This window comes from Lissotriton helveticus, chromosome 8, assembly GCF_964261635.1.
Source record: "Lissotriton helveticus chromosome 8, aLisHel1.1, whole genome shotgun sequence".
NCBI classification, from domain to species: domain Eukaryota; kingdom Metazoa; phylum Chordata; class Amphibia; order Caudata; family Salamandridae; genus Lissotriton; species Lissotriton helveticus.
This window is the reverse complement of record NC_136069.1, coordinates 1,087,005,883-1,087,077,971: the sequence shown is the minus strand read 5'-3', so window position 1 is coordinate 1,087,077,971 and position 72,089 is coordinate 1,087,005,883. Positions and strand designations below refer to the sequence as shown.

Here is a 72,089-nt window from a genome sequence, read left to right as displayed (position 1 = left end):
GTCACTATGCTCACAATGATAAGTAAAGGGGAGTGACCATAATTCATGTTTGTAACTGCTACCTAGAGGTTCATCTCTGCCTACAAGAAAATATTTGATGCAAGCTGTGAATTGAAATGTCGAAATAGGCAGTGAAATGACTCAATGTATTAACCACACAGCTGAAAGCGTTTCAGCTATAGTTAATGGTAGTTGTTGTAATTTTTCTAAATGCAGCATTGAATAGGTTGTGTCTTTCACGGGCATCAACTGTTAAATTAAAAGGCAGAATCAAATCATTGCAATTCAAATGATGCCATGGAGTGCACCGATTTCTGAGTGTTTGAAGTGTCCAGCTAAACTGCATCATAGGTTTGAGTGACTTTGCCCATGATACATCTTTGACATGTCACTTTGCACAATATCAATAACAGACGACACAATATTGTTCAAGCTGTAAATATTAGATGACAACATATTAATACTATTATAAACAATGGCAAGCACTTTGTCCAAATTATCTTGGTCACTTTGTCCTAAACGTGCATCAGCTTCTATCTGGGATAATTTCCAAATTTCATTATAGGTAGCTACATAAATCTTTTAGAACAGGCATATTTGGGACACAAAAGAAAATCTGACAAATTTATGTCCTCAGACAAAATAGAAAGAGGTTGTTTTACTGCAGACAGTGTGGAATGTTCTAACCATTTTTGATATAACTTTCCTACCGAATAGGTGGTAATATTGCCAGAATGTCTTGACTGTGAGTATCGGGGATCAGGTCTTCTTGATTAAAACCCAGATGGTGAATTGAGTTAACAAGCATGACAACCATTTAAGTCCACTGACCACAATATCCACCCACAAGGACTCAAAATACGAATAATTAAATGTACCATTCTTCTCCTTGCTATTTCAGTGCTCTTCTGTGTAATTTGTCAAACTCTGCCAATTATCAAAGCGGGCAACAGAGGGAAATTGTTGGGTCATTTATTTCTTAAATTTAAGCGTATCCCAGACAAGTAGTCTGCTGGATTGTTTAATTCAGAAAAATAATTTGTGGGGGAATAAGACATGCTCAAAACAAGGTTTCTGTGCCCTGAAACTGTCAGGACTTTGTACCCTAAATCGATTTCAAATCAATAGTGTCATTCCAATAATTATAACCTTTAAGGGCCAACTGATTGACAAATGTAGCCATATATATAAGCTTAGTTTAAGAAAGCATATATTTATTTGGTGGTTTTGGAGTTAATTTCAAATATTATGGCATGGGGTCATAGCACCCGTGAAATAATTATATTGATTTTTTTGCTTTTGGAACTCTTGGCGGGGGGGTTGGACAATGTTGCCACTATGTATAATTACAATGGGGATGCTGTCTACCTGTTCTATGTAGAACATTGTGTCCATAATGATGGTAACAGAACATATCAGCACAGCTAGCAGAATTAATATATAGATCCTCTGTTTCCCAAAATAGAGGATAATACTCTAATTCAGAAAGCATAAACTTTACAGTGTCAAAATCCCAATCATCGGACTGTAACCCAGGTACTATCACATCACACATAGAAACGTTGAACACATATGGTATCTGCAAGATTTCGTCCGACCAAATATGTCAAAAGAAACTTTATCCCAAACAATTTCATCAGTCACTGGAAAGGCTGACATGTTAATGAGGGACAAGTCTCTTTTCATGTTATGCAAAGAAGAATGGGGGCCTACTACCGCATTGACCAGTTCTGTAGTAGAACGTTACAGGAGGTAATGTCCGTTGATTAGTAGGAAAAAACGGTCACAAATCCAATCTACATGAGCAAGAAAAGTAATGAAAGTATGATCCAGACATATTTCCAAGGAGGGACCAGATAAGTGTGTTTTAACCATGAAATAAAAACATAAATCTGTGCTGGAGCCGGATGCAAAACATAAGACTGTCAGAAGATAATCATCTTAATCCAGATCGTATCGGGGGTGCTCAACTGGAAAACAGGAGGTTGAGACTCAGCAGTAGGACTTGAAAAGGCCAACTTAGATGTGTCAGGAAATTTGTCAGCAGAGAACTCAGTCTCCCCATCCCGCAGCCAAGGAGTATCAGCATCAGTGGTGCTCACAGGCTGTTATTGTTCTGTCTTGTTGTCTGTGGGTCACAGGCTGTGCCCTCTGGACATCACATTTCAATTCCATGTTATTTTCTATAATTGACGAAATAAATCTCTGTCCGGCTGGACAAAGAACCATATTGGCTATCTAGCGTATGTTGATTCAAGCTCTCAATTTTCATGTTCTAGGGACACCTGTCTTTAGTAACAACCAATGGGTGGCTTCATTCCTAAGCAAAAGATCCTTTCAATGCATGGAAGCAGGTATCCTGTCGAATACCTTCATGGCACCGTGCGGAGTATCTGAGGGATCGTCTTTGAGTCTGACTCTTTTTAACATTTACTTGAGCCCATTAGCACACATAGTGCAGGAATTTGGATTGTCCATTGTATCATACGAGGATGATATCCAACTGGTGGTCTTGGTGGCAGAAACCCCCAACTCCAACCACCGGCAACTAGTTCCCTGCCTGGAAAAAATAGGAGCTTGGATGGCCAACTGTAGCCTCAAACTTAATGGGGACAAAATAGAGCTCATGCTTCAAGGCAATGGTCCAGGCCCACACCCTGATATTAACTGGCCAGGAAACTGGGAACCTCCACCCATTCCTAAAACCTCCATAAAGAACCTGGGGATGTGGTTAGACCAAAACCTAACCATGGAAACGCATGCCAAAAAACTAGCGGGGACCTACTTTGGCATCCTTTAGATGATCCAAAAAATCTAGAGCTTAATCCCAGAAAAATCGAGAAGTACGGTGCTACAGACCTTGGTAGTCTTGCAATTTGACAATGGCAATTCTTTGTACCTCTGCTCCCCCAAATATGTTACAGACACATTGCAGGAGGTGCAGAATGCAGCAGCCAGATGCTTCTCAAGATCCCCAGACATCAGTCAGTCAGATCATCTCTGAGGAAGCACTACTGGTTGCCAATTCGGGCATGGGTTAAATACAAGGCCCTCTGCCTAGCCCACAATGCCATGCACAAGAGAGGCCCTACTATGCTACGATTCTTGGTCTCCAAGTACTCCCCCCCAGAGATAACTTAGGTCAGGAGCTAGCTTCCTGACAAATACATTGAAAGTCAAGAGAGCAAGATGGGGGGAAGATCCTTTTCATACCTAGTCCCTAAACTCTGGAATAGCTGGACCTAGAACTAAGGCTAACCAAGAATAAACAGTGCTTCAGGAAAAAACTCAAAATGTGGCTGTTCCCTTAAATATCTCACCTGCTGTTTGCTCCTATCAGTAGCGCTGGGGTAGCCAAGCGCTTTATAAATCCCTTAAACCTAAACTTAAACTTAGCTGTTAAGGACTGCTTCAAGTCATGGTTCATTCTCTCCACAACAGAATTACCCTTCAGGATATATGGAGCAAAAAATGCACTTGCACACCCATGAACTTCACCGAATCACAGTACGCTTTAGAATCGAACGCCAAACTTTGGTCTGAGTGGATTGAGCGGCAGGCATAAGTCCTGATAAAGGCTTCCAAGTCTTAAATAACAGTTCGAGCAATACCCGAGCGTTGTGGCCAAACCCAGAGAAATCTTGAAAAAGAATCAAATGCAACCCAAATTAATTTGAGTGCAGTATCCAAACTCAGAAGACTGTTGATATCTAAATAAATGCAGCCAAATGGCTGGTTGGAAATAAACAGTTGTGTCTGCAGTGGATGGGAAACAGTAGAACTTTTGATCTGCCGAAATATGTCACAATGTAACACACATTTTCTGGTTTGTAGGTATAAACCATGCCACCAAATCTTTGTTGTAAGAGTGGAATGATGACAGCCACACCGGTATGCACAGCAGCTATACCTTCATGTGCGGCCACAATTAAATCATTTCTGCATTGGGAATCACACAATCACCAACACCAGGAATAGTTACAAAAGGAACATTCTGGTCATTTAAATGATATGGATATTTAGAAAAAAAGCCCTTCGGTAAAGGGGTGCTGTTCCTAAACAATGTATGAGGTTACAACGCATACTTTTACAACGCACACCTTTACAACGCATTTTTTACAACGCAACATCCATTACAACGCATTCCATTACAACGCATGCCATTACAACAAATTTTTTTAAACTACCTTTACAACGCATTCCATTACAACGCATAATACCTTTACAACGCATACCATTACAACGCATAACATTACATTGCATGTATGGTAAGTATTGGATAGTGTAGGGGTAAAAATTACTATTCTAACTCCAGGGGGTGCAACAGTAGGGTAAGTGTTGTATAGTGTAGGGGTAACATTTACTATTCTAACTCCTGGGGGGTGCAAGAGTAGGGTAAGTGTTGGATAGCTTAGGGGTAAAAATTACTATTCTAACTCCAGGGGGTGCAACAGTAGGGTAAGTGTTGGATGGTAATTGTATGCGTTGTAATGGTATGCGTTGTAATGACTGCGTTGTAATAACATGCGTTGTAATGGTATGCGTTGTAGTGTCATGCGTTGTAATGGTTGCGTTGTAATGACATGCTATGTAATGGATGTTGCGTTGTAAAAGTTTTGTTGTAATGGTAGTGCGTTGTAAAAGTTGCGTTGTAAAGGTTGTTTCCCGTTCCTAAAAGCACTCACACCAGCCAAAGTAATATTATCTATATGAGTCCTAGAGCTAGTTATGGCTGTGATTTTAGCTGCAGATACTGCAGATTTGGTTGCTTCATCAGACAGAGAATTCCCTATGGCATTGGTGATTCAATAGCAGGAGTGTGTCGCAACCTGTCCTCAAGATCTGCTATTTTAACCCACAGCAACATGTGCTTGATTGTGCTACCCTTGCAATCTCTGAAATATTTTTTGTTTCTAAAAATGGAAATTATCATTAAAAGATTGTACTCAATAATACGACTCACACACTACAAGTGTGGGGAACCTAGAATCCATATTTTCAAGTGAAGAAGTAAAGCCATCAGTTCAGCCAACTGCGCAGTGCAGTCTCCAAAAGACTGCGTGCAAGTAGTTTGAGGGTAAAAGACGCCATTGACATACCAAGAGTGATGGTGCATGCAGCAGAATATTGCTGCATAGAACCTAATACAGGTTGTACAGAACCATCGGTATATATGATGGGCTTATATTGGTCAAGAAGCAGAATAGAAAAAGGCAAAGGATAAGAATGTTCATATTGCAAATATTCCTGTTCTTGCAAAGAAGGGTCAAATATGAAGTGTACATTCACAGCTGTTAAGGACCAAGCCCACTGTATACAACGAGGGTGAGGGCTTTTGCATTAGGAACGCTGGCTTTTATGACAGCCTCCAGGGCAGCCACAGAAGAAAGGACAATAATGCATTAAAATTGAGCAAGCGGCCATTCCTTCAGGATGGCCATCTGTACAGCAGGTATACATAAGTCCAGTAGAAGCATAACACATTTCCGCAGGTAAATACAAATGCACTTCAAACGCTATTGGTACTGTTTCACCTTCATTGAAGGTGACTGTTAGAAATGTGGTTTCTGGTTGGCTAGGGTATGCACCTAAGCCAGGCAGAACCCACCACTCTAATCAAGGTAAGGGAGTTACACATCCAAGATAACCACCTGCTCACATCCTTGGTTACTTGTCAGAGCAGTCAGGCTTATCCCAGAGGCAATGTGCAAAGCGTTTGCGCAATACACACAAACATGCACCTGTGACACATTAGGCACACCACAAAAAGAGACACCACACAATGGTATATAAAAAAATCGCATATATTGTATATAAAAAACAAAAACCACATTCACATAAATCACTTTGCAGACTAGGCAATTGTCATAATGTCATAGGTAGTGCAATAAAGTAAATACTCATGTGTTGCACATGTCATAACCCACCATGACATCAGAATTTAAAACAAATGCAGTAATTATAGGCCTAACACATTAGCCCACAAGTTCGTTTTAATATAGGCAAATCTCTCCTAGCAACCCAACTAGGCAAGTGTTGTAAGTATAACAGTGATAACATGCATGAAATATAGTTTCAGAACACTCGTTTTCATAATAAAACATGTCCTTGAGCTGCCAACAATATCTCTTGTTATTCTGTTCTTAGAAAAAGGGGAGATAACATTGAGCCCCACCCTCGAGAAATGCGGACACTGAGAAAAAGAATCAGGATTAACATGCTCCCATCAGCCCCCCTGGTGCCGAATACCCACAAGCATACTGTTGTGGTGTAATTCTACACTGGCAAGTTATCAGTCTGCTTGCTCCTTGCACACGATTCAGAAAAGGGGGTGGTGATGAACAGAGTGTCTGAATTAAGCAGACCACTCTTACCCAGTCCAAAGATCAGGGCTTGATCCATCACCGTTATTTAGCTCACTGCCCCATCCCAGCTCAGAACCTGGCTATATGCAAATTAGTCTGTCCCTGGCCCAGTGCATCATGGGAACAGGGCAGACCAAACTACCAAGCCAATTCTTCACCAGAAAGGAGACAAGCTACCGGGGACCGGTTTTTGGCATTTCAGCCTCGTCGGCCCGGCTTGCTTGAATCCTGATGGAGCAGTGAGCAAGGGACTCATGTCTGAGTATACCCTGCCACACCTATAGTGGCCAAAAACGATTCAGAAAAGGGGGTGGTGATGAACAGAGTGTCTGAATTAAGCAGACCACTCTTACCCAGTCCAAAGATCAGGGCTTGATCCATCACCGTTATTTAGCTCACTGCCCCATCCCAGCTCAGAACCTGGCTATATGCAAATTAGTCTGGGGGGAACACCAAGAATCCTAACCAGTCCTACTGCCAGCGGGCAGTGCCGTGAGGGAAACGGCCGGAGTGTGACACGCCGGGAGGCTCAGGAGGAGGTCGCGAACAACGGACCACACTCCCCAGCAGCCTCTTGGGCGGCGGCGCGCCCGTGACGCGTGCGGAGCGCCCGGAGGCGCCAGTAAAAGCCTGACCCCCCGGGAGCCCAGAGGGGGAACACCAAGAATCCTAACCAGTCCTACTGCCAGCGGGCAGTGCCGTGAGGGAAACGGCCGGAGTGTGACACGCCGGGAGGCTCAGGAGGAGGTCGCGAACAACGGACCACACTCCCCAGCAGCCTCCTGGGCGGCGGCGCGCCCGTGACGCGTGCGAAGCGCCCGGAGGCGCCAGTAAAAGCCTGACACCCCCTCTCGCCACGCGAGTCGCGCGCGGGAGCGCCCGGGGCTAAGCCCGGGCAAAGGGCGGGCCCTCTGTGGTCCTCAGTGGTCAGTAGTGGTTGGTTGGCCTACTCCCCTTGTCCATGCTACACTTTATTTCGTGAGTACTATTTGAATTTAATCTGCTTTTAACTAATTTCTTGCTTATAACAACCTCTCTACCATTGGTATGCCACCAAAGGAAAGTAAAGGGAAGAGTGATACTGTTGCTTTTACGGGCGCTATGGACCAATTTATCAAAAGAATGAACTGTGTGGTGGATGAGAGTATAAATATCGTGGAAAGGAGGGTTTCGCAGGAATTGGATATGGCGAGAAGATCTTCTCTTGGGCCGTTGGCACAAGCTAAAACACCCATCGCTAGAGACAGACCTGAAAAAGCACGAAAGACTAATGGTCCTCAAAGTAATGGAACTGACGTGGATACAACTAGTAATAATGATATATTGAATGTTACAGAGAGTAGTACTCTAACTGTCCCGATTCTATTTTACAATCACCAAATAATTTGCCTAATGTTCGTGCTGCACCGGTACCCGTTGAGCAAGCCAAAGTATATAATACCAGGCAGCAGAAAGAGATGAACACAGGGGCTATTCAAAAGAATAAACAAGGGCCTGTAAACAATACCAGTGGTAAGAGGAAGAAGGGTCCTAAGCATCCTGTGTCTCCTAATACTAGCCTGGAAGGGGCTGCTGACACAAACAAGATTTTAACTGGGATTGGTGCAGAAGGGGGGGATTCTGCTTCGATAGCTATACTTGAAGCACTACGACACATGCTCCACCCATTAGAGGTGAGATTGAGTAAAATAGAGGTATCTTTAAAACGCATAGAGAGGGACATAAAGGAGAGAATAGATATCCAATTGAGTAAGTCCAGTATTAACTCGCAACCAACACTGATAGCAGCCATTCCTGCAAACACCCCAGATACTATACTTATGCAAAAGGAAAAAGTAGTACCCAACCCAAATGTGGGCGACCCTACGATAGCTTGTGATGTACCTAATAACCAACCGCAAAAGCAAAGTACACCGAACATTATAGGCAGTAAGGGGGTAGCAAATAGGCCTATTAAAGACCAGGTCAAGGATGTACTTGATCTTCCCCCGGAGGTTTGCCCATTTGTGGCTATCTTGACTGGAGTGCCTGAGCTAGGTGAGCAGGAGTTGGAAAGTACATCCTACCTCTGGAAAAGGGTGACACAATGGCTAAATACCAATAGGCCGTTGCCCCCTGGCTTGAGGGGTAATATATTGAGTATTAGGCGAGTATCATGGGTGGGCCACATGACGAAAGACATACAAGGGGATAACATAGTCATCAATTTTGACAACCCAAGAATAGTCAATTATATTTGCAATTGGAAATATCCTAATCCAGACCCAGCCACCACCATACATCCATTTAAATTAACACATTTTTACCCACCCGGTCATTTTCATTCTAGAACTGATGGGTGGACCACGGTAAGACACCGTGGAAGGAGACACCAAGGAGGAGGCTGGTTAGGACAAACCCCACACCCCTTTAGCTTCCTCTCCTACAATCAATTTGATTGCTTAGAATCAGTTGATTGACTACAGGTATTAACATTGACCACTAGACCAGAGGAATCTTCTTCTTTAAATAATGTAATTCATATACCTAACGATATACCTCCTAAGGAGAGTGTGGAGGTGAATACACCACCTAACCACCAGGAGATTGGCTGTGACAAATTTTGTAATAGCAATAATATGGCAGGGTGTGAACATGAAATACGCACAAGATCGCGTGATCCAAATGAAGGAGATAGCGATAGCAGTGGGTTATTTGTAGATACGTACCCAAACATCTGTACAACTATTGATAATAATCTACCTCCCACTGTTAAACCTAGTACACTTTGTCCAAAAGAGAGAGCCTCATTGTTAAATTTAGTTTCTTGGAACATCGCTGGTGTTGGTGCAAAAATGTGTGATCCTGACTGGAATAGTTATATTAATTCATTCGATATCTGTGTGCTACAGGAAACATGGGCCACGGATCAGGTCCATAGAATAGGATATAGAACCTACCAAGTGGCGGCCGTCCCCTCAGTAAGAGGGCGGGCCTCGGGAGGGTTGGTAATATGGATCAGTATAACTATTGATGTGGGGGTAAAAATGTTAAACACCGATTCCTTAGACATACTTGGATTGAAACTAACCACAAGTGACAAGAGGGTAATTAATCTCATAAATGTGTACAATAGACCTTGTCCCGCTAATAGGGAATCTCCATGTATAGAGAAATTGGAAATGTTTATGGACACCTTAGACCATGCTGAAAGTATCATTTTATGTGGTGACCTAAATTGCAATTTTGAGCCAATTGTGGGGATGGTTAAACTGTATGAGGATGAGGACGTTGCAAATGGGATACCAGCCCTGAATAATGGACCTGTCCATGGGACTATACTAGCTCTCCAGATTTCGGGGCTGTTCACAGGCTATGGTCTAAGAGCTTGTAATGGCCGCATGCCATCAGACTCCCCGAGAGCATTTACCTTTAGTAGGGGGAATTGTAGTAGCAAGATAGATTATGTTTCTGTGTCTTTTAATTTGTGGCCATATACAAATGACTTAAAGGTTAGAGAATGTTTTGAGAGCGATCACTTCCCGTTGGAAATGAGTTTTCTGTCTAGTATCTTGAAAGAATTTGGTGTCACTGAGGGTACACTTAGTCTAGAAGTACCATTAATCTGTGACAATGTTGTACTAAGTAATAATCGAAGGGCCGTTAAATGGGCGTATATTCTTGAAAAAAAAGATCTGTTGGCCAACATTTATAGCACATTTGTGAACTCATTTGAGTCCTATAATATGGATGAATGTAAACCTGGCGAATTTATTGGACTACACAAATCCTTTTGTGAAAAATTGATTGATCTTATTACTAAAAAACCTAGGAAAGGGAACGGGTCGGCGAATATAAAACCAGTAGGCAAACCCTGGTTCAACAAGGAATGCCGAGTAGCTAAGACCGACCTGATTAATGCGGTAAAAACTAAAAGCCCAGTAGATCTCAAAGTAAAAAGGAAAATTTACAATAAAACATTAGCTACCGCAAAATCATCCTGGGACGAGGAACTGTGGTCTAGTATGCTATCAGCTGCAAAAGCTAAAGACAGCAGGCAGTTCTGGGAGTTAGTAGCCAAAGGGAATAAGCCAGACAAAGGCTCAAGGGAGGTTTTCCTAAATGAAGCTATATGGGTTGATCATTTTACATCATTATATGCAGCCCAAATTACAGAGGAAAAGCTTATGATAAACGCAAATGAAATAGTAACCCAGATAGAGGATGTTGAAAACCCCTTGGTAATCTTCGATATACAAGAGACAGAAACAGCAATTGCTTCTGTGAAGCAAGGGAAGGCCCCGGGTCTTGACAAGATCCCTGGTGATCTTTATAAACATAATATGGAGATCTGGGCACCTTATTTAAATCATTTGTTTAATGTCATCGCAGCAGGCGACCAAATCCCTGATACATGGGATGGGGCTGAAATCATCACCATTTTTAAAAAGGGGGATAGAGGGGATCCAGCGAACTATCGCCCCATTAGCCTTTTAGATATAACGCAGAAAATTTATGCCAGACATATCCTCAACCGCGTAAATACGTGGTTGGAGGAAAACCTGATTTTATCCAAGTACCAGGCAGGGTTTAGGGAAAGGACAGGGACCATCGATCAGGTATTAAGGCTATGCTGCTTGTACTGGAAATATGTCATCATCCGCAGAGGTAATTTATACGTTACCTTTGTAGATTTACGAGCAGCATTTGACCTTATTCCCCGTGATTCTTTGTGGAATACACTGAAAAACCAGGGGTTCCCAAATGAATTATTGAAATTAGTGACTAGGTTACATCAGAACAATTATGCCAGGGTAAGATGGGGCCCCAACGGCGAACTTACAGATGAAATCCCTATTAAGAGGGGAGTACGCCAAGGGTGCGTGCTGGCACCTACACTTTTCTCCCTTTATGTCAACGATATTGCAGTTTATATGGAGAATTGCGACAATGATTCTCCGCGTTTGGGGGGGGAACGAGTCCCGTCCCTCCTCTTCGCGGATGACACGATTCTCATTCCTCAAACCCCTCGGGGCCTACAGATCCTACTAGATAGGTTCCAGCAGTATTGTATCACAAAAGGGTTAGAAATTAATGTAAAAAAGACTAAATATATGGCACTTAACCCTCATAAAAGTTTCAGGAAAAACTTAACATTGAATGGAGAAAAACTTGATTATGAACTAAGTTTCACTTACTTGGGGGTGTTATTGGATTCATCCTTAAATTGGAAACCCCAATTAGAAAAATCAAAAATTGTGTTTAAACAAAATTGTTTACCAATACTGAAAAGACATACCAACTGTGTAAACAAATCAGTTACCCCAGCGTTAGAACTCTTTAAATGCAAGGTTCAGTCAGCGGTTCTGTACGGGGCAGAACTTTGGGGACCCGTATGTAGAAAGACATTTGAAATCATGGAGAATAAGTTTCTAAGGGGATTATTAAAGATTCCTAGTAATACTCCATTATTACCCCTACTCCTTGATATGAATATACGACGCACCGACCTTCACGCTATATTAAGACCACTATTGTTATGGGTCAGGTTGTGGATTACCCCAGAGCTAACTGAATATAAAAATGGATTGGTTGAAGTTTTGAAACTAGACACAAGTAATAAGATTCTTTGGTTTAAACACGTTAAAAGCTGGTTAATAAAATTGGGCTTATCCCACTTTTGGAGCCAGCCGGAATCATTGACTGTGTCCTCAAAGAAAATAGTTAAACTCTCCTTTTGGGCTTTTGTGAGCCATGATGCTGTATACGTTGGAGCACATGGCCCCTTAACTGAAAAATTTTTATTGATGAAAAATGTAGCCCAGTTTGAAATGTTTCTTGATGAGATTCAGCCACCGTTAGCAAAAACCTTGTACTTAAAGTATAGGTACGGTATATTAAGAACTCGGGAAAACGAGTCAAAATGGGGGAACAGTAGTAACGATAAATGTACCTTATGCACAAATAATGTAAGAGAAGACATTTTTCATATTTTGTTTTTCTGTCCAAGTTATGTAGAAACTAGAAGAAAATGGATAGTGCCATTGTGCCGTAACATTGGAATAACTTCATACAAGGAAGCAGGAAGAATATTAATTACGGACACTAGTCAAGTTATAGTGTTTGGTATCAGCAGATTCCTCCTGGCAGTAAAATTTATTAGACAAAAACTGTCACTGCATTTTTAAGTGTCTGACTGTTATAAATTAGTGTAATGCTTTTTTAATTGTGTAAATATTTTAAACCTCGTTTTAACTATATTTATTGATGTATGTTCTAAGCCCACTCCCGTGACTTAGCTGTGAAGGCTCAGGGATAGTATTTGGTCATGCACTAGCACTTTTGAATTGTACCTTTTTGCACACTTGTTGATGATAACGTGGCCACGTTTTTTTATGAATTGTGTATAAATATTATGTATTTTGTTTATCTTTTATGATGCTATTGCAACGAAATAAAGATTATAAAAAAAAAAAAAAAAAAATGTGCTGAATACACAAACAGTCAGAGGCACTCAGAATGGTAAAGCAAAAAAACACAATTTAAAAATTGTCATTACCAAAAGGTGCATTAATAAATTCTGAGTTTAGATAGTCTAAACTCCATTTTCCTATTTTTTCCCAATGGAAATTTACACATGAAAAATGTTACATTGCAGCCCCAACAATATCCTATGGGACAGACAACCTTTCACTAGTGAAAAATGAACTACACAGTATTTCACTATCAGTACATGACACACACAGAGGTACATGTCCTACCTTTCACATACACTGCACCCTGTCCATGGGGGTACCTTTGGCCTACCTTAGAGGTGCCCTACATGTAAGAAAGGGGAAGGTTAGGGCCTGGCAAGTGTGTGCACTTGCCAGAGCAACATGGCAGTTTAAAACTGCGCGTGCAGACAATTCATTGGTAGGTCTGAGTCACATTTACAGGGCTACTCATGTGGGTGGCACAACCAGTGCTGCAAACCCACAAGTAGCATTTGATTTACAGTCCCTGGCACACTCAGTACACTTTACTAGGGACTTATCAGTAAATCAAATATGCCAATCATGTATGACCAACCATATTCATAATTTACACATAGAGCATTTGCACTTTAGCACTGTCAAAGTGCCCAGAATCCTATAGCCAACAAAAACAGGGTCAGAAAAATAGGAGGCAAAAGGCAAAAAGTGTAGGGTTAAACCTGCAAAAGGGCCAGGTCTAACAGTGACATATGTACATTCAATTGCATCTGGTAAAATGTGGATGACTAGGTTTGCAGTATTGACACATGTATGTAAATGGCGCATTTCAAGCAAGTCAGACTGTAAAGATTTGAGTGTTTCAGTATGCTCTGACGTCCAGCAGGAAGCCTAAAAACCTGGGCATATTAAGGCATAAATAAGTTTAATACGTTGGGTATAATCAGGTTTGTAAGTCCTGCCAAAATTCAAGAATTCCAGTAGAGACTGCAATTTTTGTAAGTGTACTTGGAGGTTATAATTAAGAACACTTTTCCAGGAAATGAAGGGCAAGGCTTTTTCCCTCATTGGTTAGTTCGTATCCTAAGAAGAGGATTCTGAGAAAAGCTATGCAAGCTTTTTTTAAGTTAAATTTTTAACCAAGGTCCACAAACCGCGTTATTAAGCGATCTACTCTAGCTAAATGAGTGTTTAATTCATCATCCCTTAAGTAGATATTTCTCAGGATTGATATCATGATGAATAGACACAATTTGTGTTGTAAAAACTCGTGGCATGGGCTGTTCTTATATTCCATACAGATTCATGCATAGGGCATTTGAAAACCCAGGGCGCTAACTGCGATCCAGTCACGGCTCTTGGAAATATCTACAGTGTTTTTTTATTTTTTACAGACCACATAGTTAATGAGTGCTGTTCTGCGCATATTTTGTACCACAAAGGTGCGAGTATGACAATTTTAATGTCTGTAATTAAGACAATGCAATAGGACTGATCTTGTTTCAGAACAGGAAAAAGAGGATTATTCATTTGAGATACAGGAGGTTCAATTACTCCCTGGTACTCCAGTTGGGACAGAATTTCCTTAACGGGTGCTTTAGCATCCCATTTAATAGGATACTACGGTTGTACCTAAGGTGTGGACCATATAGGAATAACATTCAGAGCCCATTCAGATGCATAATGGTGTTTGACTTCGTCAGGGACACGATGCGAGAAAGAAGGGAGATGATGCCTCTTCCTGAGGGCATGCAACAACGAAAGGTGGGGGCCAGTCAACCCCTGCCAAGAGAATGTCTTAAGACGTAGTTAAATTGTCCCAGAAGATTTCTTTAATGGTGCGTTTAACATCACCATTAATTCAAATATCCAAGTGATATAGCCTGTCCGATGGTGCAATGTGGGTATCAGCGGTTTCAACTGTAATAAATGTCTCTGTTGCTCTAGCTGCCAGATATTGGTGGAGATTCCGTTGTACTATGGTGACCTCTGCTGTGCTGTTGAGGAGAGTCACCGCCTAACTCCTGTTCAGGAGGAGGGTTCTCACCATCTCCAGCATATTTAGCTGTTAATGCGCAACTTTCTTTTTCGGAAACAGGGCTTTAGAAGGAGGAGGTCTATCCTATTTCTTTAACTTCACATCAGATGAGCATTGTGTTTTCCTTTTGAATGTCATGTACTCTTCTTGTCTGCGGTCAGATCGCCCTCCTCTGTCGTATTGATGGCCAGATGAGTCCTGGAAGTAATGAGGAGCACAGGGATCAGGAATCAGATACCTGTCAGGAGATTTTATTTTTCTGCAATCATGAAAATCGTATTGCTGATTCTGGGATGGAGAGCCTCTGTGCAGTCTAGGTTTCTGTTAATGTAGTTTAGATTTTTTCCATGGTTTCTTTAGAAAATTACAAGTAGGTCTGGCATCCTTGTCGAAACTACGCTTGCCAAGCAGTGCTACTGAAGGTCTGGTTCCCAAACCATGATGTCCTAAAGACGTATATACATTAGCAAACATAACGGGTAACTTGCGTTTGTGGTCAGCTACCTCCACCACAGCAAGTCACTGGCATATTGCCAAAGACGCTGCTTCCCCTTTAACATTAGAAAGAATAACTTCGGAGACGATGATAACATTTCTGACAAGTTTCATCCCTAAATCCAGGGCAGGACCTACCCCATGCTTTTTCCGTATCTGTTTAAACAGTGGCAAAAAAGTTCCCCATGTCCTTTAGAGAGGGAACCAAACCATTGGGGAGGCACTTTGTTAAAATCTTGTGCTTGTCTTGTGGTCACGTAGGGGGGAACACACCTTCAAGTTGATTTTATTTGGGGCAATCGAAAAGGTTATTTCTTCCTGATCTGTAGATTGTTTTCCCATAACTGAATGAACAATTACAGGACTGATAAAATGAGCTGCAGGCACCTAAGGAAGTGCTTACAGGGCAACCCTATCTGGTCCAGCCAGCAAGGCATTTGTAATAAATTGGGTCACGCATCTGTAAAAGACAACAAGAACATTATATAAAGCATGAGTCTGCACTAGATTTATATTAGCCAATTTTGGATATTGGGTATATCCCACTAGTGCCGCCCATGTGGCCACTTCAATACTTAAGAGGCTCATTCAAGCAGTGCCAAGCACATGGGGAATTGCACCATTAAACCAAGTCTGGTGCTCCTGGGTGGTAAGAGGAAGTTCAGTAGGTGCATAAGGCTGATAGGCGTTAGGAACCAGTGGTATGGTGTATTCATGAAAAGTATTATCATTAGCGTTGACAGCTGGGAAAGCGACCCAAGAATAAAAACTGCAAAGCAGAATGCTGCATTCTCTTCGATTACAGATCTATGTGTTGCAAGGTTGAAAGGGGTTTGTGGACAAGCACAAGCACTACTCAGGGTTCCCACAAGTAAGACCAAACCAAACCTTGGCGGCACCATGGTGCAGGGATCCTGCCCTGGAATAGAACTATGCTTGGAACCATAGAACATCAGTATGCAGGGCCTGAGTCACCATACCACCTCAGTGTCCATGAATCAGAGTGCCACTAGCTATAGTGCCTCACTTGCCCTTCTAACCTTACCAAAGAAACAAGTGAATTGGCATCCCAAAACACAAAATTTCTGACCCTCCCAGGGATTGCGGTAACAGGACACACCTTTAATTTCTCTCACTTGTACTTGTCTACAATAGGATAAGCAGGGGACATAAAGCAAGTTTAGAATATTTATTTTAACTATTGTACTCTGAGGTGCAGTATACGTGCCATAATTAGAAAACAAACGCAAAATAAGAATACTGTTAGCATGGTTAATACTCCATATACCATGAAACGCCCTGTGACATAAACCCCCCTCTCCTGCTACTAAAGCTAAATGATTATATATGGAAGATCTCTGGGATTGCTGGCAGACCCCGTCAACTCAGTATACATAGATGGACGTTCTACATCTCAAAAAATGCAGTGATCTTGTCTCAGAACTCTCGCTCCATGCATGTGTTTTTGTTTCTTGTGCTCATCTATATGTCAAGACATGTGTGCACATGAACAACAGTTGCCGTCTTGTGTTAAGTCTAGGTGCCAGCGCCTGGCCAGAAAGAATAACAAGGACCATTGAGGTTTGACCTTGCCTGTAGTGTTCAGACTAAACCCCAGGAAAAGAACAGAACCGAAAAACATATTCGGGTTCTGTGTAAAAGTACTACGTGGCACAAAGGCAAGCATGTTTATATAGTAACATGTGCAAAAGAAAATAAGGCCTATACTGTGAACAGTTAGGCTAACATATGGAACACATGGACATCTACAAAGGGCCATGCAAGAAATACACAACAGTAACATACAGTACAGGCAGACTACGGTATGACATTTGGCATTTTGGTTTTCAACATTTTGTTAATAAATACAGAATGTTAGTACTCTAGTTGCTCATTAGAACACTGTGGTAAAGCTAAGCTTCATCACTAGGCAGTTGATTGGCATAATTATGCTGGTATTGAAAGTACAGGTTTTAGTCTGGATGTCAGAATGTTTTAAAGAAACGGATAACTACGATATTGAATAACTGATAGAAAATGTTTACTTATTTTGCTTTTGACAGAACTAATCATATTTCTATGACAAAATGAACCTCTCACTTTGTTCATTTCTAAAGAAAATGTTTTACAACTTTGATTCAATCAAGATGGATTCAGATGTGCCACAGTTTTGTCTTAAATAAGAATTGCAGGGTTCTAGTTGTTCATTTGAACATTGGGGAGCTGCAGTAGAACAGTGGGAAATCAAATGACAGGTTGGTGTGCTGTTGGAAGCAGGTATTAATTTCGTATGTAGGACTGTATTCTCAAATGGCTGATAAATACAGCTAGAAAATATGCCCTTATATTCCATAGATATTCCCTTATAGTAAGCTCAGGAGCACCTTTCATAACCTGCATGAGAATCATGAGAGGTACCAGCTTTCTCCCAAACATAGGGGCATATTACCAACGGTAAGCGATATTTATCGCTAACGATGCTTAGCAACGAATTTTTTAACGCTAAGCATCATCAGAAATTATCGCAGATAAACCTTGCTATTATCAAGGTTTATCGCAAATGCGATAAAAAACGGCCGCAATGCATGAATATCGCTGAAAAGTCAGCGATATTCATGCATTACCGAGCTAATGCTCTTAGCCATGTTATCCACCTCCCATTGGATAACATGGCTAAGAACTGCTCAGGGCAGGTGTTAGTTTTTGGAGATATTCGCGCTTAGCGCGAATATCTTCAAAAGTTGGTAATAGGAGATAGCGATGTTAGCGACTGTTTCCAGTCGCTAACATCTTGGCACGCCCACTTTGCATGTCATTAGTGATAAATATCACTGACATGCAAAGTGGGGCCCAAGATGGTCGTTATCTCCTACTAGCTGTCGGTAACTGGTGTTAGCGACAGCTAGGTAATAGGGAGATCGTTTTATCTCCGCTTTCTTGGCTTTTAAAGCCAAAAAAGAGGAGATAAACCCCCTTGATAATATGCCCCATAGTTCATCAAATACAGGCAGAGGATCATCCTTTTAACACACAGTAAAATCATCTTAGAATATACTGCAAATGCTTAATATGGTACCTTCAACAAATAATTTATATTATGACTAAAATCTGTTAAAACCCTTTATTTGTGCTCCTTTTTGTGTATTCAAAAAAAGGCTTTCACTACAGTGCATTTCAATGGAGATCATACGCCAGAGTCCCAGAGTCCCAGAGTCATATAATGTCCACATTGTGGCAATCCAGTCAAGGTGGGCTCCGTTTGGGACCCCATCCCCATGAGTCCTTTTAGGATGAGAGTGTGTATACCATGGTCCCTTATATATTTTTAATTCTTTTTATAATGCAGGGACCGTTTCACTGAGTCCTGTGACGACTACCACAACATATTGTTTAGGTTGTGGCCAAGCAATCAGGGTTCACTAGTTCCCTTTAAGGTGATCATTCGGACCATATATGAACACCAACAGTCCAGATATCACTGTAATTTAAATGCTAATTCCTGTAAAAAGCTGAACAGCTTCACACCAAATCAAAAAAAGCATTCTTAACTTTGACACCACTTAACATGAGAAATCTTTACAAAACCTTCCAAAAAAATGTTCATCCACCTCAGTATCTCGCTGGAAAGTTTCAGGATGATTCATCAAGTGGGGTTGACAAAAGGTGGGGGGTCCCAAAACAATTTCTTGCATTCCCATTGGTTAAAATTAGACAATAATACAGAAAAAAGTGCTGAACAGAATGACACCTATTTTGTCTTAAAGTTATTAATTTATGCAGGAAGCATTTTTGGGATTTAGTGATTTAGTGTCATTTTGTTCAGGCTTTTAGAGAAAAAATGGTTCAAAATGTATAGGTATCTGTTGCTGTGAGTTTCCGGCTGGGAAAAAACATTAACAATTGATTGGTCTGTCCCATGGGACACCCGAGGGACCTCGCATTGTGATTGGAGAATTTAGTGGCAGCCATTTTAGGACTTGGGGACTCATTTCCTGAGACCTCAACAACAAAAACCATAAAGGGCCAGTGTAGTGATACTTTGACCCCCTAGACCTTGCACGGGAATTCCAAAGGGAAACCCCTTGGGTCAAATATTGAGCAGGTCCTAATCATGGCCAATAATATGTACCCAGCAATGTATCACCTGCCACTGGGTGCAAAAGAACCCAGTGTGGTTTCACGTATTTTACTGCATTCTCCCCTCATGTAGCTTGAGTTCTACTAGCTTCTTTCTCTTTGTGGACCTGCGACCTGTTGCTAGCATGAGTGGGAGGTTGTGTTGATCATAAGAAAGTAATGCTTCCACCTCTGTCTCGCTAACAATGTGGCGGGGTGTTACCCTCTCATATCTCAGTCAGCAGCATAGGATCAGGAAAGGCATGTCGGCGCTGCCTCCCTCTGCCATAGGTGGGGATAAGAAGGATGATTAAAGGAAAAGGAGAAAATATACAAAATAGGACAAATGGAAAACAAAAAAGGAAAATTCAATGCACATTTTGAAAAGTACCTACGGCCCTTCGTTACGACCCACCCGCCGTCCAGGGCATCAGTCTTACCGCTGCATTGCAATGCAGCCTGTTGGACCCCAGAGGTCGGGGTAAGACTGCCGCCTCTGACAGGATCAAAAATCCCATCCGCACGGCGGTCCGGTTCCTAACCCTACAATGGAGGCGGTGCCTGCGCAGGCCTCCTTAAGGATTAGAATATCCCTCTCCAACTGCCTGTTCATGATTTTCCCGCCTTCATGAATAGGCAGACGAAAAAGGACTTTAGGGGCCCCAAGCAGGGTTCGTACCCCGTGGCTCACTGTTTAGTGGCCTGAGGGGCACATGTAGTGCCTCATCACATCTATGCACTCTGTTCACAAGGTGCATGAATGAGCACAAAATGCCTTTTTCCAGTAGGTAAAAGCATTTTATGACCACCTGCACAGCAGTCATATCCTTAGGGGGCGGGCTGGACTGCCGACTCATTCTCGTATGGTTCCTTCCTGAATTGATGGCGGTCAGTGGGCTCACAGACTGTCAATCGTAATAAGGCCCTATGAGTGAAAATAAAGTTGAAAAAAGGTGGTAGGTGAACAAGAGGTTTGGTAGATGGAGAGAACAAGAAGATTATCGGATGAATGGGAATGTGACTGGGAAGCAGGGATTCATGAGGTATAGCTCAACAAGAGCAGGCTTGAATAAACAAAATGGCTGAATGCCTGCTCAACACAGCTTGCTGTTTCATGCTATTTTTTTATATTCAGAATGTTCCTTGGTGTCATTTTTTTATGTAAGTCCCTGGAGATGCATTCCACATAACTATGCGCAATTATACGCATTTAATTCAAACTTTTGCATAATTATGCAAACACAAATTGTGCTCATTTAGGACACCTCTAAGGAGAACCTTATACTTAAAAAGGAAAGCACTAATACCGACTACAAAAATATAGATGAAAAAATATTTAAAATATCTACGGCTTTCTGACAATAAAGATACACGAAATATTGAAACCCCATCAAAAGACCCAGCATTTTAACAGAAAACTTGAAAACGAACGTATTGACGACAAAAATATTGTTACTATTAAATAAAGGAAAATACTATGAATTCAAATAAACAAGATTAATATTTTATTAAATCACGCAAAATGTGTAATAACAAGTTAAGAGGCAAAGCAGGATTACAAAAAGTGTATTTCTCAAATAGCTACAGCAATATATTGAGATAAAACATACAATAACTTACATTAAAACATCAATAATGTAAATACATACATTAGAATACAAATACAACAGTGATTAAAATAAATTAGTCATTTAATCAGTAAAATGACTTACATTCAATAATATATAAAACCTAAACATGAACATGAACTAGTGTTTGCTAGATAAGTACAAATAAAAACAGATTCAAACAGCAAGGCTATCAACCAACAAAATGTAAGTAAAAAAAAATGTATCAATGCAAACACTTCGTTAATGAAAATTACAAAACATCAGAAAACCTTGCAGGAATTTACTTTAGAAAAACTCAACAGTGACACTTTGCCAGATTGCTGATACACAACAAAGGAAAAGTCCATCTACATGAAAAGGATCAACTTTTTTCTAGGTACATGGGGGCTGATTACAAGTGGGGCGGTCTTCCGACCACCACACTCCCGGTGGCGGTGCACCGCATTAAGACTTCAAAAATCGCAGCGGCAGAGGACCGCTGACTGCACAAGGGAACAGTCATTCTCTGACAGTAAGGGAGCTGCGCCACAATGTAATAAGCTCAGCAGGACTGCCGCAATCCCAATGACCATATTAAGAGTTCCGCCATGATAAAGCTGGCAGTTGAGGCCCTACAGGGCCCCATACCACACCGCCATGAGGATACATTCAGGGGGGGGCATAACATGTACCCCCGTCTGTATTCCCTCAAAGTTGGAGCACGTCATGGACGTCACTATCCACGCTGTGCTGAAACCTTTTTGCCATTCCCTTTGAGGAGCCTGTTTTCCAGGCACCTCTATTGGAAAGGCGAAGGACCGCGATACCAAAGCAACACTTTGGTGGAGCAGTTTCACAAGTGAGGTACCATTTTAATCAAGAGAATTAAGGGAATTGATTCCACTGGGTGTCTATTCTTTTTAAATGTACAGGCTTGTTAGGTTTCCTTAGGTGCCGGCTGAGCGAGGGTCCAAAATCCACACCTAGATACATTGCAAAAAAAGGGTCAGTTTTCACTTGAAAAATGTGGTGTCCACATTTCGGTTTGGGCCGTTTCCTGTCATGGGCACTCAGCCTACCCACACAAGTGAGGTACCATTTTGATCAGGCTACTTAGGGAAATACAGAATAGTAGAGCAAGTGTTATTACCCATTGACTTTCTATATATTTCTGCCTTCAAAAAGTAATTTTGAAAATGCCCTTAAATTCACATGCTAGTATGGGTATCCAAAAATTCAGAGATGTGCAAATAACCACTGCTTCTAAACTCCATATTTTTTTCCCATTTCGGAAATTCATGCGTTCCTCGATACCTATTTTGCACTCTTTGGTGTCGATTCCGATCCGGTAAAAAGCGCTCCGAATTGCAGTTCGGAGCGTTTTTCCCCGTACGAATAGCACCCGTAGGCGTCCCCGTACGATTCAGCAAGTACGATCACAAATAAATGCGTGGCTCCGTACGACTCGTACAAAACACCGTACAAATCGAAAATCCGTACGATTTGCAGTCGGCTGACGCACCACGCTGCGTCCGTACGTAAATAGACCGCGCCTTCCGACCCAGGAAGTACGATCCGTGTCGAACACACACCGTACGGCTCTTTTGCTACGAGAGCTCTAAACTACCGTAAACCCACACTCCGTCAAAACCGGCACCCGGTACACGACAAGCAAGACATGAACGCCATCGTCCGTGTCATCCCTATCCTGTACGCCCACCACCTCGTATATAGAAACAGACGACGGCGCAGAAGGTGAGTACAACGAACACCAACATACCTGTACGTGTTGCCATACGAGCACATCTCCATTGCACGACTGTCATGTCTGGGTACGTTGCACCACACAATCCCGCACAACACCAGTGTCATACGGAGACGTACCGCACCTACGTCATCGACTTCGGGGTACGGTACGTCACCGCACTCCACCAGTGTTATACGTGCCGCATGTACGTCATCCAGCTCGGGGTACGGTACGTCACCGCACAACACCAGTGTCATACGGAGACGTACCGCACCTACGTCATCGACTTCGGGGTACGGTACGTCACCGCACTCCACCAGTGTTATACGTGCCGCATGTACGTCATCCAGCTCGGGGTACGGTACGTCACCGCACAACACCAGTGTCATACGGAGACGTACCGCACCGTGCCGCATGTACGTCATCCAGCTCGGGGTACGGTACGTCACCGCACAACACCAGTGTCATACGGAGACGTACCGCACCTACGTCATCGACTTCGGGGTACGGTACGTCACCGCACTCCACCAGTGTTATACGTGCCGCATGTACGTCATCCAGCTCGGGGTACGGTACGTCACCGCACAACACCAGTGTCATACGGAGACGTACCGCACCGTGCCGCATGTACGTCATCCAGCTCGGGGTACGGTACGTCACCGCACAACACCAGTGTCATACGGAGACGTACCGCACCTACGTCATCGACTTCGGGGTACGGTACGTCACCGCACTCCACCAGTGTTATACGTGCCGCATGTACGTCATCCAGCTCGGGGTACGGTACGTCACCGCACAACACCAGTGTCATACGGAGACGTACCGCACCTACGTCATCGACTTCGGGGTACGGTACGTCACCGCACTCCACCAGTGTTATACGTGCCGCATGTACGTCATCCAGCTCGGGGTACGGTACGTCACCGCACAACACCAGTGTCATACGGAGACGTACCGCACCGTGCCGCATGTACGTCATCCAGCTCGGGGTACGGTACGTCACCGCACAACACCAGTGTCATACGGAGACGTACCGCACCTACGTCATCGACTTCGGGGTACGGTACGTCACCGCACTCCACCAGTGTTATACGTGCCGCATGTACGTCATCCAGCTCGGGGTACGGTACGTCACCGCACAACACCAGTGTCATACGGAGACGTACCGCACCTACGTCATCGACTTCGGGGTACGGTACGTCACCGCACTCCACCAGTGTTATACGTGCTGCATGTACGTCATCCAGCTCGATGTACGTCATCCAGCTCACCGCACAACACCAGTGCAATAGACGTGTGGGACATACGTCTGCTAAGTAATTGTATGTGTAAGTATGAGAGTGTGTGTCTGAGACACCCCCCCCTGGCCACCTGTGCCCAGCATCAGAGTGCCCAGCATCAGAGTGCCCACCACTGCCCAGCATCAGAGTGCCCAGCATCAGAGTGCCCACCACTGCCCAGCATCAGAGTGCCCAGCATCAGAGTGCCCAGCATCAGAGTGCCCACCACTGCCCAGCATCAGAGTCCCCACCACTGCCCAGCATCAGAGTCCCCACCACTGCCCAGCATCAGAGTGCCCAGCATCAGAGTGCCCACCACTGCCCAGCATCAGAGTGCCCAGCATCAGAGTGCCCACCACTGCCCAGCATCAGAGTCCCCACCACTGCCCAGCATCAGAGTCCCCACCACTGCCCAGCATCAGAGTGCCCAGCATCAGAGTGCCCACCACTGCCCAGCATCAGAGTGCCCACCACTGCCCAGCATCAGAGTGCCCAGCATCAGAGTGCCCACCACTGCCCAGCATCAGAGTGCCCAGCATCAGAGTGCCCACCACTGCCCAGCATCAGAGTCCCCACCACTGCCCAGCATCAGAGTCCCCACCACTGCCCAGCATCAGAGTGCCCAGCATCAGAGTGCCCACCACTGCCCAGCATCAGAGTGCCCAGCATCAGAGTGCCCACCACTGCCCAGCATCAGAGTCCCCACCACTGCCCAGCATCAGAGTCCCCACCACTGCCCAGCATCAGAGTGCCCAGCATCAGAGTGCCCACCACTGCCCAGCATCAGAGTGCCCACCACTGCCCAGCATCAGAGTGCCCAGCATCAGAGTGCCCACCACTGCCCAGCATCAGAGTGCCCAGCATCAGAGTGCCCACCACTGCCCAGCATCAGAGTGCCCACCACTGCCCAGCATCAGAGTGCCCAGCATCAGAGTGCCCACCACTGCCCAGCTCGTACATCATAAACATACCATTGTCAACCTCATTACCCTCAGGAGATAGACACATTTTAGTAGACCTAAATGTGAACATCACACCAGCTCCCAGGCACCCAGCAGTCACAGACATCATCACACAAACTACAAATCTGAAAATAAAAAATCAGCTTTATTCAGCGGAATCACAAAAGAAAAGCAAATGAGAGTCCTCGCTCATTAAAGGGCAATGGCCAGTCCAATAGAGTCTCAGCAATAGCTTGTGCCTCCATGGGTGTCATCTCACCCAAACATGCCTGCACATGGCGTTTAATCAGCTGTGCTGACTATGGGGGCACCATCTGTGGAATCCTCCGGCACCGCATGGACAGGAGAGGGAAGGACAGGTGGAGTGGGTGCAGGTGTAGTGGATTCATCCACACTGGTTGGGGCATCGCCGAAAGTAGATTCAAAAACCTGGCTGCACACCTCAGCCAGGGCGGAAAAACTACCACCAGAACCCGGGGACACATTGGGGGTGGAGGTACAGGGCTGTGAGTCAGTCCTACTGGGTGTGTGGATGTGTGTGTGAGGTGTCTCCCCTCTCCCTGTGGGTGTGCCTACTTGCCCTTGAGACTGTGTGCGTGGAGCTTTGAGCTTCTTATGCTGTGTGTGTGCGCTGGGTGTGTCTGACCTGTGGCGTGTGCGTGTATGCTGTGTAGGTATGTGAGAGGCAGAGGTGGATGGCTCGGAAGGATGGGGGGGGGACAGATGCTGCTGGGTGTACATAGCTGCCGTCAGCGTTGATTCAATGGCAGCCACACTCCGACGCAGATCAGACATGGCTGATGACATGCCCTCCATGAACGACACCACCTGTGTAATCAGTTGTGTATGTCCATGGAGGACAGACAGCATGGATGCCTGACCTACTGCAATCTGCCGGAGTAGGTCCACTGTCTCAGCACTGAGGGCAGCAGGGGACACAGGGGCAGGGGCTGCGGTGCCGGGAACAAAGGAGACACGGGGGCTAGCACGGACCCTAGGCACACCAAGGAGTGGGAGGTTGGAGATGGGACTGGAGGAGGGGAGGGCAGCCAAAGATGTATGAGTGACCATTGCTGCATATTCCCCCCCCTCCTGAGAGTCTGTCTCGGATTCGTCGGCATGGTACGATGTGTCAGTCACATGTCGTGCGGCCTGTAGACTCTCCTCCCACTCTGTGCCACTGCCTCCCTCTGACACCTCCCAGCAGGTGGCACTGTCGGTGTGTCCCTCCGCCTGGTCCGCGCCTCTGTCTCCTCCAGATTCAGATGATGATGCTGTGAGCAAGGAGAAGAATTAAAACATATCAGTCACCTGTACACATCAGACATATCAGCTGCAAATCATATGGCCTCTTTCGTCAACATGGCATGCATCATGAGTCACATGACACATAACTCTTCATAATGACAATTCTACTTGTGGAGAAATGTCAGAGACACACAGCTCAATGTAAGGTAGGAGACAAGGTATAGGCAAGTAAAATACTTGTATGAGAGACACAATCATGATCCACTGCCTGACAACAGGATAGCTGATGATGCATAACAGTTCATTACCCAACCCTGCCACCCAAATCAAGACCTGGTCATGTTTGATTAGCTTTGACTCTGTGCCACATTAGAAAAGTCCTGGGCAAACTGCCATGTGATGCCGTCCTGGGACCTGAAACAAGTCTTCCATCACCTCACACTGCCATCACCGCTTTGTACATCCAAAGTCACATTGTGTGGCAAACCATCAATACCATGTACAAAGAACATGCCACAGATGGAGAGAATATGCACACACGCACTGCCCAGTGTGAGTATGCAGAAGTCCAAAATATAGCACATGTACATTGTGCACCTGCAGCTAACACAAGATAATTAGAAAGTGTACCATGGACAAAGGCCACTGAGGCTGACTTGTGCACAAAACACTTGTTGAGACTCAAGAACAGTGCCACAATATGAAGAAGGGCAGACATAGTGCACATGTGGTGCTACATTTAAGGTACGAACAGGTGTGACATACCCCCCTACAACATGAAGATGTGCAAAGGAAGATGCAACTTGAGACACTGCACCATAGGAGTACATGTCAAAAACAAGCATTAGCCAAAGCAAACCTCTACTGTGGAGTAGGGCAAGGCATGTAAAGAAGCAGCTGCTGACAGAGGGACAATCGAATTCCAATGCATGAACTGCCTGTCTGACTACACCACTCAAACTATGGGAGTGTGACCATGCCGTAGAGCTCTTCAGGTACCATTTCTCACACACATGACTACAAACAGACATGTACCTACCCCCTTCGTGCTGCTGTCCCTCCTGCAACTGCCTATGGAGGTCTGGGAACACCACTTCCAGGACCCGGAGCATGTTGGGGGTGAGTTGCCGGCTGCCGCCATGCCGGCGTGGAGCTTCCAGCTTCAGCTGGACTCGGGCGATGCGGCGGCTCCAGCACCGGATGTCCTGCCACCTCTTCTTTATGTTTCGAAGCCTCCTGCGAGGCCCCCCCTCGCTCCGGACAGCCCTGGCGATGTCCACCCAGATTTCACCCTTCTCATAGGCAGATACCTGTCACAAATGTAAAGTTACAGAACATCAGTATACCTGGTGCATGTTCCCAAGACACCCATATGTCCACAAAATACATGATGACAATAGGTCAACGTATGGCACACACATTAGCATCATTGTCCAGGAGTATGTGGCCTGTGTGCTAACAAAACTGCTTAGCATTACATTGTAAATCTACAGATTACATGAGGGCTGTAAAACACTCTTTGAGCATGACACTCACTGAACAAGACATGCTATATCTGGGTGCAATGCAGCACGTGACATGCTGTCACACACCACACTACAACAAATAACTCTCTTCTAACAACACTGTGCACCCTGGCACTCACTCACAACAACATTGCATCTATCCAGTATTACTACACAGTGGCTATGATGTCACACACACAACAGGTGCACACTCCAAGGTATTGCACACATCACTCACCTGATCCCCTGGTCTCCCATACAGCTTGCTGAAGTTGGGCAGGAGGGCATCCAGAAGGGCCTTGTTCTCACCATCAGTGAATGCAGGTGCCCTCTCCATGTTCAGCTAATCAGGGCCAGAGGATTCAGAGACAGCAGCTGTGGTTAGCACACCAATGTTGTGCAGGCAAGTGCCCTCCCACAGCCACATGCTGCCTTATATCTGTGCTGCAGAGGGTCTGTGAGTCCAAGGAGTAGTGTGTGATAGGCCACCATAATTTGCATCCTATGTTCCATCCAATCACATCACACCTAAGCCCATTACACACATATGCATGGTTTGAAAATAGAGCCAGAGCTGAACAACAACTTTCGCAACATTGTATACTTTTTCCTAACTGAATCTTCCAGGACACCTGTAGGAGTGTAAAAAACTCCGTATCCATGACAACCTGGTTGCATTTGGAACAGTACACTGTTTCCTTAGTTGTTCCCTATGAAATTTAAAAAATCCACACACAAGTACGGTGACATTGCCATTGCTACACATTGAATGGTGTAACGATGCGTACACAGGCCCGTACCATTGGGGTACGCTCAGTAGAGCCTAAAGGCGATAGGGAAACGATGCGTACACAGGCCCGTACCATTGGGGTACGCTCAGCTCGCGTACAGCCTAAAGGCGATAGGGAAACGATGCGTACACAGGCCCGTACCATTGGGGTACGCTCAGCTCGCATAGAGCCTAAAGGCGATAGGGAAACGATGCGTACACAGGCCCGTACCATTGGGGTACGCTCAGTAGAGCCTAAAGGCGATAGGGAAACGATGCGTACACAGGCCCGTACCATTGGGGTACGCTCAGTAGAGCCTAAAGGCGATAGGGAAACGATGCGTACACAGGCCCGTACCATTGGGGTACGCTCAGCTCGCGTAGAGCCTAAAGGCGATAGGGAAACGATGCGTACACAGGCCCGTACCATTGGGGTACGCTCAGTAGAGCCTAAAGGCGATAGGGAAACGATGCGTACACAGGCCCGTACCATTGGGGTACGCTCAGTAGAGCCTAAAGGCGATAGGGAAACGATGCGTACACAGGCCCGTACCATTGGGGTACGCTCAGTAGAGCCTAAAGGCGATAGGGAAACGATGCGTACACAGGCCCGTACCATTGGGGTACGCTCAGCTCGCGTAGAGCCTAAAGGCGATAGGGAAACGATGCGTACACAGGCCCGTACCATTGGGGTACGCTCAGTAGAGCCTAAAGGCGATAGGGAAACGATGCGTACACAGGCCCGTACCATTGGGGTACGCTCAGTAGAGCCTAAAGGCGATAGGGAAACGATGCGTACACAGGCCCGTACCATTGGGGTACGCTCAGCTCGCGTAGAGCCTAAAGGCGATAGGGAAACGATGCGTACACAGGCCCCTACCATTGGGGTACGCTCAGCTCGCGTAGAGCCTAAAGGCGATAGGGAAACGATGCGTACACAGGCCCGTACCATTGGGGTACGCTCAGTAGAGCCTAAAGGCGATAGGGAAACGATGCGTACACAGGCCCGTACCATTGGGGTACGCTCAGCTCGCGTAGAGCCTAAAGGCGATAGGGAAACGATGCGTACACAGGCCCGTACCATTGGGGTACGCTCAGCTCGCGTAGAGCCTAAAGGCGATAGGGAAACGATGCGTACACAGGCCCCTACCATTGGGGTACGCTCAGCTCGCGTAGAGCCTAAAGGCGATAGGGAAACGATGCGTACACAGGCCCGTACCATTGGGGTACGCTCAGTAGAGCCTAAAGGCGATAGGGAAACGATGCGTACACAGGCCCGTACCATTGGGGTACGCTCAGTAGAGCCTAAAGGCGATAGGGAAACGATGCGTACACAGGCCCGTACCATTGGGGTACGCTCAGCTCGCGTAGAGCCTAAAGGCGATAGGGAAACGATGCGTACACAGGCCCCTACCATTGGGGTACGCTCAGCTCGCGTAGAGCCTAAAGGCGATAGGGAAACGATGCGTACACAGGCCCGTACCATTGGGGTACGCTCAGTAGAGCCTAAAGGCGATAGGGAAACGATGCGTACACAGGCCCGTACCATTGGGGTACGCTCAGCTCGCGTAGAGCCTAAAGGCGATAGGGAAACGATGCGTACACAGGCCCGTACCATTGGGGTACGCTCAGCTCGCGTAGAGCCTAAAGGCGATAGGGAAACGATGCGTACACAGGCCCCTACCATTGGGGTACGCTCAGCTCGCGTAGAGCCTAAAGGCGATAGGGAAACGATGCGTACACAGGCCCGTACCATTGGGGTACGCTCAGTAGAGCCTAAAGGCGATAGGGAAACGATGCGTACACAGGCCCGTACCATTGGGGTACGCTCAGTAGAGCCTAAAGGCGATAGGGAAACGATGCGTACACAGGCCCGTACCATTGGGGTACGCTCAGTAGAGCCTAAAGGCGATAGGGAAACGATGCGTACACAGGCCCGTACCATTGGGGTACGCTCAGTAGAGCCTAAAGGCGATAGGGAAACGATGCGTACACAGGCCCCTACCATTGGGGTACATTGAGTCAGACATGGTCAAGTGAACGATTGTGTAGGCTGCGTCCCTGTCCACCTTCATGTCACCATTGGCAGAGTCACACTAGGAAATCACACAGCAGGGATGTAGTCTACACTCATGTCAACCATGTGGATGCATACATCAGCATGGCACACATACATCAGTATGTGCCAGGTTTGGCAGACATTGAAGAAGCACAGGGATTGTGACCGTGTGCCTCAGTTGATGTGTAAATAGCTTGCACAACATGTCATCATTCATGATGCACATGTGCATCACATGCATTCAACAATTTCAACACGATTGACGTCTGCAACATGTAGCGTGGCACATGAACACTCGAATGGGCCACAATTCAGTACAGGGAACTGCCACATGATGACAGGAACATGCCCACTGTCACAGAGGGGTCATAGCCGCACAGCATGACCCTGTGTGACCACGTCATGTGTGTGCCTTGTGCTACATTGTGCATGCTGTTAGCATATGCCATGAAGAGGTCAGTAAAGTATTACTCACCTCAGAATATCCACACATGTCATCCTGGACATGGCAATTTCCGTAATACCGTACACTTGTGTGTTGGTGTGTAATTCCTCTGGCTCTGCAAGTATCCTTGGCGTTGTGTCTGCCCTGATGACGTTATCTGAGTAGTCATATGTCACCTCTGCGTCCACACGTCAGGTCCTCTGTTTGTTTCTCAACACCAACGCAGCTCCGGTCTAAGTTAAAGCTTACACATTTTGTACCCTAAATCATTGTACTAACACTTCAGAACATTTACCTTTTATTGTCATACTCAAGACCGTGCCAATAGGGATGTCACTTACAAAGCCTGTGAGGAATGAAAAGGCCTCATGTTGGTGAGTGACCCTCACCGTCTGTGTCTCCACGGTTTTCACGTCAGGCACAACAACAAGAGCTGCTCCAATTGCGGGGAGCTGACATATGAATCCAGGTGTGATATGTCCCACAAGCCACTTAGACTCCAGCAGTTGGCACAGCAGCACAATAGCTCATGGTTGGGATGTAGGACCAGTGCATGTGTGTGGGTGTGGAGACATGTGAGCCCCTCATTAGTACATCATTCCCCAGGCGACACTTGTCAGGTAAACAACAAAAGTCAGAGATGTGTAATTGCATTGACAAATAACCATGATGCAAGTGCAATGCTGCATGGGATTAGGGTGACGGCGACCACACGGCTCCATCAGAACAGCAGCCATCGTAGCCAGCACCACGACCTACGGTCCCAGCCCTGCATGTGACACAGGAGGAGTAACTGCACTTCCTCATGTCCATGATGTCCTTCACCCCGGCCAGTGACTCTGCATCAGCTTCTGGCCCACCGTACCCGTCAGGGGGCAGTTGCGCCTCAGTTGATATGCCCCTGACGCCATCATTCGCTGAGTGACGGACGCAGGCGGTGCATACGTCCCAGAACCGCTGTGACAGACATGATCGGAATGTTCATCCAGGTCCCCGCTGGTGCAACTCACAACCTCACTGCCAGATCTCCCCCAGGTGTCAGCCGTGGCGCCATTCTGGGGTGGTGCTGGCCCCGATAACACACACTGTACGGCTCCGCCGTGGTAACTGTGTGGCAGAACACCGCTCTTAATGCTGCATGGGAATGTAAACATCAATGAGCTGGCCACACCTCATTACAATTGGCGCTAATGAGTATTGGGAGGGTCAAGAAGACCCACTGGCACGTGAGTGTCAGTCCCAACACCACAGGACAGGTGGACTGGGGGATGCGAGTGTTGTGGACACCTAGCCAGACACAGGTGATGTCTCAACTCAAAAGATGTATTTGGATGATTTGGCAACGTTCAGTGTAGTGTTTATGTGGGCGGTTGTAACCATGGCCCTTCATCTCCCTGTTGTTGCTGTGAGGACCAACTTGTCACTCAGGTCCTTCAACTACACTAACGCTACGCTGAGCCTCTGCAGGCTCATCTTGATGAGAGTACTGTATGTATTTTTGCAAGCTTGTACAGCCACGCAGCATGTTTGTCTGTACATAGGCACGTTGTCAGACCCCCACTGCCCTACCCGGACTGACCATGTTCCCTGTCCTACCACCCCATCCCAGGAAGCATCTGCATGCAGCCCTCAAAACCACAGAACACAGTCACGTTACCTACGCTGTAGAGGGTATCCAAGAGGTACAGGCACTACGCAAAGATGTCATCATCCTCCCTGACTCTGGGAGTGATGTTTAGCTACTTGACATGCATCTTTGCCTGCTACCCACACTCTCTGTGGGATATGTTTGTGTAACAGCTGCCAGTGTATGCGTTGTAGGTACAGCCAAAACGTGGCCACGCCCTTGTCGGATGCCAATCAACAACACTACTTTTGTTCCGGTGTGGCCTGGATAGCCACCACTCACTGGTCAGATCAATGACACCCAGGGAGGCTAATTAGTCCTAAGCTATGTATGTATAGAAATGTGACACTTTGCTACTGCCTACTGTTCCTTACAGATATTGGTTCACAAAAGGTAAGTAACTAGTCCTTGAAAGTACTGTGCATCTGCTGTAGGAGCATATATGTTGTGTCCTTGCTGTGATGGCAGGGTGACTAATGTACACACACCATGCCACGTGTGTAAATGACCCGTTCACATGTGTGATGGCATTACAGACCGTCAGTGACAAATGTAATTATCATGATGTATGATGATGGTCATGTAATTCTCACTGAAAGTACACACCGCGACATGACTAAGGCTGAACAGTGCAAATGATTGCACATGTGGTGTGTGTGTGTATTGCAGTCTGCCCTCTGGGTGTGCAACCTCCTACTGACATTGACATGACGTGTCTCACTGACATGATACATTGTCATGGTCACTTAGACCTGTACATCTGAAGGCTTGTATGCATGTCACATCCATTCCACACACTACAGGTATTTACCTTCGCCACGGAGGAGTGTGTGGGAGCTGGCATCTGTGTGTATCCCACACCACACTCCAAATTGTCTACATCATTTGAAGAGGTGTTGCTTGTGCCATGTACATTGTTATAGTCTTAGTCAGACAGTTGTAGACATTTCCTTAAAATTGTGTCTTGCAGGGCACCCCCTCTGGAAAGGCCGTTGCCTGACTTGGAAGCCATGAGGGAGCGCAACTGCATCCGTCGATATCGCTTCGGCCGACAGTTGATCAAGGACCTGACGGGCAGGCTTGAGGCTCACCTACAACCACGCCACAGGTATCCAAGTGCACTGACACCCAAGGTGAAGGTGATGGCAGCCCTCCATTTCTTTGCCACAGGTACCTTCCAATTTACCATAGCTGATGTGGGAGGGATGTCTCAGACCATGTTTAGCCGGGTATTGAGTGATGTTTTGGGAGCAATGTTGCTCCACCTTGATGATTTCATTACATTCCCTACTCCAGAAGAGTTGACAGATGTCAAGGGGCAATTCTATGGCCTGGGCCGTATGCCACATGTAATTGGTGCAATTGATGGTACACATGTTACTCTTGTCCCACCACAGGCTCAGGAGCAAGCGTATCGCAACAGGAAACACTACCACTCGATAAATGCCCTGGTGGTGTGTCTTGCCAACATGATTATCTCACATGTTTGTGCACGTTATCCAGGATCGTGCCACGATGCTTTCATCATGAGGCGTAGCAGGGTACCACAGATGATGCTGCAGCTGCACAACCACCGGGCATGTCTAGTTGGTGAGTATACACTGTGAGCTCTGTATGTCAGTATGTCACAACTTCATGATCTGCATCATATGATTGACTCTTGTACATGTTGTCAAATTGCAGGAGACGCTGGATATCCAAACATGCCATGGCTAATGACTCCGCTACGCAACCCCAGGACAGCTGCAGACCAGCGTTACAACAATGCACATGTGAAGACCAGGCAGGTGATCGAACGGACCTTTGGACTCCTGAAGAGCCGCTTCAGGTGCCTGGACAAGACAGGCGGAGCCCTCCAATACAGCCCACGCAAGGTGTGTGACATCTTCACCGTGTGCTGCATGCTACACAACATGGCAGTGGAGAAGGCTGTGCCACTCTACCTGGATCCTGATGAGCTGGAACATCCGCCCGTTGAGGATGAAGGCCTTGGCCAGGATGCCAGTGATGAGGAGGGTGAAGATGATATCCGCGGTCACCTCATCCGCAACTTCTTTTCATGATGGTGAGTCCTTTCATCTTTTCAGTAAAAGATGGACTATAGAGTAGCATGGGTAGCATGCTATGTATGCAACAGACTGTAAGCAAGATCAATTGGATGTGTGTTGTGCTGTGTCACATGTTCAGTTGGAATGCTACACACATACGTGCTATGAGTGCACTCGGAATGTACAGGTGTCATACTACATCAGGCTATTCAACAGACATTGTCAAAATGACATTATACCGACCGTGACCCCTTGTGTGCCACTCTCATCCACAGCTCGCCCTGCCTGTTGTCCGTTGGGGTACATCGTGGTCATCCTGCTACTGCTCATTATGATTGCACCGTCAGCCACATCAACGGAGCATGCTTGAACATGTGGAGGAGTCAATTTGGGTAAGGACTCATATGAGGCTGTTTAGCATTGGTATGTGTAGAAATGTGTGGTACATGTTCATGTGCATGTGGTGTCATCTTGCATACATGCTACTCCATTATGTACCTCATGACATGTATGGCCACTCCCATGACAGGATAGTCACCCCTTCTGTCATCTGTTGTACTTTGATACTCTGGTGAATGCATCAATGTGTGGAGACATTGCCACAGCAACATTGCACATACCATGGCATGACATTGTGTCAGAGGTCACAACCACGGACTCTGTGGGGGATTGCAGCCTCACTGTGTGCATTAGAATGTGACTGGATCCTCACCTCCAGCTTGTGGGCCAGTCCAGTGTGAGTACCATGAAAGCATGTGGTGTTGGTGTTGCCCAGTGTATGTTCCACATCTTAAGACAACTGTCCCGTGAATCAGTTAACATGGATGCATTGCCCCTTGCAGCAGTATATCATGTCACTGTCATGTCGTTACCTCAGTGCAGGTTGAGAATACTGCAACGCCAGCCTTCACAGTGAGTAGCCGTGATGTTTAGATGCACATGATGCCATGTATGTTTAGCATGACAAAGTAAAAAGTGTGAAAGATGCATATGTGAATTTCTGTGTAGCACCAGTGGAGTGCGGTCATTCACATGAATCTCTGGTCGCCGGCACCATGACTGTGCTATGGTAGGGTCTGATTATGTAGCTTGGATGGACATCACTTGCACTTAATATTTGTTGTACATGCATATCATGTTTAGCATTGTGATGCATACTTGCCACACCAAAAGACTGGCTACAGAGTGCCTTCATTGCATGTCGATCATTAACTTCCTCGTCATATGTGATACTAACAGCTGGAGTGGATTTGCTCAAGTTAGCTTACAGGGCCCTTATGGCTTACCAATATCACATACAGACTTTAGAGTTAGCGGTAGTTTGATTTCCATATGTTTCCATTTGTTACTGATGTCTACCTCATCTGTGCCTGGGAATGTGTTTATACTACATAGATCTTTTTGCATGGGTGCTCACTTGTGAGCGTTACACATGACTCTAATGGATGACAGACTGTCCCAGTTTTTATGTGTCTGTGTCACAGCATCGAATCTGATGTGATGGCATGATTAATCATCATTATTTGTCACCAGACAGTACACTTCACAGGTGTGACTGGTAGAGTGTAGCTAATGAGGTTTTTGAAGTGTCTGTGACATGAGAATGTTGTCCTAATGCTTAATTGCCTCTGTTTCAGGTCTCCCTCCCAGCAGTTCCCATCCTCTCCTTCCCTCGCCTGATCACCCTTTTGTGTCTGTTGTTTGTACTCAGACCAATGGGCTATTTGGAGGTGGAACCCTTAGAGCATCACACCAGTCTGATGAAGAAAGGTACGGCCAGTCGTTGACAGCCTTGTAGGTATTCGTAAAGCGGCATTACAGGTGACATCATGATTAGTGTAAATTGGACTTATTGACAATGCACATGTATGATTGTGATAGCTCCATGGGCTCACAATGTAGATTATCATGTTGTGCATGACGTCTGACTCCTACAGAATCTAGTGCCTGCTTGTGTCTCTACACACATGTCCGTCTAATGTGCACATATACTATTTTCAAATTAGTTACCTCATGCTTGTTAGGTGTGTAACTGTGTATTGTCCACACACATGGGGTGGGTGAAGGCTATAATACTATGTTGTGTGTGAGGTAGATGTCTTTGTTGGTGCAGTTTGGATTTGAACACACTAGCTCTTGTATACACCTGCAGACGCTGTGTGTCTTGTGCCCCACTTGACCGTAAGGGCCCTGATCCACTGACTGTGATGTGTGGTGTTTACTGTGCCATTTAGTAGTCAGTGATCCTGAGTGAGGCAGACACTCCTGCCTTCACATCCACATGTCACTTTGCGCATTGCGGCTGCCCTTGTGTTATGTGTTTGTTTAGCAATTAGTCACACCCCTCCTGCCGTCATTTATTCACTCATTGCTGCAGCTGCATACACAGCCAACATGCAGCGCACACTATCCAGGAACACAGACACCTACAGGATGACCCTCCTTCCATCCATTAATAGAGCATGCTCCGGCCACCCTACACACAGACAACACCAGACATTCACCCTCGTGCTATGAAAATGCTGTGTACTCAGTCATAGCTGCTGCTATGCGTGTGTGTGCAACACATACTGGCACAACTATGCAGATTCACATGACATTGGGTCTACGTACCACCAGGTCATGTGGCGTGTCCAACACACACACACCTTACATTGGCACACTATTGTAGAGTGTTAGCTTGTCAACACCACTAGATCCGAAAACTGTTAGCTTACAGTCACGTGCCAGAACACAACATGCTCACACCACTTCAACATTGCTGTCACAGTCAGTCAAGTTGGCACATGGGACACACACCATGACCCTGTCTCTTGGGTGTGGTGTGATTTGGCGGTTCCGGGGTTGGTATTTGTCTGGTGTGTGTTGTTTTTCTGTATGCGTTGTTCCCATTACAGTAGTATAGTACTTGTAGCTCCATAGGGGTAGGTCACCTAATCAGGTGTGCCTGTGTAGAGTGCTCCAGCCCATTGCCCACAGTCTGTCCTGCCACCGTCATCCTGTGCGGCATTAATCACATACACAGTAATGCATCATGCTGATGGTAGCTCACATACCTGAGGACACAGTTGTAGGTACTCCCTACATGGACTACTACTTTTGTGACACTGACATGTACTCCTCAAAGTGACTCTCCTGGGCCTGCCTGTGCTAGCTGTTTGGGATTCATTCCCCCCTCCAGCATTGACTGTCCCACACAGGTGTGTCTTACCATCCATGTATGTAGTTTGTGGAAATTTCTGACCAATGTGTGTCCTCACTCAGATTCTGATCCAAGTGTGTGGATGACTGCTGTTTGTTGTATACCTTGCATTTATGACATTTGCTGACACATATACATGTATGCTGTTTCAAAGATTACTCACCAAATGCGTATGATGTTTAAATTATTTATTGGGTGCTCTAGTGCATGAAACGTGAATAGGTGCTGTACAGAAAGGGGGGGGAATCCAAAATTCACTGCTGGAGATGAGATGGCTTACTGTTTCAGTCAACAGAGTCCAGCCCACAGTGCCTGACATCATTGGGCAGACTGTGACCAGCAAGTCCTTGTGGGAGAGTCTCGTAGGGGATGCTGTTGCACCCAGGGGCTATATGCCAGGTCCAGTGTCCTGGGAGAAGTCCATGGGCCACAGGCCCTCAACGCCTTCGGCGTGGACGACCCGCCTTCCTTGGGGGACCCTCATGTGCAGGCATGGACGGTGCATGGGACGCTACGTCAGAGGGTTCAACCTCCTCCCTCTCCTCCCTCCCTGTGGCTGGTGTTGCACTTTGCCGTGATGTTGCTGGCCTTGTGACACAGGGAGGGGGCTGCATGTTGGCAGCCATCTGACGTAGCACATGGACAATGTCCCTATGCACCATCAAGAGCTGAGCCTGGTGTGCCTCCACCCGTCCATAATGCAGGTCTTGCCTGGCTATTTGCTCTGCCTGCTGTTCTTTGAGCTGGTTGAGGGTCTCCGCAAGCTGGTTTACCTCACTGGTGTCCCGCCGGTATGCCTCAAGGATGTTATCGAGTTCAGCCATACCGGTCCCTGCAGCTGACTGGCCAGATTCTCGCCTCCGCCTTGCGCCACTCCCACCACCCTGACCCACATGAGCACGGCCTGCGCTTGTGGGCACATCCGATCGACGGGCCCCCCGAGTGCTGGGAGGGTGGAGGTTGTCACCAACCTCAGGGGCGCCCGACAAAGGGTGTCCCTCATTTTCAGACTGGCTCTCTTGTGAATCATGGGCAGGGCTCTGACCTGTCTGCTGGGATGTGGTGGGAATAGGTCCGGTGGTTGGCAGAGATGTAGCTGGTATAGTTGCTGCAGGGGTTTGGGATCCAGAGGAGCCAGGTTGGTTGGGGTCATCCACAGTGCGTTGAGGGACGGCGCTGGCGGTGGGGTCTGGGTCCTGCTGAGCCTGGGACTGGGATCCTTGGCCCCCCTGGCTGGGGGGGCGATCCGCACGTTGCCCTGTGTGTGGGAGAGAGAGAGACACTGTTAGGGCTATATCAAGTGACATGTGGTTTTGTTATCCATTATCAGCATCACTGTTCCACAAGCTATACATAGTTGACATTGTACAGTTGTGTATTTAGTGGTAGAAAAACACAATAGTACGATGGGGTATATACATTCTTCCAATCTCTTGACAATGACTGACACAGCCATTGCTGTGTCTTGTGTTGCCGGCACCACACGTGTAAAGAATTTGTAAGTTTCACGCAACATCCTGGATGTGGTGAAAAATCTTATGTGTGCGGCAAGCATGCACAGAGTTTAGATGCAGCATGTTGATGTAAGAGACAGAGCATCATTATTTAGCATGTCAGCTACTACTTTGGATGTCTTTTGCTGTTCCATACTGGCCAAACAATGGCAACACCGCTGGACCTGTACACCCACTTGGAGATCATGGCTTTAGAACTTGGCACTTCTCTGAGACGCATCACCTTGTCAATACCCATGTCCATGTTGGTGCTTATGTACATCCACAAAGGTAATGAGATGGGGCACTAGCTTTTTTAGAGGGCCACAATGGACTGGAGCTTCTGTTATGTGCATGTAAGAGTTGTATGCATATTCTTATGAGTACGTGTTTTGTTGTGGTACATGGCAATTGGAACAGTGTTGCAATACAACGCCTGTCTCCCGGGGATGAGTTTATGTAAGGGGTGTGTACAACACGCCATGCTATAACTTTGTTTGCAAATTGCAAGCGTCCATTGTTCATGTTTTGGCTGTCCCCTCATGTGGCATGCTGCCATTATGTTGGATTTGTGTTTATGCACAGCATGTGTGACCTTGTCCTGATGTTTGTGTTGGCAATGAGCACAGGAGGGACTTGTGCTGCCTACACCTGTGCCCATTGTGTACTAGTGAGCTTTCTGAGATGTGTGTCCTGACACAGTACAGTGTTGACAGGAAATGGTGGCTGTCTTACAGGCACATGGCAGATGCTTGCTGGTACTTGTGAGACATCCCTTAACATTCAGCTCTATGGAGTTTGTGAGGCCTGTGCAGTGCTTGTGTGCAACTGTGTGTGTGCCTCAGGGATGTGCAGTGAGGTGACCGAGGGACAAACACTGACTGATGGAGACAGAGGGAGAGGGCAACAGAGGGAGAGGGCCACAGAGGGAGACAGAGGGAGAGGGCGACAGAGGGAGAGGGCCACAGAGGGAGAGGGCCACAGAGGGAGACAGAGGGAGAGGGAGACAGAGGGAGAGGGCGACAGAGGGAGACAGAGGGAGAGGGCGACAGAGGGAGAGGGCGACAGAGGGAGAGGGAGGGAGAGGGCCACAGAGGGAGACAGAGGGAGACAGAGGGAGAGGGCGACAGAGGGAGAGGGAGGGAGAGGGCCACAGAGGGAGAGGGCCACAGAGGGAGAGGGCCACAGAGGGAGACAGAGGGAGAGGGAGACAGAGGGAGAGGGCGACAGAGGGAGAGGGCGACAGAGGGAGAGGGAGGGAGAGGGCCACAGAGGGAGACAGAGGGAGACAGAGGGAGAGGGCGACAGAGGGAGAGGGAGGGAGAGGGCCACAGAGGGAGAGGGCCACAGAGGGAGAGGGCCACAGAGGGAGACAGAGGGAGAGGGAGACAGAGGGAGAGGGCGACAGAGGGAGACAGAGGGAGAGGGCGACAGAGGGAGACAGAGGGAGAGGGCGACAGAGGGAGAGGGCCACAGAGGGAGACAGAGGGAGAGGGCGACAGAGGGAGACAGAGGGAGAGGGCGACAGAGGGAGAGGGCGACAGAGGGAGACAGAGGGAGAGGGCGACAGAGGGAGACAGAGGGAGACAGAGGGCGACAGAGGGAGAGGGAGGGAGAGGGCCACAGAGGGAGAGGGCCACAGAGGGAGAGGGCCACAGAGGGAGACAGAGGGCGACAGAGGGAGAGGGAGGGAGAGGGCCACAGAGGGAGACAGAGGGAGACAGAGGGAGAGGGAGGGAGAGGGCCACAGAGGGAGACAGAGGGCGACAGAGGGAGAGGGAGGGAGAGGGCCACAGAGGGAGACAGAGGGAGACAGAGGGCGACAGAGGGCGACAGAGGGAGAGGGAGGGAGAGGGCCACAGAGGGAGACAGAGGGAGACAGAGGGAGAGGGAGACAGAGGGAGAGGGCGACAGAGGGAGAGGGCGACAGAGGGAGACAGAGGGAGAGGGAGACAGAGGGAGAGGGCGACAGAGACAGAGGGCGAGACAGGGATGGAGACAGGTAGATTGTGCTTGCTCTCTTGCTACACTGCCTTACTTTGTCACAAAATGATGCATCTCTGAAAGGTGTGTCAGCAAAATGTTAATATTTAGCAGCTGTGGTCTAGTATCTTGTGTGATCTTTACCTATCCCTGTGCATTGGGCATTATGCTTGTGTGTGTCCCTGGGACATATGGCATGAGAGCAGCCTCTTACCCTACACATTGCACCCTATGTGCCTCCCCCTTGCAACTCCCACCATTTGGTTGTGTACTGCTTGGAGTCATGGCCACCCACCCCATGCTGCTGGGCACTGTTGTTAGTCTACCCATGTAAGTTGTGTTTTTTGTACACTCACCAGACTCAATGGCTCCTTCTATTCCATGTACTCCCACCGCTGGCAGTAGGACCATGACCTTCTCCTCCCAGGGCTGGTATACAGGAGGTCTGCGGGGACCACCGCCTCCAGTGTGGTGTGCATTGGCGTAATCCTGTGCCATCTTCTTCTTCACCATCCTCCGCAGATCGTACCACCTGGCCTGGCATTCTTCCCTGGTGCGCCTGATGGGTGCAACAGCATTGACCCGGTCTACAATCCTCTCCCACAGGCGTGTTCTTTCTGCCATGCTGGTCTGTCTGACCAATGCGCCAAACAGCTGTGGGTCGACTCTGATGACTTCATCAGTAAGTATCTCCATCTCCGGGTTGGTGAATTTTGGATTCTTGGGTGTGCTCATGGTGTGAGGTGTATGTGATTGAGGGTGTGATGGTGTGTATGGATTAGGGTGTGTGTTTGTGATAGTGAAGGAGGTGGTGTTGGTGTAGATGTGATAGGGTGTATGTGTGAAGGTATGTGGCTGGAATTGTTGGTGTGCTCTCTGTTTCCTCGCAAGCATGGGTATGTTGCAAAGGATGATGGGTTGTATGTGTGGTCCCTTTTATTGGTCAAATCGTGGGTGTGGCTTAATTTGAATTTTTTGTGTGGGTGTTATATGGGGTGGGTGTTGGCTTTGTCCTCTGTTTGGCTGCTTGGCTGTGACCAGGACATTGATTGTCAAAGGTGTGTACACAGGAGACATGTTCAGTGTGGTAGTGCGACTTGTTAGCAAGGTCCTTGTGGTCGTTTTGGTGTTGGCGTTATGTGTGCTTGCAGTACTTGTGCGTGCGAGTGAGTAGTACGGGCCGTTGGCGGGTGGGGGTGTTCGCGTAGGCTTGTTGGGGGGGGGTGCGTGTCGTACTTGTGCGTGCGAGTGAGTAGTACGGGCCGTTGGCGGGTGGGGGTGTTCGCGTAGGCTTGTTGGGGGGGTGTGCGTGTCGTACTTGTGCGTGCGAGTGAGTAGTACGGGCCGTTGGCGGGTGGGGGTGTTCGCGTAGGCTTGGCCGAGGGGTGTGCGTGTCGTACTTGTGCGTGCGAGTGAGTAGTACGGGCCGTTGGCGGGTGGGGGTGTTCGCGTAGGCTTGTTGGGGGGGTGTGCGTGTCGTACTTGTGCGTGCGAGTGAGTAGTACGGGCCGTTGGCGGGTGGGGGTGTTCGCGTAGGCTTGTTGGGGGGGGGTGCGTGTCGTACTTGTGCGTGCGAGTGAGTAGTACGGGCCGTTGGCGGGTGGGGGTGTTCGCGTAGGCTTGTTGGGGGGGGGTGCGTGTCGTACTTGTGCGTGCGAGTGAGTAGTACGGGCCGTTGGCGGGTGGGGGTGTTCGCGTAGGCTTGTTGGGGGGGTGTGCGTGTCGTACTTGTGCGTGCGAGTGAGTAGTACGGGCCGTTGGCGGGTGGGGGTGTTCGCGTAGGCTTGGCCGAGGGGTGTGCGTGTCGTACTTGTGCGTGCGAGTGAGTAGTACGGGCCGTTGGCGGGTGGGGGTGTTCGCGTAGGCTTGTTGGGGGGGTGTGCGTGTCGTACTTGTGCGTGCGAGTGAGTAGTACGGGCCGTTGGCGGGTGGGGGTGTTCGCGTAGGCTTGGCCGAGGGGTGTGCGTGTCGTACTTGTGCGTGCGAGTGAGTAGTACGGGCCGTTGGCGGGTGGGGGTGTTCGCGTAGGCTTGGCCGAGGGGTGTGCGTGTCGTACTTGTGCGTGCGAGTGAGTAGTACGGGCCGTTGGCGGGTGGGGGTGTTCGCGTAGGCTTGGCCGAGGGGTGTGCGTGTCGTACTTGTGCGTGCGAGTGAGTAGTACGGGCCGTTGGCGGGTGGGGGTGTTCGCGTAGGCTTGTTGGGGGGGGGTGCGTGTCGTACTTGTGCGTGCGAGTGAGTAGTACGGGCCGTTGGCGGGTGGGGGTGTTCGCGTAGGCTTGGCCGAGGGGTGTGCGTGTCGTACTTGTGCGTGCGAGTGAGTAGTACGGGCCGTTGGCGGGTGGGGGTGTTCGCGTAGGCTTGGCCGAGGGGTGTGCGTGTCGTACTTGTGCGTGCGAGTGAGTAGTACGGGCCGTTGGCGGGTGGGGGTGTTCGCGTAGGCTTGGCCGAGGGGTGTGCGTGTCGTACTTGTGCGTGCGAGTGAGTAGTACGGGCCGTTGGCGGGTGGGGGTGTTCGCGTAGGCTTGGCCGAGGGGTGTGCGTGTCGTACTTGTGCGTGCGAGTGAGTAGTACGGGCCGTTGGCGGGTGGGGGTGTTCGCGTAGGCTTGTTGGGGGGGGTGCGTGTCGTACTTGTGCGTGCGAGTAGTACGGGCCGTTGGCGGGTGGGGGTGTTCGCGTAGGCTTGGCCGAGGGGTGTGCGTGTCGTACTTGTGCGTGCGAGTGAGTAGTACGGGCCGTTGGCGGGTGGGGGTGTTCGCGTAGGCTTGGCCGAGGGGTGTGCGTGTCGTACTTGTGCGTGCGAGTGAGTAGTACGGGCCGTTGGCGGGTGGGGGTGTTCGCGTAGGCTTGGCCGAGGGGTGTGCGTGTCGTACTTGTGCGTGCGAGTGAGTAGTACGGGCCGTTGGCGGGTGGGGGTGTTCGCGTAGGCTTGGCCGAGGGGTGTGCGTGTCGTACTTGTGCGTGCGAGTGAGTAGTACGGGCCGTTGGCGGGTGGGGGTGTTCGCGTAGGCTTGGCCGAGGGGTGTGCGTGTAGTATGTATTGGTGGAGCTTGCAGTGAGGCGAATGTCCCATACGACTGAATGTTGAAGCGTGAATACTTAGGCCCGTACGTATCTCGCTCAGGCATGTCGTTCCGAATCGGAATAGTGAGTTTGTACGGACTGATTACGATTCGTACGGTGGTCTGCCCGAGGCTTATTCGTACGGGTATACGAATGTCAATCGTACGGATCTTAGAAAATCGTACGGAAATCAACGGTAACGGATCGGAATTCGCTGGTCGGACGGTAGTTTCCCAATCGTACGGAATCGGCTACGAATACGAATCGTAAGCCGGTTTTTTTTACCGGATCGGAATCGAGCCCTTTATCTTTTGCCAAATGAATTGCTGTTTACCAGGTGCACTTTTAAAAGCCATTCCAAGGCAGAGGTCAGTTATTGGCTCTCGGTACCGTGGGCTCTTGGTGAACCTACAAGTCTTGTATATTCACACAATAGAAGGGTCTAACAGATGTAACAGTATATTTCTTTAAAACATCTGCCAAACTTAGAAGAAGTTACAGGTGAAAATATAGGCCCAAATTGTTCAATTGAATAGATTTCAATCCTTAGGGTCAAGGAGAAGTTGAGGCGAAAATGTCCTGCTACTCGACAGTTATTCTGTGTCAGCTGACACATGCTGATGCTGGAACATAGTGGGTAGATTGTGAGCAGACGTAACACTGCCTGACTCTTAGGAAAGGACTCACGAGCACCTAGCAGGATGGGCTACTATTAGTAAAGAAGAGGATTGCTACTCATTTAGCTCTGGATTGTTGATACAGAATAACTGTCGAGTAGCAGGACATTGACACCTCAACTTCTTCTTGAGCCTAAGGATTGAAATCTATTCAATTGAACATGGGAATTATCACCACCTTTACACCCTTGAGGGGTCATCAATACCCCATGGTTGCCCTGTTTTTATTGTCCTGATGAAGACTCGCATTGCCCAGGCATAAATGACCGATATGCCCTAAGAGGAGTCAAAAAGTCGACGCTCTGTATATAAAAACCTGGACCATCCTGCTTTTCATTTTGATGTACAAATATTAATGTTACATATTTGTTCTTGTGAAAATTTATGAAAAAGTTTTGGTTCATTAAATTCTCCAGTGGCCAGGTTGTACAGGACGGATGATTGTGGATCCGTTCTGACTTGTATAGCTATTGTGAATATTTTATGTCACTACTCTATGAATTTTCCCCTCTCTTTCCAACCACTGAACACGCTTTACTGCACCTCTTTTCTATTTTTGCATGCTTCATTTGGGGCAACCAATATGATTCGTACTGAACAAAAGCCCGGAAATGTGTGGCTTGGTTGACCTAGAATTAATGGATTAAAATTGCTCTTGGTCCCATATTGGTGCTGTTGCATTCTTATGTTTCTTTATGAATATGTACATATATTGGATAGAGCAGATTGATTTGTACATGCTCCAAAATATGTCTAACTAATGAATGCTGACTGAATAATTTAGTTGATCTTATCTTATCTTATGTTACGGGGGTTTTGTATAGCGTTCTGACACCATAAGTTTCCTGGCGCTGATTGAGTGCTAAGAGGTGTAGGAGCGGGGGTCTAGCCAGCCTGTGTGAAAAGGCAGGTTTTCAGGAGTTTTCTGAATTCCAAAAGAGAGTTGAAAGATTTAAGCGAGAGGGGCAGCGGGTTCCAGAGATTGGGGGCCAAGTGAGCGAATCTACGGCGGCCGAAATTTTAAGCTTGATTGGGGGGGGTAACTAAGAGCTGGCGATGAGAGGACCGTAGGTTGCGTGCCGGACAGTAGGGAGTGACCAGGGATTTAAGGAAGGCGGGAGAAATCCCGGAAAAAGATTTGAATGTCAGGCAGCCGATCTTAAACGCAGCCCTCCGTTCAACCGGCAGCCAATGGAGTTTGCGAAGTAATGGCTTCGCAGACTGCCACTTCGGGGTTTTATAGGCCAATCTAGCTGCCTGGTTCTGTACAATTTGGAGCCTGTAAAGAAGGGATTTGGGTAGGCCATGGTACAGAGAGTTTGAGAAATCCAGGCGGGAAAGCATCAGGGCAATCAGGACTTGCATCAGAGCCTCAGGTGTAAGGAGGTGAGAGACTTTCCTGATTTTTCTGAGCTGGGACATGCATGATGACACAACAGCACCCACCTGAGACTTGAGGGAAAGCTCCGTGTCGATGATGACCCCAAGACTCTTCGCTGACTTGGCCGGAGCAGGCGGGGAGCCAAGCTCCACCGGCCAAAACTGTGGACCCCAATAAGTGGGGCTGTTGCTCGGGAGCATAAGCTCTGTTTTCCCCGGGTTCAGCTTGAGCTGGTTAAGATTCATCCATTGTTGGATGTGTAGCATAAACGCTTGACAGTCGAGATCTGCATTTGGAGTGTTGAGAGGAAAAATGATTTGCAGGTCATCTGCATAATTGAAGACGGTGATGTCCCACCTCTTCAGGGAATGAATGAGTGGTTGGAGATAAAGATTAAAAAGCAGAGGGGACAGGGATGATCCCTGAGGCACTCCGCAGGTGGATGGTTCCTTAGCGGCCGTGAAAGGGCCTAAACGGACCGCCTGGGTTCTGCCCGACAAAAAAGATTTAAGCCAGGCAGAAGCCAGGCCCTGGATGCCAGCCTGCTCGACACGGTGGAGAAGGATGTTATGGTCCACCGTGTCGAATGCCGCCGACAGATCCAGTAGGACGAGCGCCTGAGGTGCCACTTTATCGGCATTACCCCTTAGAGAATCCATAACTGCCAGGATCACAGCCTTGCTGGAGTGGGCTGGTCTGAAGCCGGCTTGGTTGGGTTCGAGGTAGTTGGAACACTTGATAAATTGAGAGAGGCAACTGGTGACGTGTGCCTCCAAAAGTTTGGATAGGTAGGGCAAAAGGGAAATAGGCCGATAGTTGGCAAGGTCCTCTGGGTCGGCGGCAGGTTTTTTTAGCAGGGGCACCAAAACAGCCTCCTTAAAGGAATTGGGTACCGTGCCCGTCTCAAGGGAGATGTTTAACAGAGGCAAAATGCAGTCCGGCAGAGCCAGGCAGATGTCGTGAAACACAGAGGGGGGACAACAGTCGTTGGGCGAGCCAGATTTGACTCGAGCAACGAGTTTGGCTAAGATGTTAGAATCAAGAATAGGAAAGCATGATAGTGAGAGTGGGTTTCCAGAAGAGGAAGCTGATATGGCAGCGGAGGAGGCAGGAGGAATAGTATTCCTAATCTTGATGATCTTTTCGATGAAGAAACTATTTAGGGCATTGCAGGACGCTTGGGTGGGGGTCTGAGAAGGGAGGGTTCTAGCGTCAGACGTGAGCTCACTCATGACTGTAAAAATCTCCTTGGACTTATTAGGGGCAGTGAGGACCCTTTCAGATATATGTGAGGATTTTGCTGCTATGATTGCACTTTTGTATTTTTTCCGTGCAGCAACGTATAACTCTCTGTCGGTGGGCGAGTAATTACGTCTCCACCTGCGTTCCATCTGGCGCAGTTCAAGTTGCTGAGTTTTCAGGGTGGTATTAAACCACCTGTGTGACTTGCTGTGCCTGGAGCGAGGGAATCTGGAGAAGGGGGTGAAGTGATTGCTGGCCTTAGTAATCCGGTACAAAAGGGGGTGGTGATGGACGGAGCATCTGAATCAATCAAACACTCACACCCAGTCAAAAGATCTGGGTTTAATCCATCACCGTTCTTTAGCCCACTCTGCCACCCCAGTTCAGACATGGCTATATGCAAATCAGTCTGACCCTGTGCCTTATGGGAACAGTCCAGCCCGAACTGCCAAGCCATGTCTTCCCTGGACCAGAAACAAGCTTCTGAGGACCGGTTTCTGGCATTCCAGCCGTCTTCAGCCCGGCTTGCTTGAATCCAGTGGCAAAGTGAGCAAGGGACTCACGTTTGAGCATACCCTGCCACACCTATGGCGGCCAAAAGCGGTACAAAAGGGGGGGTGGTGATGGAAGGAGCATCTGAATCAATTAAACACTCACACCCAGTCGAAAGATCTGGGTTTAATCCATCACCGTTCTTTAGCCCACTCTGCCACCCCAGTTCAGACATGGCTATATGCAAATCAGTTTGACCCTGTGCCTCATGGGAACAGTCCAGCCCGAACTGCCAAGCCATGTCTTCCCTGGACCGGAAACAAGCTTCCGAGGACCGGTTTCTGGCATTCCAGCCGTCTTCAGCCCGGCTTGCTTGAATCCAGTGGCAAAGTGAGCAAGGGACTCACGTCTGAGCATACCCTGCCACACCTATGGTGGCCAAAAGCGGTATAAAAGGGGGTGGTGATGGACGGAGCATCTGAATCAATCAAACACTCACACCCAGTCAAAAGATCTGGGTTTAATCCATCACCGTTCTTTAGCCCACTCTGCCACCCCAGTTCAGACATGGCTATATGCAAATCAGTCTGACCCTATGTCTCATGGGAACAGTCCAGCCCGAACTGATCTGGCTTGGCAGTTCGGGCTGGACTGTTCCCACGAGGCACAGGGTCAGACTGATTTGCATATAGCCATGTCTGAACTGGGGTGGCTGAGTGAAATAAAGAATGGTGATGGATTAAACCCAGATCAGTTGACTGGGGATGAGTGTTTGATTTGTTCAAATGCTACGTCCATCATCCCCTTTTGTATGGCCTTAGTAATCCCGCTGGAGAAATCCTCCTCCAGTGTGTGGACAGTCGTGACACTGCGCGGTGGGGGTCGAGTCTCAGCCAAGAACGATAGAAAACCTTGATAGTCAAGGGCGCTCCATTTGCGAGCGGCCCCACCTGTCAGAGGAGGAACCTTTACACGACCCCTGACAGTGATCACAGTGTCGATCATATGATGGTCCGACCAGATACAAGGAGTGATCACGGGACAGGAGAGCGTAAGGTTGTGGGACCAGATATGATCTAGAATATGACCCCTGATATGGGAGGGAGAAGTGACAAGTTGGGTCATATTAAGGCTAGAAAGAACTTCAAACAGCTCAGCCGCATGGGGGCCAGCGTCGCAATCGTTGTACCAATAGTTGAAGTCGCCAAAGACAGCGACTCGGGCAGATGAAGTAATCAGGTTGGCTAGCTGTTCGCTGAAGGCAGCGGGATACAGAGGCATGGGGTGGGGGGGGGCGGTAGAGAACAAAAGGGTGAGAGCTCCCTCTCCAGTTTCCAGGCTGATGAGGAGGTTGTCCACATAAGCGAGGATAAAAGAAGATGTGGAAATGAATTTGAACTCCTTTCGTATGACAGCTGCCACCCCTCCACCAGCACGACCAGCGGAACGGTTCGTGTTGAGCATGTAGTAGTCGGGGGGCAATGCTGCCAGGATGTCGGGGAGAGAATCGTCAGCCATGTCTCAGTGATTAGGAGGATATCAGGGCTTTCATCGGTGAGGAGAAGAAAGAGGTCAGCCTGGTGTTTTACAAGTGAACGTGTGTTTAGATATAATACACGGATGTGCGTTTCAGTAGTGCTGGGGCAGGCTGGGGGCTTGCAGCTAGGACGTGGGAGAGAAGCTTTACGCGCAATGCCAAGTGAAGAGGCATGGTCTAGGCTTGCCGGAGATAAAACGCAGTGTGCGGATTGTAGCTTCCTGAGGGCAGAGGGAGAATAAGTGAGGGAAGTGACAGCATCCCTAGCCCCTGGGCCCGTCCGGCCGCGGACGGGCGCAGACGGGCAGGACTCTGGCACGACTCCGGCACACGTCCGGCGCGTCCGCTGAACGCGTCCGCTGCGCGGTGGCATGGACGTCCCCTTTTATGCGCAACTAGAGCGCGAGAATTAAAGCCACACACAATATGGCTGCCGCTAGTCTGTACCTGGGACCAACTCCACAGCGTCAATACTCGGCTGGTAGTGGCCCAGGGCTGCGGGAAGGAGGGGGAAGAAGTCAGCGATGAGAAGCTTATTAACTCAAGCAATTTAAGGCAATGTTGCAAATGAGTTTAAAAAGTGCCGTATTGCACAGGTAAACGATTCACAAGTAAAATTAAAACAGAGCAACACAACCTCCCGGCTTCCGCCTCAAGAGGGACACAAACACTCAGTCAATCGAGCGCAGGGTCGAAGGAAGCCCCTTTTATGCACAACTAGAGCGCGAGAATTAGAGCCACACACAATATGGCCACCGCTAGTCTGTACCTGGGACCAACTCCACAGCGTCAATACTCGGCTGGGAGTGGCCCAGGGCAGCGGGAATGAGGGGGAAGAAGTCAGCGATGAGAAGCTTATTAAATCAAGCAATTTAAGGCAATGTTGCAAATGAGTTTGAAAAGCGCCGTATTACACATGATGAAGTAGATAGGTCTTGGACCACTGTTTAATAATATCATATGATACCCGGGTCCAGTACTTTTGGGTTACCCCATTATATTAATATTCACAGGATGGGTCAGGGACATCAGACACACCACAGGGGGTGGAGCCAGCATTGTGGAGGGACAGCCCAGCCCTATTCAGGTCCCAGGTGCACTCCTCCCTTCCATCAACATGCAGATCTCTCCATTCACCACCGGGGCAGACCCATCCTGACTCCTGGAGCCAGGCACACCAGCCAGCTCCAGCCAATCACAAGCCACACAGTTATTTCACATTTACTGCACAGACATGGCAACTTCTAGAAATGGCACTTCCACACTAGACACAATAAATCCGTGCACATCATCGCGCAACATTTAATCACACGAGTTCGCACATACCAAACTCAACCCTGCACTCCCCACACATCAGGGACTACCATGGACACACATATCCCCATGCATTCCTATGGGAGGGCAGGCCACTCTCACCACATATACACCGAAAGCGTACGCACTTTACACTGGACCATAGTGAAAAAGTGCGCAGAGGCCTAAACTCACCAACACCAGGTTACAGAAACAGGCTAGGAAAATGCAAAAAGTTTCGGGGTGAACCTGCCAAAAGGGCCAAGTCCAACAGTATAATACACACTTTTGTACATATCTGTTTGCAATTTCCTAATAGCGAATCACAGAAAAACGCTATTAGGAAATCACAAAATGAAGTTGATGTACATCTTGCCCCAAGTTCTGGAGTAAAGCAATGTAGAAGAGGTGTGGTGCAGCAGCCAGGGAGCTGACAATAGAGCACGGGGCTCACGGTTCAATTCCTGGTGCCGGTGGCAGCTCAGTCCAGCACCCTGGAACTCTGGGCAGTAGCTCCATTACTCTCCCTGACAGCCCTTAGTGCGCCTTGAGACACTTAGGGGTGATTTATTCACGCTTTACAAATACCAGGTAAGAATATTAGTTGGAATAAAACGTCCATTTGTGACAACGTTTCCATTTGTTACTTCTCATCACAATAGCCAATTTACAAAAGCAATATACTACTACATCTGCTAGACCTTTCTGGTTGTGGGTTTATATAGGGTTTGTGGGTTTTCCAAGTACTCAAGGTACCCAAAGTCATTAACTGTACTGCACCTTGTAATGGTTTTTCATTGTGTACAGGGTATAGACCAATGTATATTTCAAAGAATAAAGAGTGAGAAAGAGGCATCAAGGAAATCTACATATTTCTTAAATTGCCACAAGATATGGAGTTCAGAAGCAGTGATTATTTGCACATCTCCACGTCCTAGAACATTTTTCCTGTGTTTCCAACTTAAAGTGCACTATTTCTCATAAACGAAGACTAGAAAGGCTATCAATCCATGCCCCAAAGTCATATGCAGAAATAGACATTCCTACACTCAATGCGCAATGATACTCAAGAAGATTTTATTTTATATGACAACTTAAAATTTTTTAAAAATATATATATTATTTTTGCTCTAGCCTAAAATATCTTGACCCTCATTCAATCACCTATTTGCTACATGGCTGGACCATCAAAACCTGTCAACAACCCTTCTATCTAATGTACGCCGACATGGCAAATAAAAGAACAGTAATGTCCCTTCAATATTTGCCCAACTGCCCAACAAACATAGCAGGACCGCCAATGAACAATTAACCACAATCTAATAAAAACTAACATGCATTTACCTACAAATTTAGTCATTGGCTTTGAGCATGCTATGATACAAGCAATTGCCATTGTTTTTTAAAAACACACACTGAAGGCTGGTATTTTTACTACGGTCCTGCTAAATGGCACCATTTAAAAAATCCACACCGAGTGTAGCATATTTTACAAACAGCAAGGTTTAATTCCAAATTAACAACCGCTTTGCCCTAGTTATCCATGCCCTCCCAAGTCACTAGACATTTTGATGTGCTATTTGACTCTCTATTTTGTAAAACAAGCTAGACAAAACTAATCCCCTTCTACTGAACTACTTTGAGAATATCCAGGTTCGGCATCTGCACTGATATTGCCACATACTCCAAGTCAGATTCCATTTATAAAGGAGGAATTGATACTAAAGCATGTTAAATAGGTAGCCATGTCAACAAGCACCATTTAAGTTTGTCATAATTGCTTTCAAGTAACAGTAAGGCACCACCCAACACTGTATTCTTTCTCTAGACATACTTAGAAGGTTATCACTTATACAGGCTTATCATTAAACATTTGCTAGCAGAAACCCTTAAACCAAAGTTTTAATAACTATCATAAGCATGATATGCTAAGTAACAAAGAAGTACAAGGCGCAGACTACCTAGAATCCATTGCCTACAGCTTTTTCTAATCCCATCGTCTTTACACCAACAAACAGGAAAATAACATCAAATAAAGTTGCTAACTAATCTTTAAAAGAAATAGCAGAGATATCCCACGCTCTACTACAAACTTGTCTAGTTGTCAGTCAGTCACTCAAAATTCCTTTATTCATCTAAAAACTCATAAAAAATCACAGATAAACAAAGAAAATATACGTATTGTGAACAAATACATATAACTGATAACAGCAAATTGCACCCATTCGAAAATTCACAACTACATAAAACTGCATCAACCAATAAATAAAAATAAAGATAAAATAAAATAAAATGCATCCCAAAAATATCCATCTGAGAGTTAAAAATCAATGTTCTATATGTTTTCCAAATAATTAGGGCAATTCTCATATAATTAATTACTGTGTACCATATTTGTGGCGAACCTAACTGTTGTAAGAAGACCATAGCAATTAAATACTGTCCTATGTTAGATGAATGCAGAATTTGTGGCAAGAAATAGCAGCGAGGAGAAGTACATACATTGAAAAAAGCATAAAGCAGGTAGTACTTTGGCTTGAATAATTGTCACAAGTACACTTCGGGAGCGTTAAAAACCATGGGCCATATGTACAACGAAGTGGCGGAGTGTGTCGTTAGCCTCCTGGGTTTAACTACATGCTCCGCCACTTCGGAAATGCAAGGCTGCACCATATTTACAAGAACGTGGTGCAGCCTTGTGTTTCCCCTGTGATGGCGTCAAGTTTCCCAACGTCTGTTTGCAGGGGAGTATTGGTTATGTGTAGGAAGGTGTCCCGTCACAAAAAGTGACGTTCCTGTGGAAATAGGGGCTTGTACATATGCCCCCATGTTCCCTGTAGAGGGAATGCTGGTAGAAAGCACAATGTGCTTAGCTGAGGGCTTGTTGGATAAAATCTATACAGGGTGTTGTACATTTCAAAGAGGTAAGGTTCCAACCTCCCAAGAGTGGCCAGTAAAGAAAATGTAACAAATGACTGCATTGATTGCACCTGATCACTTCACACCTTAGAGCAATATATAAAAAAGAAAGAATTTTCTTGTTCTTTAGAAATTGCATCCAAGCACTCCTGGTGGGAAAACAGCTATGGGACGCTCAGCAACCTTAATACTCGCCTGATGTAAGCAAGCAATAGTATTTCAGCCATATTATCTAAATCTAAGAAATCCTTAAATACTAACCTCATAAAGCCAGCCTTAGCTTTTTGCCAAATTTTCAGCCATGAGAGCAAAGGAGCCACCCCAATCATATTTTCCGAATAATTCAGCCCAATCTCAGAATCGCTGATATATGTGGCTGTACTCTGGGGTATTGGTAGTAACCTGCAAACAAAACTGTGTTCAGCCTTTTGCATTACATCAGTATTAATACTCCTCAATACACCTGCTCCATACATGCCCATCAGAATACATTTGCTTGTGTAAATCTGAATCATTTGTCTCACTGGTGTTAGAAATAAATATTAATCAAAGGAGACTTGCAGAAACCTATTCGAATTTCACTTTACAATGCACTTAACATGCTGCAAGGAAACTGCATAAATTAATCTCATGTTGGGAAATGTGCTTGCTTACAACTTGTAAGAGAGTTAACATGAAGAGAAAAATGCAGTAGGCTAACATTTTCAATGTGCTTCTGTAACTACACCCATATCCTACTAAACTTCGATACATTATTTGCGTATTTCATATTAATTGAGTGTTCCTAGCTGGAGACGCTCATCATCATTATTTTCTTTATTCTCATTCTGACCTCTGTCTTTATCGCCGAAAGCTACTGCTGATGTTGATTTTACCCTCCTTTACTATGACTCTCTGTGCAGGAAGATTTCTTCTTGCATTCGATCAAGCTACTACTGCGATCGTTCTTTTATCTCTGACCTTATTTTAACAGTTGTTACTGCAGCTGTGGGAAACTTGAATGAGTTTCCTGCAGCGGCGGCTGGAACAGGTAATCGTGGGGTGGCAGGGCAGTGTGGGGGCAGGGAAGGATGGGCGGGGGAAAGTCAACAAGTTTTTGTCTGGGCAGGATATTTTTTTTATCTATGATTTTTCCTGGAAAGAATTCCAATTATTCAAGTAAAATAATTGAGCATTTATTTGCACTCTGTTCGCCAGAGTGGGTGAGAAGAGTGGACAGCCAACACGTGTTTCACCCCTTACATAGCCATCCGGCCTGGGGCTTCCTTAGGGCTGTAAGTACATTACATCACAATTCGGTGTTGTAAACAGAAGTGGTGAAAGGTTGGAGGAAGGGTTGGGGATAAGGATTGAATTGGGAAAAGAAAGGAGAAGGAGAAAGGGAGAGAGGAGACCAGGGTGGACAGAAGGGGGTGGAGTGGGTACAGTGTAAAGAGAGGGTATGTGGGTTTCAAATTTGTATATTTGTGTGGTCAACACAGGATAGGATAAAATATTGATAAGAAGAAAATAGCATGTATTTAGAAGAAGAAAGAGAACTAAGCAGAGGGTCATTAGGGAGAATGGGAAAGTGTGGGGAGGAGAAACAACCAAATGGACCAGTGATTATAAGTTAGCCGTACATGTTTTCGAGTGTTATTTACAAAGGGCATTTTACAATCAATTTACAGGCGGTCCATAGATAATTCAACATTGGGGCGAAATTAGTGATTAGAAGTGTGGATGAGAGAAAAGACATCGTTCCCAGGTGATGCCACAGGGTCCAGAGCAGAGCGGCGATAGAAAATGGGTGGCAAGAAGTTTTCGATTAAGCGATAAATATGTTACATTTGTGGTTACATTCAGATTCCATGTTCAAGGCAATGGTGATTACATTCGGATTCGCAAGTTCAGGATTAAATTATTATTTAGCACAGGATATCAGGGAAAGGAATTCGAAATAGTGAGAAATGTAAAATTGTTCATTTTTACAATACAATCGGTATCCATTTTCGCATAGATAATTAACCATTGGGACAGAATTGGTGATTGAAAAAGCAGACGAAGGAAGGGAAATCGTTCCCAAGGGATATTACAGAGTCCAGAGCAGAGCGGGGATAAAATGGGTGAAAAATATGTGGTAATTGTGATTAGCATTCGGAATCGCATGTTTGTGGCAAATGTGATTTCATTCGATTTCGCATGTTCAAGATTAAGTTTTCATATGGTACAAGACATCAGGAAAAGGACCAAAATAGTAAGAAAAGTGTTCATATTTACAATATAAATGATATCCATTTCAGCATAATTCCACAATGGTTTTGGGACAGAAAAAAAGAGAGAAACCTCCAATAAGTCTTGACAATCGTGCTAAATAGAGTCTCATCTTTACCTCGCAGTGGTGGTGCTACTGTGGGATAAAGGATGGGCAGGGGAAAGTCGACAGACTATGGAATAGGTATAATTAAATAAATAAATAATACCTATTCCAATGTCTGTCGACTTTCCCCCGCCGCGTCCTGCCCTGGCCACCGCGCTTACATGTGCCGGCCACCTCTGGTTTACAGACCTCTTTCTGGGAAGTTCCATACTTTAACCATGCTCCGAGAATCTTGGGGCATATTACCAACAACTAGCGATAATTATCGCTATGTTGGCTTAGCGGCAATATTTTTATCGCCGAGCTGCGGCGATTTTTATCGCTTAGGAACCTTGCTATTATCAATGTTTATCTCCTAAGCGATAAAAATCGGCCGAAATGCATGAATATCGCTGAAAAGTCAGCGATATTCATGCATTACCTAGCTAATGCTCTTAGCCATGTTATCCACCTACCATTGGATAACATGGGTAAGAACTGCTCAGGGGCAGGTGTTAGCTTTTGGAGATATTTGCGCTTAGCGCGAATATCTCCAAAAGTTGGTAATAGGAGATAGCGATGTTAGCGACTGTTTCCAGTTGCTTACATCTTGGCACGCCTACTTTGCATGTCATTAGTGATAAATTTCACGGACATGCAAAGCGGGGCCAAAAATGGTCGCTATCTCCTACTAGCTGTCGCTAACTGGTGTTAGCGACAGCTAGGTAATAGGGAGATAATTTTATTTTTGGCTTTTAAAGCCCAAAAAGCGGAGATAAACCCCCTTGATAATATGCCCCCATGTTCCTTTCCAGAAGAGACTCTTCCTGGGTATTCTATAGGATAGGTTAGGCTCTTTAGATAGATGGGGACTGATTCCTTCATGGAACACTGTTCAACTTTTTAATGATATTTCTGTAACTGGGCTAATCTGAACAAAAACAACAAAACCATACTAATCCTTAAAAGATAAATAAAGATTTTAGAAACTTCTTCAACTTCTCCCCATTGGCAGATAATTAAAAACCTGACAATAAGTAACTTGCACTTTTATTTTAGCTCCATTCCAAAATGGTGGCAATGTCTCAGTGTCGACCAGACTATGAAGTACCACAGGATTTCGCGGATTTCAGTTGTAAGTCTGGGGTGATTTACTTATTATCCAATTTTGACCAATCCTTGGGCGCTTACACCAGTTTATGGCATAACCTGACAGAGAATCAAACGATGGCTTCAGCTGCCCTATTAAATGTGTGAGTTCTGATATTTAGCAGCTGACCCCAATGAAAAGCAGAATCAAAAGCGATACCAAGCAAATTAAAATTCTTGACCATGGCTAAAGGAACTCCCCTCAGCAGAAAAAGCTTACTTTTAGTATTTGTGGCCATTCACAATCATGAGTGACTTGCCAAAGTTAATTGCAGATCAAAATCAGATATGAAAGATGTAAATGAACACAAGATTTGCAATCCATTTGCAATTCTTTTTTTTTAAATATTTGTTATTGTTCTCAGCACAGCAAGCTAACAAACACATCTCAAGTTGGCTATCAGCCTATACATCATACAATAATAAAGTCCCCCAAAAAAAAAAAGAAGTAAAGTCCAAAATCCAAAATAAGGTCCAAGTTATTCATATGTTAGCTTTCCAAAGAGACAACTTCATGACTCATAATAGTCTCTGAAGGAGCCCCAAATTTTAATGCCCAGTCTTTTTTTCCTTAATCCTTTAATTGAGAATAAGCTCCACTCCAAATTATATAAGCTCAGCATTTTAGCACGCCATTGTAAAAAGTCCGGTGGTTTTTCCTGTAGCCATTCCCTAGCGATAATGAATGAAATGAAATGAATGAAATGAAATTGGATTTATAAAGCGCATGGCTGCCCTAGAGCGTCCCAGCGCTGTACAAAGGCGTGCCACTGTCATTGCAACAAAAATAAAATGCCGGTGTGGAAAAAGTGTATACGAGTTGTTGTCTTCCTGTATTTTTCCTAACAGCATCATTGCTGGAGAAATAGCAATCATTGTTTTAATCACAGAAGAAATAAACTTTTCCAGATGCTCAATAAATCCCTTTAACTTAAGGCAATCATAAAAAACATGTATCGCTCCAGCATCCTCCTCACCACAACGGAAGCATTTGCCCTGACTTCCCAGAATCCAATTCGCCATTCTCTTGGGCGTATAATATAAATCATATAGTGACTTAAAAAACTGAGCTTTCAAATTTGCCGACATGAGCCCTTCCTTAGATAAAATTAACAAATCCTCTATATTAATCTCGGAATCACCTAACAACTCTCTCCATTTCAACTGCACTCTATCTATATCATCTTTTTTAGCAGAGATCAAGGATTGATAGATTACTCTAATTTTAGCTGATCTACGTATTTCTTCAATAACTTGATGTTGATTTAAGCTTCCATCCCTTCGAGTTAAATAATCCCGTATTTGGAGGTATTTAAAAAAATACCATCTAGGCAGTAAATATTCATCCTTGATCTCTTCAAAAGATTTGCAATTCCCATTTATATTAACCATATGTCCTAGCGTCTTAATACATTTTTGCTGCCACTTATTGGCCATAACATCAGAAAAAATACCTGGTAAAATCCTATGTGCATTAAACGGAGTGTAATATGAAACTCTTGGTAATTCCATATTTTTCATATACCATTTCCAAACCTTGAAAGCCCCCATGGTTACCTTGAACCTTGTTCGCTTGAAGTAGCTCCCATCAATTTCTTTTACAAAAATAAGTTTTGCATTAGGCCCCAACTGTATATCAAAAATATTTGGCATGTTGACATCATCCATTTCGTTAACTCCTGTTATTAAATTTTTCATTTTCAATAAAAAACAAGTAACATAATAAAGAAAGAAATCAGGTACCCCCATTCCTCCCCTTAAGGTTGGCATCGTCATATATTTCATTGCCCTTCTAGGTCTCCCCGGGCTCCATATAAATTTCCCGCATTTAGATTGCAAGTTCTGTATCTTATCCTTAGTAATTTCTAAAGGTATTGATCTAAACAAGTAAAGTACCTTTGGCAGTATATTCATTTCTATCACATTTGATCTTCCAATGATAGTTAAATAGAGCCTTTCCCATCTATCCAACGATGCCGTGATTTTTAACATTAGAGTATTCCAATTAACTTGCACAATTTCCGCCATATTTGCCCTAATTAGAATTCCCAAATAGGTCACCTCTTTAACCACCCTACTATCAGCCCAAACAATTGTATCAGAACAAAGAATTTGGGTTTTGGTCTCATTCAATTTATAACCTGCTATCAATCCAAATATGTGTGCTAATCGTTCGATTTCTTTAATCGCTGTTGCAGGATTGGTTGTTACCACTGCTATGTCGTCGGCATATGCAAACACCGAAAAATAAAGATTCTGGACTTTATAAGGGGTGATCAAAATATTCTGGTCTAATAACTCAATGAAAGGGTTTATGTAGAGAGCAAATAAAAGAGGAGAGCACGGGCAACCTTGTCGTGTGCCTCGTGTTATAATGACTGTATCGAAGAGTTGGCCCATAACTGAAATCGTTGCTACTGGTTTTAAATACAAAGATTGTATTGCTCCAATGAATCCTCCCCCAAATCCCATTTTGCTCATTATTTGCCAAAGATACTCCCATTGCACACGATCAAACGCTTTTTCCGCGTCCAGCAGAATCAGCGCTAAATCATTCTTATATACTGAAGCCGTATCAAAGAGAGATATAATTGTATTTACATGTTCTGTCGTCCCCCTTCTGGGGATAAATCCATGTTGATGTTGTGAAACTAAAGGGGTAATACAATCTGACAACCGGTTAGCTAAGATTTTAGAGTATATTTTATTGTCAGAATTTAACAACGAAATCGGTCTATATGACCCTACAGAATCTGGCGGTTTCCCTTTTTTACAAAAAAACAGCAATAGTAGCTTCCGCCCATGTTCTCGGGGGATTCCCCACCTGAGCTTCCCTCACTGTTTTTAGAAGTTCTTTTTTGATGTCCTGGTAAAATTGTAAATATATTTCGCTTGGTAGTCTGTCGGGACCAGCGGCTTTACCCTTTGCTAAACTCTTAACAACTCTATCCAACTCCTCCTCTGTAATTATATCCTCTAGGCCCAAAGAGGCGGAGGGGTCCACCTTTTTTAGGCCCTTTGCAAATAATATGTTCCAATTTAATCCTGAACAAAGTGATCCCTCATATAGCTCAGAATAAAACCGTTGGAAAATATTAAGTATCTCTTGTGGTGCCGATTGTATCGTGCCTTCAGAGTCTCTCATTTGAGCAATATTTCTGGCCGACTCTTTAATGCGTAATTGAATCGCCAGCCTTCGCCCGATTGTTTCACCATATTCATGTGCATCCATTTTTAAAGAGAGATACTTCCTAACATTGTCCTGAGACCAGATACCAGCTATTTTCGCTTTATCCCTAGCAACTTTATCCTCCAATTCAGTTAGGCTTTGCCCTTTGTTAATTATCTCCTGCGTTAATAATGTTTCCGACAAAATTAAGTGATCATATAGGCTGTCTAACTCTGATTTGGCTTTTTTCCGAGCCCTAGATGAAAAACGTATACATTCTCCCTGAAATCCGGCTTTAAAAGTATCCGATATTATGGCTTGTGAGCTGGATCCCTCATTCTCTTCAAAATATAACTTTATCCAATTTCTTATATGTTCTTGAAACTCCTCGTTAAAAATTAGCTTCCTATCAAATGTAAAACTAGTTTGTCTGGGTTTACTTAAACCCATATCAATCTCTAATAATAACGGGGAGTGATCAGATGTTATTCTAGGATATATTGAAATACTTGCGCCAGACGTGATTGAAGTAGGGGAGAAAAAATAATCAAGCCTGACTAATTTTTTATGCGGGTAAGAGTAGAAAGTGTAACCATTATCATGTGATCTTAGTTGGCCCCAAACATCCACTAGCCCATGATCTTGTATCAAGCTAGCCAATGCCTTAAATACTTTTGGTTTACGGCCCTTATACATGGCCCGCCCTTCCTTTATAGCAGTATTAGTCAAATTTATGTTCATGTCCCCACAAATAATTATGGGTTGAGCCCATGTGGTTAGCTCAGTATTCAATTCCGTTATTACCTCTGGGTCATCTAAATTTGATCCATAAATATTGCAAAGAGTTAAATTCTTACCGTCTACGCTTATTTCCACTATTGCCCATCTACCTTTTTTATCCGCCAAAGTTTTACCTATTACAGCAACGTCCCCTTTAACCATAGTGGCTACACCCCTAATCATGCTAGTTTGACCCGTAGCGACTACAAGTGTGTAGCCCAATTCAGTTAAGACCGCTCTCTTGGACCAAGGTATATGAGTCTCCTGAATACATACTATGGGGTCGATTAGGATCGCGGACGGACTTGAGTCCGTCCGCGACCCCTGAGGAGGAGGGAACGTCCGCATGGGCTGCGGCGTTCCCTCCGATCAAATTAGGATGTGACCGCCAGTGTGGCGGTCACATCCTCCATCTCTAACATTGCGGCGGGTGCAGCTTCAAGCTGCATCCGCCGCAATGTAAAAAATCCATGCACAGCATTTGCGTGCACAAAGCGGCAGGCACCGCGCGGTGCCTGCTGCATTGTGCACGCAAATGCAGGGGGGTACCATAGGTACCCCCCATGTGCACCCCCCACCCCACCTTCACCCAGGGGGCCCGCAACGGGCCCCCGAAGTGAAGGTCCGTATGCTTTTCCACGGCGGTAAAGTCGCCGCGGAAAAGCATATATTTTCAGACATCCTAATATGCCTGGCGGTGTCTGATAGACACCGCCAGACATGTTAGTGCTTTTCCGCCGCGGTCGCCTTCCGACCGCGGCGGAAAAGCGGCGGACAGATTATCAGACCCACCAGCCATCCTAATTTGGCGGTGGGTCTTTGGAGTCTCCGCCGCGGTTTTTCCGCATCCTCCAGGCCGGCGGACACTTCCGCCGGCCCGGAGGATGCGGAAAAACCGCCATCCTAATCGACCCCTTAATGTGGTCCTATATACTTTAATTCAGCAGCCACTCTCTGCCTTTTGTTCACATTGTTGAGTCCTGATACATTCAGAGAACACATTCTTAAGCGTTTCGTTGCCATTGAAAGATTCAAAGTAAAATTACCTTTATTCTAATATTTCAATTCATGTTCAAAATACAAATCTTTTCTATACACTCATTTGAATCAAAAAGCATATTACACCATGCCAAAATTAAATCAAAGGTAGACTTCTCACTTTGTAGCTTGCTGTGCCCAAGAACAGTTTTTCCCCACTTTTCCTCCCCATAGCACCCCACTGTGCCACCCTCAGCACCACCCCAAACTGAAGTGCCCCCCCCCCCACCCGACCCTTTATTGAGGCGTTAGGACTTATGGTCCTCTTGATTGTGAGCTTGCCCCATTTCCCTGCCTTTGCCCCCGGACTGAATGCTAATTTTTAGAAGTAAAGCATAGTATACTCAAATGCGCCTTCGAGTTGCCTGTAGGCGAAAACAATATACATAATTAGCCAGCTCTAGATAACCCTCTGAAGTCATGGTATAATCATTATGTAAACTTTTCTCTATATAGGCTTACACATTAAATAAGTCAAGTTACAATGAGTCCAAAAAGGTCTTAGCTGCCAGTGATGTTATAAAGTAACGAGTGCGCTCCTTATGAACAATTTTCATTTTTGCAGGAAACATAAGGTAGACCTGAGCTCCTTTGGCCTGAAAGAGAGGAATGAGCTGTCGCATTTGCCATCTCAAATCCACCGACTGTTTACATAAATCTGGGCGAACAAAATATTCACAACCAAATGCGCTGACTTTTTTATCCGGTCTTGCTTTCTTATACACTTCCTCTCGTGCTAGAAAGCTGTTGAATGCCACCAATAAAGCCCTTGGTCTTTGATCTCGCTGTTCCAAGTTGTTGACTCGTATGTTAAATGGGAACCGATGCGCTCTTTCAACTTCCCGATCCCAGTCCCATCGATTCGAGTCGGGGAATGATTTTTTAAGAAGCTCAACTATGAAGCCACGAGGATCTGTCCCTTCCTTTCCTTCCTTTATTTGCAGGAATCGCAAGTTATTTCTCCTCGAGCGATTTTCTAAATCGATAACTTTCCAATTTATCTCTTCTTTGTGAGTAAGTTGTTCAGCTATGATTCTCTTCTGTTGGACTACCTCATCCTCCAAAGTCGCTATAAGCGTCTCCGCCTCGGTAACTCTTCCCAAGAATTCTGCATGAGATTTAACCAGCCGTCTAACAGAGCTTTGTAGTTTCTTGCATGAATTTTGCACTCTTAGGCTATCTTGTTTATGCTCCTCACTATGTCTCATCATAGTCTTGTAAATGAGTTCAAGTGATATCTCGTCACCCTGCTCTTCTTCAATCTGTGAGGCAGCCCTGGTATGATCAAAATCCTCAAGCTGTGTCATCCGCAGTCGGCGTACAGTTTGCCCAGATTGGCCCTCAGTTTGCTCAGAGTTCGCCCCTTCAGTCTCATAACTACCATCCAAGCTCCCTTCAGCCATACTCATTTGCTCAGCATACTGTTGAGCGAGATCTTCCGTAGATGAAACAGAGTGCTCTGATAAAGAGTAAAATTCTACAGAGTCTATGCTCTCAATGTATTTACCAGAAATGTTACCCTCAAGGGGGCCGTTATCACCAGTATTCCCAGTATTAACAGTAGATTCTTGTACTGTAGTGATTTCAGCCGGCTGCTTCTCATTCTCTTCGCACAATCCTTCTCCTTCTCCTTCATCAAGATTAAGCTGAGCCTCTTCAGTAAAAGCATTGTCAAGACCTTCCTGCGCCAACTGGCTAATTTCAACGCGCTGTATCAAAGCTTCAACAGACTCAACCGGGATGCTCTCACTACCATTATCAGTAACCTAGTTTGGTTTGCTCTTTGTGCCCCTAAGAGTCTCCTTATTTTTTAAAGTATTAAAAAGCTCAGGAATACTTTTAGTGGTAGCTTTAACAGTCTTAGCGTTATTACATGCTCCCTGCACCACACTCTCCAGCTCATTACCAGGAAATCGCGAATTACCTCTAGCAGACTTTCCAGTTTCCTTGGCCAGTGTCTCCACACGACTATTGCCACTAGTCGGTGTTTTCTGCGTCGGTGTTGAAGCCACATTATTGGCTCTTGAGTTATGGCTCTCCTCCTGTGTCTCCGTCTCAGTCTCGGTTCTGGTTCCAGCAGCAGGCTGTCCGCGACCTCTTTTCCCCTTAGGCGCCATTTCTCACAAGTGCTTATCGCTTCTTGAGACCGCAGCACTTCACAACTCTGGACTGCAAACTTCTGTATCACAAGCTGCAGTGAACACAGGTGTGCCGTTTACCGCCCTGCAGTCTTGCCTTTTCCTGCTGCCAAACCAAACACAGGCTCAGCCGCCTTATCTTTCCTACTAGAGAGCTCGGACACAGCTGCTGATAACGACAAATAGATATAATGCGAGGCTCGAAGCAGGCCAAAAAAAAAAAAAGCAGCTATCGATATCAGTTGAAGTTTCAAGTTCAAGTTTCACTTTCAAAGTTCGGTCAGTAACAATGATAATCCATAAAGAAATCCATTAAGAAATATAGCCGTGTCTCTGTTATTATTTGGTCGCGGCTCGCAGGCTCTTCCCAGCTCCGCTCTGCTGCCTTCCAGGGCCCGCGCTGCGAGAGTCACAGGTGTGCCGTCTTGCCTGTCTTACTGACCCAGCCTCCGTAGCCTCCGTAACTCTGTCAATCCGCCTCAAGCCCCGTACCTCACAATCCTACTCCTGCGGTGTACGAGCACAGCTCCCAGAAAGTGAAGGAATGAATGCTTATGCAAAGCTCATCCCTCGGTTTCCCAAGGCCTTTTCTCCGCCTGCAGTTCGTCCGAAGACGCCAAAGTCCGCGAGGTCCGGCAGAGCAGCTAGCTCACACGACCAGTCCAGTCGCCATCTTGCCTCCACTCCATTTGCAATTCTCAGTATGAGAAATGTGTCATAATAAAACTGTGATTGAGCATTTCCCAGTTTGGGAATGTCTTTCCCATCGGCAATTAAATGTATATCTGGGCCACTTATATACATCTTAAAAACGAGAAATGGCCAAAATACAGCCTTGACATACACCCACTTTAGAGATAATTGATGAGGTGCACTCTCTATCAGGCCCACAGCGCACCTTTGTGTTAGTTAGCCACTGTAGGTATATTAACAGTGTTACAAGTGCTTTTTGTACCCCATACTTTCTAATAACTTCCACAGTTTTCAGAAGTCAACCAAGTCAAAAGTCAAAACCCCATGAATACCATATGTAAGGCACCTCTACTGGCTTTGACATATTTCCCCATCAGGAGTTAGAGGTTAAGGCATTGCTCTACGATACTAACAACAGGCTGAAAACCAAACCGAACATCTGATAAAATAATATGTTTACCCAACCACGCCTCCAATCTAGATAAAACAACTCGGTTCATTCATGTCTTCTTTTTTGAAACAGGGACAGTTCTTCCTTCTTTCCCTAAATCTATAATCAGTCCTATAATTACAGCTCTCACTATATTTGTAATTAATGGAGCCCACAATGGGATACTTTCTTTACAAATGCATCAGGGCTCCCTCAGGTCCTGGGGCATTCACCCAAGAGGTATTTTTAATTACTTAACTGATTTTGTTGACCTCCATTGATTGACCAAAGGCTAAAGCGGCAGATACATCAATAATTTGCTCTCCATCCTCAGTGATTAGTTACTTGTTAATATTATCAGCATCTAATATTTCTGAAAAATTATTAACCCATTTATCAGCCGGAATTAGACAATCAACTTTGGGAGCTGTGTAATCCAAGAAAAAATGGTGGTTTACTCTACAATCCTTAGAGTTCCATGCAGCTAAAAGACAAACCCATGCCTTGCTTCTTATCTTATCTTTACTCTTTACTTGGACTATCCTATACCCCCCTGAGCTATTTTTATGTCCTTATTCCTAGGATGATATTTAAGGGATCATTTAAGTTGCTTATATGTGATTGAACAAACCTGTAAACTGCTGCAGTTTGAAACCGATGCACTACGGAACAGAACGGTATCAGGTGTAATGCCGCACTGCAGGTCATTCCAGAATTCATGTGCTGGGTTAACCATTCGACAAAACCCAAATAACACCAAGGCAATATACACAATTGTGGGAGAAGCACTCCGTGAATAGAAGGTTGACTCCAATGTAGTACCTTTTGCAATTACCAAAAAATCCAAAAAGATTAACTGTGATCAAGATGATATTCTTTATTTTCTTCTAATAGTGTGAATAATGAATACAGCCAACTTGTTTCTTCCTTAGACAGGGGCCCTATTTAGTGGTGATAACAATTCATAAAGTATGATAGAGATTCTAAAATTCTATGGCTTATTAGCACATACAAATTGAAAACAAAATTGGGACACATGATCACACAAAAACATGTATCCCTGAATACCAAACCAACATGTGACATATATATGTTCATAATACATGTATCACAAACTGTAGTGTATCATTGACACACTGGCATCCTCCTGATTACAATATTATATCGATCTACAGTTCCTGATCTTATCTCCATTTTTTTCTTCATTTAAGTGCAAAAGATGACATGAACCCTTGTGCTTTGCCCGATCATATTAACTTACATGGAAGGACATATTGAATGGGAATTACAATAAGTTTCAAATCAATTACAGTTTAAATGGTATTTCAAATTACTCGCAAATCATTTGAATTTAAATCTTTTTTTTTAAATCATTAGGCACATAAGCATGTAAATATCCCAAATCTGTATATTGAGAAATAAGAGGAAGAAACATATTCTATTTTAATCTGTTGATTTCTCACATTCATAATATTATAAATGAACATCCGCACTGAATCCCTTACCTAAATCACTATTGTTTCAGAAAATTTCGCAATATGTACCTCCCATCCACGTTAGTACTTGATTGAGTCACATTTAATGCAGCAGTTAACTATAAACAGGTTTTGACATAAAGTGCATGCGTGTGAAATCCACTATATTATTTAATTCAATGAAAATTCATATGTTTCATCATTTAAGGAAAAAAATCGATGTCAACAACAACAGCAACTCCTCGTAGGGAGGGCCTAGATCTCATGTCATTGGCCAATCTGTAAATGCAAATTCCTCCACCTTATTGATTACAGACATACTGGTCCAGATGAACGACCCATTTTTGCATGCGCAAACAGGTTTGCGACTTGTCTGCGCGCGCAAAAATACCAGTGGGGCATGTACAAACCCTACTTAGCAAGCCGCAATTTAATTGCCACTCGCTAAATAGGATTTGCAACTCATAGGAAGGGGCATTCCAAGGGCGTCATTTCCGAATAGCTACTCTATGTAAGAATGTTTTGCGGCCGCAATTGCGGTCGCAAAACACTCGCAATTTACACCCTCTTCAAGATGGTTGTAAAGCACTTGCAAAAGGGAACTAGAGGACCACTTTGTGAATGCAGGGGAAAATATTTTTTAGGGGCAGGCAGTGGTCCCAGAGACCACTACCTGCCCTTAAAAAATGAAACGAAAATGTTTAATTTTTCTTTTTTTAAATGCATCCTGTTTTCCTTTAAGGAAAATGGTCTGCATTTAAAAAAAACTGCTTTATTTAAAAGCAGTCCCAGACAAGGAGGTCTGCTGAGCCTAGCAGGCCACAATACCTGGGAGGGCCAGCCATTCCCAATGGTGTCGCAAATTGCGAGTGCTTCATAAATATTGATGAGGCATGCAATTTGCGACCCCATTGGGAATCACAGTGTCTCTGACACTGTTGTTTATTAACATTAGCGACTCGCAAATTGTGACTAGTAATTTTTAGCAGTTGCTAATGCCAAAGGTCGTACATCTGGTCCTAAGTTTCCTTATAGGATGTATTTAGTGAGACAAATGGCTTTATAAAACTATTTATATACTGGAATAGTATGGGCTTACAGTTGGCTACCACGGGTATCCCTAATGATGTCAGAGCATATTTGGAAAGCTGGCTTGTATTGTGGTGAAAGAGAATTTATTTTGACTAATCCAATTTTCTGTCAGATTTTAGTCAAAAATATTTGCGTTGGCTGTTTGTATGTCAAATATATCAGAGTTTTTGAAACAACGTAAAAAATAAAAAGAAGATTGGAAACCTGTTTCATCTGGATTTTTGATTCTGTTTATAGATTCCTTTGGGTGCACACTATTGTGTATTTGCTGTAAGATTTGTATGGGCAAATGTATCATTATTTCGTGCAACATAAGCCACCTTGCTGCACGCTTTGCACGAAAGGGAAAAGTCTGGAATGCACTGTATTTAACAGGATACACTGCATTCCTGTCCTTTCCTTGCACTGGCGCACATTGTGCTGCCTAGCACTAACACTTGCGCCTTGGTGCTAGGGTTACCAACCGTCCATAATTTTCACAGACTGTCCATGATTTTACTGTCATGTCCGTTGTCCATGAAGAAAGTATCCAAGGACGGAATTTGTCCATTATTTTAGCCTTGGTGGCAAAGGACAAATGTTCAGCTGTTGAGATGGCTCAGCTCAGGCAGAAGGGAGGGGGTCTCCGGTGCAGTGATTCAGTGGGAGGGCAGCCAGGGTGCTGTGCTGGGCTGTTTCAAAGAAATGTACATGTGGGAACTGGTTAATCTGGGCATGTAAAGGCTGCTTGAATGAGAACTAAATAGGTGTTAATGGACCCAAACCCGCCTGAGATAAGAGATTTTTTTTTCATGGTATTGTTAAGGTGTTCCAAGTTGAGGTGTGAAGTGTGTGCTACGCAACTACAACTGAGGTCACAAACCACTGTTACATTACATTACATTGTGACTCACAAAGAGGATGCGAATCGCTCTTTCATGCTGTCTCACGTTTACAAGTCGCAAAACCACTTTGACAATTCAGAAACACTTTCCTCGCTCTTAAAACAGGTTCTGTGCATTGTAAAAGGATGATTTGCTATCTGAAGTGTGACTCAAAGACTTTGCAACAAAAAACAAAACCTTTACGACATGCAGCCCCTGGTTGATTGGCCTGTCGGTATTCTTCTTACATTATACAGGATTTCTTTCTTCTTGCGCTTTTCACTATGGAAATGCAGGCTCTGAACAGTGGTAGTATTTTAGCTGAGGTAAATATACATATATCAATGTCACCTAGGAAGCTAACATCAAAATAAATCACAGATGGGATGTGATATTGTGTGTGCCGGTGCCTCATGAATCAGGATGCTTAACTAGGTCAGGGCTTTAAGTGGGCCAGGTCTTGCCGGTGCTCAGCACCAGATGTAGTTCTAGAAACCAGGTGCTGATACGGGTCCCTATTGAGTTCTCAAATTTTGCCCTAATCCTCAGGGTTGGAAACAATATCTTAACTGTGCAGCAGTGCGACCCTTCTCTGCCTTTGATGTAACTTCAAAGAGAGTGATTACAGTTCTTTCAGTCTCATAATTTTAGCACTGACGCATTTTCAAAGTTATTTACAGCAAAGCCAAAGTTGTTGCTTAATTGTCGTATGCAACTAACAACCATTGACAAAGCCAAAAGTCCTGGCTTGTTCTAGGTCAAATGTTACTTATTGTGTTACTTATCTGGATGTACTGACAGAAACAGCATATGTACCAGTCGGGTGGTAAAATATGCTAAGGACAGATTTCTTAGCTTACTTTTTTTTTAACCACGTCCTTAGTTACATCGGCCAAGTCCTTTTGACAGACCCCCCAGTTTTTTCAGCCCACATAAAGCCCTGTACTAGGTACTGTACATATGGCTCACCTGTAGCAATTTTTCATAATTTTACTACAGCTGTCAGCAGAAACATATCATGCACCATTTAAGGTCATTTGTGTCCTGCAAGCTATCAGTGGAGACGTAAATCTTAGGGGTTTGCATGATATCACCTCAGTACATCTGCCGACACATAAAACAAGCTACAAGGGAGGGGGAATGACACTTTAGGCTATATTGCCCCACCTGTGAAACTCAGCTTATTGGTATAACTATACTGCTTTCCTACCTTTACCCTATGTTTTCCCACTCATCTTGCTTACGCTCAGATTTACTAGCATATATCTTGCTGGCATCTTTTTAGACTGGATTTTTTATACTGTGGACATTTCAATATCTCAAGGTTAGCATTGACCAGACAATTCCCTTGTCATGCTTTCATGTCATACACCTTCTGCACATCTAAGTAGACATGGTACAATGATTCTATATGATTCTATGCTAATGTCATCCTTCTAAATGTTTACTCCAGTTATGACAACACTTTATTTGTCGGTCCGCAAAATGTTTCTCTGTACTCCTGCTATTATGAAATCTATTGTGTAGTGCACTGTAATAGTTTCATCAAGTGCTTTCCCTATCCTTCCATATTCCTTTTACAGATACCTCAAGCCGGTTTGAGTGGAGTCTGCACAACTGGAAAAAAGAAAATAAACTGCTAGGCTAGACATTTTACGAAGAGAATGTGCGTGTTTCATTTTTCCCAAAGTCTTCTTTCACTTTCTCATGCACAATGTATGGATGTAAGACAAAGCATGCTCTGGAAATAGGAACGCACAGGGCAGGAGAGATGTGTTACTATCTTTCTGTTCCCTTCTGCTGTATATGCGAACAACAGCAGTTCAGTGACTTGGTGCAATTTTCATATTTCAGACTGGGGGTGCAATGTCATCATCATTAACAGCAAATGTATTTGCCCATGGACGTTGGCATAATTTATTAGGCCTCACATTAGACAAGACCTTTTGATTTTGCTAAAATTATATGTATAATGTATTCTGACAAGGCTGGCCACTCGGAGGACTGCACTCTAGTCCAGCAGTGCAATATCCAATGCAAGCTGCTTTACATATCACAGTGGCACTCAGATGTGAGATGTTAGTATTAAATTCCATCCAAGAAAATCTTCCCGACCACTTTGCTCACCAAACATGCTTGCTCTGGACCATGAACTGTAAACAAAAGATTGGACTGGACAACCCAGTGCAATAACCATATAAATAGATTATGATCATATGAAATACCACAAAAAGACCTGCAGAGTTGCTCAAAACTGCGCACATACCGAAGAAACATGAAGTGCATGATTGTCTCAAACTAATATAAACTTATTTTGACTTGCACTTATATTGGTTGTCTATTTACGTATGTACTATTGCATGTCCTCCTCTGATGTGCCTGTAAAACGTACCTTTTGTTGCCAACTTTTTGTCCTGAATTTTGACCTTCTGTCCTGAATTTTTGTCCTGAAGTTTGACCATTTGTCCTGAATTTGCCCCATGCCAGTTGTTCACCCTATGTGGTACAAGGGTGCCTACATTGCAGTCAGGATGGTTTTTGTGCAGGATGGGATGTCTTCCTTCCCAAAAACAATCCTCTGATGCATATTTCTCTTTCTATGTGTACTGCAGCATACATAGAGAGAACGAGTAGAAATAAATATGCTTCTCCTCGCTATTTCTCATTTGGGAAGGCAATGCATTCCCAGGTCTACCAGTAATGGCAAACCTGGGAATGCACGGGTGGATGTGTAGGAAGGGCGATGCAACACAATGATAAATCTGCCCCAGAATCACTTTGGTAGGTTTAGTCATAACTTGTTGATTACGACTGCTGTGCTACTCAGACAGGTCTTTAAAATAAGATTCTTCCCTTCTATCTGCTTCGATTTTTAAAGATATTTTGTATGGTATGGTTT

General features: G+C 45.5%; 1 protein-coding gene across 1 annotated transcript; it reads right to left on the bottom strand.

The window, feature by feature from the left end:
• Nucleotides 1-25,326: 25,326 nt before the first annotated feature.
• On the bottom strand, nucleotides 25,327-59,180 carry LOC144773851 (uncharacterized). Its single transcript, XM_078658942.1, has 3 exons — nucleotides 59,070-59,180; nucleotides 27,332-27,602; nucleotides 25,327-26,318 (listed from the first exon to the last, which is right to left on the bottom strand). The coding sequence occupies exons 1-3, from the start codon at nucleotides 59,178-59,180 to the stop codon at nucleotides 25,327-25,329; spliced, it is 1,374 nt and encodes a 457-aa protein (XP_078515068.1).
• Between the last annotated feature and the right edge of the window lie 12,909 nt (nucleotides 59,181-72,089).

Excerpts from the sequence above, each read along its gene's own strand:
- LOC144773851 (XM_078658942.1), bottom strand. The coding sequence starts at position 59,180 with ATGGATGATGTCAACATGCCAAATATTTTTGATATACAGTTGGGGCCT. Across the intron at positions 27,603-59,069 it reads TCAAGCGAACAAGGTTCAAG|GTATCTGCCTATGAGAAGGG; the intron begins GTAACCATGGGG and ends CATTTGTGACAG. Across the intron at positions 26,319-27,331 it reads GGGACAGCAGCACGAAGGGG|CATCATCATCTGAATCTGGA; the intron begins GTAGGTACATGT and ends CCTTGCTCACAG.